Source organism: Triturus cristatus, chromosome 6, assembly GCF_964204655.1.
Source record: "Triturus cristatus chromosome 6, aTriCri1.1, whole genome shotgun sequence".
Taxonomy (NCBI): Eukaryota; Metazoa; Chordata; class Amphibia; order Caudata; family Salamandridae; genus Triturus; species Triturus cristatus.
The window spans coordinates 615448511-615520599 of record NC_140589.1 but is presented as its reverse complement, the minus strand read 5'-3'; the positions used below and the strand labels follow the sequence as shown (position 1 = coordinate 615520599).

The 72089-nt window shown below is 45.3% G+C and overlaps 1 protein-coding gene across 1 annotated transcript; it reads left to right on the top strand.

Moving 5' to 3' along the window:
* The first annotated feature begins 12276 nt into the window (after positions 1 to 12276).
* Positions 12277 to 52181, top strand: LOC146817642 (trypsin-like). The gene is made up of 5 exons (XM_085611105.1): positions 12277 to 12423; positions 17049 to 17217; positions 42673 to 42932; positions 44035 to 44171; positions 51372 to 52181. The coding sequence occupies exons 1-5, from the start codon at positions 12381 to 12383 to the stop codon at positions 51519 to 51521; spliced, it is 759 nt and encodes a 252-aa protein (XP_085467231.1). The 5' UTR covers positions 12277 to 12380; the 3' UTR covers positions 51522 to 52181.
* Positions 52182 to 72089: the final 19908 nt, after the last annotated feature.

The following is a 72089-nucleotide window of genomic DNA, read 5'->3' as shown; positions in this document are numbered from 1 at the left end:
AAGGCCAACATGTGTCATTGCCAATTCACAAGCGTTGTGGCAAATTCATCACGGCTTAGGGTTCAATCGCTTGCCTCTCTGAGCACTGCTTTATATATTGCGGTTTGGCTGACAAGACGAAAATGACAGTGATTCTCTTTCAATAAAACATGGATAACCAGATAAAATGATACCACAATAATATATAAGTCTCACTTCATGTGTTTTAATCGTATATAGTTACCCGGTGTCAGCAGGGGGCTTTCATACCAGCCTGTACCAGACCACAAGGGGATGTGTTTTACTATTACCTCTTAGTTCAAAGCACTAACGTTGCTTTTCAGTTGCACCTGCAGAAACAATAATAATTATAAAACTAAACAACAACGCTGCAATTCTGGTGGCAGTTATTGTGTCCCCCTTCTATTTCTCAAGTTTGTTCTTACCCTGTCTTAACGATAAACACCCCATGACAATGCTCTAATTATCTATTGGGTATATACTGACCCTGATTTAGTCTGTTTCCCATACTGCTTTTTCATGTTCTGTGATGATCAAAAAATCGTATGTTAAGTAAAAGTACATATACTGTTTCTAATTATGTGCTCATCGATAAACATTCCAATAGCTGCAATGTACCCCATCAATATCAATTTCAATTTCATATGTGGCCATAATTTATCGCTCTTTCTCGCCCTTACACTGAGCTTCCCTCGTGATGTCATACTCTACTCACAGGACATAGTACTGGCCCTTCAAAAGTCTCCGCATATACAGCCCCTGTAACCCACTGTGTATTCTTACCGCACCCGTATTCGAACGGCACCGTGTCTCGTCCCAGCATCACAGCACACTTAGTTTGCGGGCAATATCTACCCGTCGGTGTTTGGCGTAGCGGTCACGTGCCGATCATGTGACCACGCGCTGCGTTACAGATCGGCTCAATTCAGGCACTGTGTTGGCGGCCATATTGGAACATCTCCTTATGTTTGTAGTTCTATAGTTATCAGGTGTCTGACACTTTGATTTTCTCGTCAGTCCACTCCCAATTCCACGTAATTACACACTTAATTGATTTTAATATGTATGCAAGTACAAGCCTCACTCAAAAGAGCCAGTAACAAGAGGGATTTTCTCGAAATGGGGATTTTCATATTTTCATTCTAACCTCTCGAGATTACCTTGACCACCCGTCTTTAGAGTGTCATAGATTGTTAACACATCGAGGTGCTAAATCACAGATTAAATTATCATATACATGTATTCCTAGTTTGCTTTATAAAGAACTTGTGCTCCATAATGATATCATTGCACCAATCATGTTCAGTTTTTAAAACCTTTTTTTTTTAGATGTATACCCCAAAGAAAAAGGGGGGGGGGGGGTTATCTGTAAGCACCACAAAATCGTATGCTTATCCATTCAATGACATTATTATCCAAATGAATATAGGGCAATTCGTATACAGCGCACATTCATTCAAATATTGTACTTTACATACATCCATATAACCTGGCATAGTAGGCAAGTCAGTCGTAGGGCCCTACTTATCTGCTGACTTTGTTCCATTCAATCAGATCGTTCAAGTCCAACTGATCCACTCTCTCAGAAAAAATCCAATGGGTTTCTTTATTGGCCAATATTCTTTCAATAATGTTGCTGCTGGCTATTACCCTCTCAAGAACAACCCATCTTAATGCTCGAAGATCATGTTTATGTTCATTAAAATGCTGTACCAGACGTGTTGTAAATTTGCCTGCTTGGATGGTACTTAAGTGCTCTTGAATTCACACTTTAACCTTCCTGGTAGTTAGGCCAATGTACTGTAGTCCACACTGGCATGTCAGTCTGTATATAACATTAACTGTGTTGCAATTCGAAAATGTATTCAAATGCCATGTTCCACCATTATGCAGCTGCACACTATTGTTTTTTTCAGTTAGTCCACAGATCGAACATCCCCCACACGGGTAGTGTCCAGCTGGCATTGTGGTAATCTTCGGTATATGTGCCTGACGCGTATGTACAAGTTTATCTTTCAAATTACTTGCATGCTTAAATGCGAATCTGGGTTGCGGCATCCTGAACTCAGCAGTAGACAGCAATGACCAATGCTTCCTGATCGCATGTCTAATCTTGGAGGCTAAGGGGTTGAATGTCATAACCACAGGTAAGCAATCACTTGCTTCCCTTATGTTCTTCTCCAATAAGACCTCCCGTGGAGTATTGCGTGCTCTTTTACGGGCTCTTATTGACTATCTTCTTTGGATAAGCTCTTTGCATCAATTTATCCGAGAGACCTTCAGCTTGCTGTAAAAAGGACTCAACAGTCGTGCAATTACGACGGTACCTCAAAAATTGACCTACGGGCAAATTATCCCGTAGGGCTCTTGGATGGTAGAACTGATAGTGTAACAATGAATTCCTATCCGTCCCTTTCTGATGGACTATGGTACATAGTTTGTTTCCCTGTGCACTAATGTCCAAATCTAGATAAACTGCATATGCATTGCTCTTTGTCCAAGTGAATCGCAGGCACGTGTCAAGGTTGTTCAGCCAGTCCAAGAAATCCAAGAGGATACTCTCTTCTCCAGACCATATACACAACACATCGTCAATATATCTCTTCCAGAGACCATTGTGTCTATGGAAGGCATTTGACGGATGGTACAGGAGGTGTTTTTCGAACTGGCCTACATAGATGCATGCCAGACTTGGTGCAAAAGTTGCGCCCATGGATGTCCCGGACACTTGCAGGTACAGGTCATCTTTGTAACAAAAGTAGTTACGTGTCAGCGCAAGTTCTATACCTCCCCTGCCCCCTCAGACCAGCAAATAGGTACCAAAAGATCAAATTTCTATCATCTGCTGGAATGTGGCGGGCTGGCTTCAACATTACGGTCGAAACAGGGGCGCGATTTGTTAAACACTAGCAATATCTTATGCCTTCAGGAGACATGGTCATTGAATCCCACGGCAATATATGGATTCTACGAAAGATTTCAACCGGCCAATCTTTTCCACACAAAGAAGCCTTTTTGGGCTGCCCTCGGGGGGCCTCTTGATTTTTTTGAAGTAAGCAGACATATTATCAACTACCACACCCACACAATATTATAGAGACTTACAAGCTTTATCAATAGAAGGCCTAAAATGCGGCCAGAAGACCTTCTCCTTGCTCCTCATCAACTGCTGATTAAACCCTCGCAAAACTTCTAAAGCACGTCCCATGGGGTCCTTGTGCTCGAGTATAAAAGAAATGATTGAAAACTACCCTACTCACGACATTGTCCTGGCAGGGCACTTTAATACCAAATACCTGGGTCATCACTATAATGCTGCGCAAATGACCAACGAACAAGTTCAATTCAATTAACTACTCTCCACATTTGGTCTAATATCGGCAGACCAGACCCAGATGAATGCTGGGAACGTTACCCGCCCTACGTTTAAGAATCACTCAACAATTGATTACATTTGCATGTCAAAAGGCTTAATAAGTCACCTTCAGAGCTTCAGCATAGCAACTCACGCAGAAAGTGACCACAATTCCCTCATCATAAACCTGAACCTAAACCATCAGACAGCTGACACTGGCCAGGAGCTAGGCCACTCAACAGGAGAGGAATTAAAGATCCTAGTAAGGAGAATTAATTGGATAATTAATTGGCACCCTTACCATTCACCCCAGGTGCCTAAATGGCTTGAGGAGGGCAGATTTTGGCTGAAGGACCATCCAGGGTGCCTATTCCTATCAACCAGGGACCAAATGACTAGAACACTGGCTTCATCTCTCCAGAGACACAGTAGACCCCCAAAGCAAAACCGGCAGCACCCTAGTCGGTACAACAATCCCCCGCGGCAATGGAGTATTAACCTCACGCAGAAGAACTTGAAAATGAGAACTCGTCTGCTTAAATACAACTTAACATCTGGAAACTTAGCAGCCGCAAAAGAGGCACGGAAAGGCCACAAAAAATATCTGGGCCTTGAAACGAGAATATCAGGAGGAGGAATGGAAAAAAAAATTTGAAATGCTCAAGAAAGGATCCCTAGCCCGTTTTTGGCAGTATGTGAATATGCTAAAATCCCCCAAGCCACGAATGGCAAATGCAGTTCCAGCATCAGTGCGGTAGAATCACGAGGTGCCAGTTCCTCGCTTACAATTCCACAGCTACCTTAGGGCCCGCTAGGCCTAAAGTAGAAGAACACCAAGCTCCAATTTCATTTAAGGAAATAGCAAAATTAATCAAATCTATAAAGGCCAGCGGAGTGCCCGGACCAAATGGGCTCCCTGCTGGGATCTTTCAATCTGCCCGAGAGGGCTGGGGCGAACTCCTAACCCCGTTATTCAACACCGCTTACACACTTGGCAAAACGCCTGATTCCTGGAGAGGCTCAACACTATGCCGAATTCACAAAAAAGGCGACCTCCTGAATCCAAGCAATTACCGCTTAATAGCTTTGTTAGACCTGGAAGCAAAAGCATACACCCAAATTTTATTGGAAAAACTGGAAACCTGAGCAGAAGAAAATGAGCTGTTCCTGTTTTTTCAAACAGGCTTTCGAGGAGGAGCAGCTACCACTGACAACATAATAGTCTTATCAGCTCTTTGCCAGCAAGCTCCCCAGGTGAACCAACCTCCTCTCTTTTGCTGCTTTGTCGACAGCAGCTTTAGACAAAGTGGATATGCAAACTGTTTGGAAGAAATTAGCAAATTGGAGCATTCCATCTTCGCTCCTAACAGCCATAATATCCCTCAACTCAGAAACCTGGGTGTATTTTAAAACAGGCCCCACATCTCTTTCAGCCAAAATGTGCTCGTCCATTTACTCTTTAAATTGTACACAGTAAATCTGGGTAAAGCTCTCTCCAACAGCTGTCTGGTCCCTACCTGACTAGGCCACCACCCCCTACATATTCTTCAATATGCAATGACATTGTCATCATGGATCACACCAAAGTAGGACTGGAACGTGCCTTGACCAGCCTACACAAGTACTGTAGAACAAACCATCTAATCATCAACACAGAAAAAAAGAATATCCTTGTACTTGGCCGGCAAAAGCACACAAAAAAATCACTTCCAACATAGGTGAAATGACAATCAATTCAGTTCCAAAATACAAGTACTTCAGGGTCGGGTTTACAGAATCCATTCAACCCTCTGCTCACAAAAACAATCTGATCAAGAAATCGACGGCCGTTACTTATGGCCTAATCAAACTTAACAACAAGACAAAAAGCCCATCAGCAGAGGGCATAAGAAAGTCATCCAAGCTTCTCTCTTACCAGCTCTCTCATATGGGCACCATGCGTTCCAGGGTGCTTGCTCGGAAATCCTGGAGCGAGCACAGTGCTTGGGTTACAAGGATCTTACAACCCCCAAAACATCTTTCCAGGGCGAGACTCAGGCTGGAGCTTGGTTTGAGTAAACAATCATTAACTCTTGACGTGGACCTTCTAATATATTACATTCAAATTCTGAAAGCCCCGGAGCAATCCTTAAACAGCTGCCTTAGTGATATATTTGAAAAAAACGGATCCCCATTGAATACTCAGCTCAAGAGAGCCCTTGCCACAATAGAAATAAATAAATCAGCACTCGCTCTGCCTTTTATCTCATATGCAACCTGGAAAAAGCACATTAATCGACAAGTGCGATTAGTTTCATTCCTGCAAGACCAGGAATCAATAAAAACATCACCTTCTTACTCAATGCACCATATTTGGTATCCAAACCCCAGCCTTACTTCTTTGCGGCTCTCAACTCCAAAACTAGAAGAGAGATTTTATATATGTGTTCGCTAGCATTGCCGATAGCGGAATTTAGCCCTGCCTGGGTAAACCAAAAAACTAGGGGGGCATGCCGCTTATGTGACTAAAAACGAGAATCATGGCTGCACCTCCTGTGTTGCTGCCATGCTACAGCAAATGAAAGAAGAACCCCCCTTAGGAAACAATACTTGAGCGAAAAAGCAAATAGTTGCCTAGCGGCTTTGGCAATATGTTTCACACAAAGGGAACCCTACATCTTGGCCCGCTGTGGGTGATTCACACAAAAAATTAGGGACACTCTGCAGCCTCGCTCTGGGCCCCGACCTCACCCACGAATAGTCCAAAAGGTGATCACAGATTACTTTAATGGGAAGCCAGCATGAACTCCCTGTCGACTAGAATTGAAAAAAGGAAAATATTTACTCATCCTCGTAATGATATGACTGCAGATGGAGCACATAGTACTCCGACTGATCTCAGTCTTTGCCCTGGAGGAAGCAACTGAGACTGGAGATCTCCAATTATTTTATTCAATAAAAGACTGTTTCAAATTTGCACAAAGCCGCAAAGCACAAGCACTTTACCAGGGAACTGGGTCTTTTTTTTTTTTTTTTTTTTTTAATTAGCCAACGTAAAAAAAAAAGATACATAAAGCATTTCAATAGAGCAACCACCCCCCCACCCCTCAGTGAGAGAAGAAACTGCGTATAGTTTAGAGAAGAGATAAAAACACAGTAAACCAAGAAGCACATACATTTAAGAAGAGAAAGAACAAAATATGAAATACGTGAAAAACCACGAGGCCTAGGACTCAGATTTAAAAAAAAGAAAGAGAGAAAGAAAACCAAGATTTACTTTACACAGCACTTGGGAGGAGAAGCGGGACGAAGTGAAAGTTATCCTGACTGTGCCAGCCAAAAAGTCAATTTTTCCCACACCTCCAGTCCCTTTTTCCGTCCTTTCCTTCCTTTCTTTGCATACACAGCGATTTCTAGATGATACGTAGCGATAAATCTGGCTAGCCAATGTGAAAACGATGGGGGCTCCGGGTCAAGCCAGGCAGAGGCCACACAGAGCCGCCAAACAGTCATGGCGATGAAAATTAAACCATCTCTTTTCAACTGAGAGGTCTTGGTCTGCGTTCCTAGCAGAATATTAGTAGGATTCAGTGTTATAGGCTGAGTTGTGACTTCCCTTAAAAATTCCTGTATTCGGTTTAAAGTGATGGAGAGTTTAAAGCATGTGGAGAAAATATGGATAGAGTTGGCCCCATATTCCAAACATCTAGGACATAGGGTACCTTGGCCGGTCCCCCACTTTACAATTTTACTAGGAGTGAGATATAGAAAGAAAATAGTTTTGAAATGTTGTGCCTGTAGTTTGGCTGAGATTAGAATGTTCTGTGAGAGGGCAAGTGAGTTAAAAAAAAGTGCTGTTAGAAGTGTCAGTTTTGTTGTGCCATTTATCAGCTGTGTTCTGTAAGTCGTCGGGGGTCTGCCTATTTATGATATTATATAATAGGCCAATTCGAGGGATTAATGGTTTACGTAAAGTATTAAGCAGGTCAATTTCCCTAAAACCTGAGGCCCCCCTGCCTTCCTAGTCAAGAAGTCAAATACAGAGAAATATTTGAATGCATCTTCATTTTTGAGTTTGAATTTAGCCAGTAACTCAGAGAAAGGGACTACCCCTTCACAGGTAACGAGGTCTCCCAATTTCAATATGCCGGCCTTATGCCAGTCTGAGAAGTAAGCCCTGCTGAAGATAGCAGGCAAGCTGCCATTGTTCAGCGTGGGAGTATAGAAGTTAAATCTGCCCAACCCTAAGACTTTGCGGATACTGCGGAAGGTTTTAAAAGAGTTTAGTAATGTCTTAAATCTCACCCTTTTATAGTATCCGTAGGTGGTTTCCCGAAGTAGACAGCCCCAGGACTGTTCTCCCAACAGTAGCTGGAAGGGCGTGGGGAGCCCTAATGTCTGCGGGGGTGGAGCCTCTTTTAACAATTCTGCGCTATATTGTAAAACCTAAGCCCAATAGTAAAGAGTGATGTTAGGAAAAGACCAACCCCCTCGCTCTTTTGGTAGACAGAGCTGCCTTAATGCCCTCCTGGGTTGGGAATAAGATCAGATAAACTGTGTGAATATTTGTTGAAATTTTTGCAGGTTAATTTACTGAATTCTAGAGCTATTGTGCGGAAAAAATATAGGAGTTTGGGAAAGTATGTCATTTTTATGACATTACATCTGCCAACAAGGGTTAAATGTAGGTTGTTGATTTGTTTCAGAGCCTTTTTAGTGCGTGATGCCAAAGGAGCTAGATTGTCTGTAACAATTTCATCCAGATTTGATGAGATGGAGACTCCCAGATATTTGGCTCTGGAAACCACTCTGTAATCGGTCCATGGTACTTGGCTATTTTTTATTGTTTGGGTTTTGTTTTGAATCAGGGCATAGCCAGAGAGCCTTCCTCATTTTCAAGAGCCACTATGGTGTTTAAAGGATCAGGTGAAGTGATGGCCAGATCATCGGCGTAAGCCATGATCTTTATACAGCTGCCTTGGAAGTTGACTGGGAGAATCTCATTATTTCTCTCTATTTGCTTGATGAAAGGGTCCAAATAAAGGGCAAACAGCAGAGGGGAGCATGGGCAGCCTTTCCTGGTGCCTCGGGAGATCTCAAACTGCCCGGTTAGTTGCCGATTAACTGAGACACAAGCTGTTGATTTTACATAAAGGGCTTGTACTGCCTGCGTAATCTTTGGCCCGAATCCCATTCTCCTTATGACTGCCCACAGAAATTGCCAGGAGACGCGATCAAAGGCTTTCTCAGCGTCCAAGAGTGTAAGTGACATCGGGTCTCCAGCAGCCTGTGCGGCGTCAAAAAGAGTAATGGCCCTTCTAACATGCTCAGTTGTTCCTTTTTTCGGGATAAACCCATGCTGCCACTCTGAAACCAAAGATTCAACCACTGAATAACAATTAATGAGCGTTATTGGTCGATACGAACTCATCTCTGTTGGAGATTTATCCTTCTTTGGGAAAATAGCTATTCTGGCCATAGACCAGGATGCTGGTGGTAAAGTCCCGTTAAAGATAGAGGTTATTACTTCTATAAGAATTGTCTTAATTTGTGGAGCGAAAGTCTTATAGAACTCTACTGGGATGCCATCCAGCCCAGTAGCTTTCCCATCAGGCAGGCTGTTGAGGGATTCCAGTATCTCGTCCCATGTTGGAGTTATGTCGAACATTTCCCTATCCTCTAAGGAAAGAGATCTGAGGTTGATCTCGCTAAGGTAGTTGGTGGTCTCGTTAGCGATTAGGTCACTGGGACCATGATTCTCTTCAGTATAAAGTTCGGAGTAGAAGTCCTGGAATCCCTTTCGTATGTGATCTGTGTCGTTAGTCTCATCCCCTAATGGGAGTTTAATTGTGCGTATCTCACTACAGGAAACCTGTTGCCTGGTCCTGACAGCCAGATGATGCCCAATATTGTCGCTACACTCGTAATTTTTTTCTCGGGTGGTTGCCCATTTTGCAGCGTTTTTTTCAGCAAAAATTGCCCCAATTTCGGCTCTGACCAGCACTACCTCTTTCTGCACTGTCTCGACATCTTGTCCTGTTTGAATGCAGTGAGTCAATTTGGTTTCGGCCATCCTTAGCTTCCCCTGTAAACTACTTATCACCATTTTCTCTTTTTTATTTTTGCGCACTGAGAATCCCAGGGTCTCGCCCCTGATCCCCGCTTTTAAAGCTTCCCAAACTGTCATAAGAGGGGCAGAGCCAACATTAATCTCCAAAAATTCCTCTAGCCATCCTTGCATGTGTGTTTTATACAACCGGTCCTGTAGTAAAGCTTTTTCAAAACTCCAGGTAGAGGCCTCTCTAACTTTCCCTAAACCTTTAATGTTAATGATAAGGGGATTATGGTCGGACATAAAGCGTGGGGCCATTTCAATAGTGCAATTGTTGATGATTGAAGATGAAAGGAAAAGTAGTCCAGCCTAACAAGGGTGTGATGCGGAGCAGAAAAAAATGTATACCCTGGCTGGGAGGGGTTCAGTCTTGCCCAAAAATCTCTTAGACCATGCATCTGCGCAAGATCTATCAAAGCCTGATATACCAGGGGTTTCCTACCCTTGTATTTCCAGTGGCTAACACTATCCCAGCTAGAGGGTAGATGCAAATTCAGATCACCGCAAAGGACAATGTGGGTGGGCCAGTGTGCTAATTCCCCTGAAACCAAGTTGATAACTCCTGGCTCATCTACATTAGTCCCGTAAATTGAGCAAAGGGTACAAGGGGGTTATTAGAAACATGACACTCAGTAATCACCCATCTGCCTAAAGAATCAGCCTTGACCCGGGGTGAAGAGATAGAAAGTCGTTTCTCAGCCAGTATACCCACCCCCCTGATTTTGGAACCCTGTGTGGTGGCCCCCAAGACTTGGAAACCCAAGGAGTCTAATAAGTGCCTCTGGGAGCCCTCGATATGAGTTTCCTGTATACAGTTGATATCCCCCCCCCCAGAGAACGAAGCCCAAGCGCCACATTCTGCCTTTTTGAGCGATCGTTTAGCCCGCAGATGTTAACAGAGACAATTCTTAAGGAGTTTAGCTTAGCCATTTAAGAAGGAAAAAAAAAAAAAGACCAAAGAATAATAACACAACAGACTCCTAACGTCTTGACCTGTACAATAGCAAGTGTGTCTTAGGTATACATGTGTATGTGCAAGAAAGATTAAAAAGCTTGTGCTTAATTTTTCTGTGCAGAACTCTTCTCTTGAAGTGCCTTTCCCATCCCTCCCCCCTCCCCCCCGTTCTTCGAGCAATCAGGCGAAGCCTGAGTGATGATAATCAACTTGAGCCCCGACTGCCAGCCACGCCGAATTGATAAAAACTATAGCTCTAGTTTATCAGTTCGGCCGCGTGCCCCTTTTTCTTGACTGTGCTCAGTGGTAAAGTGATATAGTGTAATAGTGTGATAATAACATAGAAGAATAAAGAAACCACATGACAGAAAATAGAGCGAATATCAAATAAAGTCAAAATAATGCCAAAGTCAAGGTCACGGAGAGTGCGGGTTAGGTCTGGTTTCACTCATTGGACAGAGTGAGCAAATGTTACTTCTTCCTGAATTTCAGTTCCTCCAAATATTCCCCTGCTTTAATCTCGGAGAGAAAAACCTCAGTACTCCTGTTTAAGATTACTTTGAGCCTGTGTTTTGAAGTGAGATCTCACTGTCCCCTTCGCTGGCTTCCTCAGAGCCATCTTCATTGGAAGAATTTGGAGTACTGTCTGACACGGAGTAAAAATCTTCCCTCCTGTTTCGGGTGTCCAGGGAGTCTGGGAGCCGGGGAGCCGGGGGGCACCATCAGGTTTTGGAACACTTTGTTGGTCCCTGCTTCACCAGGGTCAGGGTCAGGGATGAGCTGTGGGGCCTCCATACTATTCTCGCCAAGTATATTATCAGGTGCCAGTGCCTGTTGGGTAGGCTGTTACAAAGGAGTTGTAGTATCTGCGAGTGGGAGTGCTGACACCGGGACTAGGGAGGGCCCATCCTGAACCCCTGTAGGCTCTGTTAATTCAACCAAGTCATTTTCTGGTATAGTGGATGGGGCAACGCAATCCGTTCCACTCCCTGCTTGAGGTGCCCCCGCCTTTACGTTATCTGCTGGCGAGTGATTGATGAAAGAGGATGGGGGTTTCATATTGGGATTTAACATATTTTTTTTGATTCCCAAAAAGATTTTTGCAGGGGGGGGGTTGAACAGTCTCAGTGCTTTTAGGACCTCTAGGCGGAGACCCCCCCCCCTGGTTTGCCCCACTGTTTTCCCTGCGTTTTCTTATCCCCACTGACCTCAGTTTTAGGTTTAGAAGCTCCCTTAGTGGCGGAGGCGGCATCTTTGGCAGCTTTGACATCCTTAGAGTCCAAGGCGGCAACAGGAGTCTTTTGCTTGGAGCCTCTTCGGGCCCCCCGAGCACTCATAGTGGTCCTGCTGGATTCAAACAGCTTCGCTCCACAGAGGTCTTTAAGAAGAACAATCCAGAGGTCCCAGGGTTCGTTGACCTCAACATTCTACTGCTTAAAAGATATTTAAAAACAAAATCAATCACTGCTCCGACCTTGAATTAGGGGGTCCCTGCTGTTTGTCAAAGTGTAGTTTGACATTGCTCCGCCAAGGATTTGACTTTGACTGTGTCATCCGGATATTCACGGATTGTGCTCTGTTAGAAAAAAAAACACATTGCTTCAGTGATAAGAAATGAATTCCATCCACCATCGAACCAATACTTGGAACTAGAAGGTGACTTGGACCTGGCACTAGGCCCATCTTGTGTAAATTCCAAGTTGATAGTGCTATTACAGTGATAAATGGTTCCAGTTATCCACTCTTACGGTCACAGGGTTTTATTTCAATACACCCTGGAACATGGTCAGAAAATAAAGCTATCGCATCAGCATGTGCTTGTTTAATCACCCCCTCCCCACCCCATGGCTTTGATAGTTGCCAATATAAACGTTCAAGTTATCATTAATGTACGGGAAGTGATAGACAGGGGGTATAAATAAAGACTCCCCCGCTCATTGCGACCATTGGAACGCTCCAGAGGCAACCACAGCTCAAAGATGAAGCTCCTTCTCCTGCTGGTACTGGCGGTGTGGCGTGCAGGTAAACCCATGACGAGAGCTTCAATGCGCTACTTATGAGACGCTTGAGAAATGTATTATCACGACAACTATGCTATTTAGTCGGGCTTATATTAAGAACCCTTTGCTTTGATTTACAAGTGTATGTGGTGCAAGAGTGCAGATTATTCCGGAAATTGATGCTTCAGCTTTTCCGGTACCACAGGGGCTCTATAAACATGCTCCTGGCTCGTAAATCGGGGAACAGATGAACCATCAGTGTCACCTCTTCCCACCGTTTTGCCACTCTTTCCCGCTTTCCCATCTCCCTACACCCCCACCGAGCTCCGCTTACTGCTCCCTGGCTCTCTGTCCCTTTCAGAAAGAATGGAACTTCCACAGGTTGCTCGCCTCTTTGCAGCATGAATGCCCTCCGGCCTAATGCTAGCAATGCACATGAGCCGCCATGCCTCTTTGTAAAGTGAAACTCTCATAATTGTGATGCGGTGGGCCCTCACACTCCAGGGCTATTACTATTACTATTACTAAAATGCATTATTTGAAAGCACTTGTTTTAGCTTAAACAGTAAATCATTTCGTATCAGCATATCTGGCCACTAGATTTGAGATTATGTGATTCTGTGGCCACAGCGTTTTTTTGCATATGCCACATAATCTGTCATCTGATGCATAATCTGCAGATTTTAACAAAATATAATTGTTTGTAGCTCAAATGGAACAAAAGTTACTAAAAACATGGCAACATGTCCCTGTGCACTTTAAAGCCAGTCAGAAATGTTGACTGGTCATCTTTCAATTCCATGTTGCTGAATTTGAGTGTTTAACTGGTGCTGATCAGGTAAAGTCTTTGCACAGGCAGTGCTACAATGTGTACAAATTACAAAAAATTAAATAATAATATCACAAAATGTGCCACATTATGCCACATAATTTGCCTTTTCTTGCCATTTAATTCAGTCAACCCTGCCGCATAATTTGGTCCTCCGCTGCCACATAATTCCAGTGGCCCTGGCTATACTGTGCTTAATACAATTTTTAATAAAGACATATATTCACAGTGCTCACTGTTATTGTCCAAGGCTCCCTGGTCCCTACGACCAAGCCCTGCCCTCGCAGACCCCGCTCCGGTGTGATCCAATGCACCTTGCCTCCTTCTCCTACTGCTTCTTTCCACACTCTCTCTCGCTCTCTCTCTCTCTCTCTCTCTCTCTCTCTCTCTCTCTCCTCTTTCTCTCACACTCTCACTGTCACTCGGCTCTCTCTCCCAACTGTTTGCCTGGTTTGCTTCTGTTTTGCTTGTTAGTCTTTTCTGCTTGCTATTTTGTCTGACTTCGCCGTTTTGCCTCCGTTCATATTGTGCAAATGTTTTTTTTTCCCACTGTTTTTCTGAGCTAAACTCTTTTGCTCCTATTTTCTGCTCTCATTACGCTCTTTTGCTACTGTTGCTCTGTGATCACTTTGCTATTTTGCCACTGTTTCTCTGGGGTTAGTTTTGTTCTTGTGCCACTGCTTCCTTGCCCCTATTTTGCTCTTTTTCTATTGTTTTCTGCCTTTTGGCTCTTTTTGCTCCTCACCCCTTCCCTGCCTTCTATGCCTCATTTTCCCCCATGCTCCTTACCTCTTCCCACCTTTTGCCAAACTCTACCACTCTCCTGTTCACCCACTCTCCCATTTTCCTGCACCCAGCCCCACCTACTGCCCCAACTTTCCTCCCCCACACCTACTTAATGGTAGCCACAGCACAGACGAACATTGGATGTAAGGAGGAGTCGCTTGAGCAGGTGTGTAGGTGTGTAGGTGCTAGGCCCTGCACGGTTAGTCGAAGAGCCAGATCTTCACACTTCTCACCAACCCCGTCCTCACCAACAGAATCAATGTCTTATCCTATGCCGGTGACACCCGGCTCATAACTCTTCCTCTCCAACAGAGTGCTGAACACCGTCCCAATTTCACCCAGTTTTGCCACCTGCATAACCAAACTTGTCAGGTGGATGAGAACTAACTGCCTCAATTTAAACCCTGACAAGACAGAAGTTGTGATAGTCAGCAGAAACACCTCACTGTAGGACTACACCTAGTGGCGAATAGGACACGTTACAATGCAAACATTTTGTTCATCTGCTATCCCCCATTTTGTGCTGGAGGTATATGGGTCCGTGAGCTGGGTCCTTCATCTTGACGGCTTTGACCGGTTACTAAGATCGCTGTATGCTGCCGGTCTATGTCTTGGTGTCACCAGCTTGTCTATTGCTTCAAGTCGACTCCCCCCCACTGCGAGACACCCTTTTCGCCCCTTCCTTCTGGCCCTCTCCACTACCTTTGGTGCTCCGGCGCGGAGAGCCAGTCTGGCCCTGGATTATGTGATTCCGTGACCCCACCGGACTGTGGGCTCATGGACTTTGACTTTGAGGGTCCCCTGATGTACTATCTTTCATTGCCGGTTTGCCTGACTTGGTCTGTTTGCCAGCTTCTCGACTCAATTCTTCTCCCCCACTCACCTCTTTGCCCCATGGGACTTGTTTTTTGTGTTATTTATGCTCTGGTAACTGATGTAATTATGTACAAGTGTTTTCTTACTCCACATTCATGTAAAGCACTCTGATACCTCCGGGTCTAGCTAGCACTATATAAAACTCTTTAAATAAATAAATAAAATTAATAAACGCATGCCTTTACAACGTGGTTTTTACATCGCAACATCCATTACAACGCATGATTTACAACGCATGCCATCACAACACATTTTTTGAAACTACATATACAGCGCATTCCATTACAACCCATACCATTACAACGCATACCATTACAATGCATACCATTACTACACTTAATACTTTTAGGGCAACAGTAGGGTAGGTGTTGGATAGTGTATGGGTAAAAATTACTATTCCCACTCCAGTGAGTGTAACAGTAGGGTAAGGGTTGGATAGTGTAGGGGTAAAAAGTACTATTCCCACTCCAGTGAGTGCAACAGTAGGGTAAGTGTTGGATAGTGTAGGGGTAAAAATTACTATTCCCACTTCAGCGAGTGCAACAGTAGGGTAAGTGTTGGATAGTGTAGGGGTAAAAATTACTATTCCCACTCCAGTGAGTGCAACAGTAGGGTAAGTGTTGGACAGTGTAGGGTTAAAAATTACTATTCCCCATTACTTACCTTATAATGCGTTGTAATGGCATGCGTTGTAGTGACATGCGTTGTAATGGCTGTGTTGTAATGGCATGCGATGTAAAGGCAGTTGTGTTGTAATTACTGCATTGTAAATGTAATGCGTTGTAATGACTGTGTTGTAATGGTTGTTTCCCCCTGGTGGCCTGCTAGTCTTAGACCCACCCCCCTACCAACAACCCAGGCCAATACCCTCAGCTTAGTCATCAATAACTCACCAGGACCGGCAAAGTAAATGCAGTCTCCACCTCCTGCTTCCACACACTAAAGATGCTAAAACAGATCATCAAATCCAACCCACCAACACCTGCAGAACCATCACTTAAGCTCTAATAACACCCGGTAAACAGAAACACCCTCTACATTGGAATCAACACTCAACTGACCAGGCGACTCCAGACCATACAGAACTCTGTAGCCAGGCTCACCTTCATCCTCCCTCCCTGCACGACATCACCCGGCACCTCAAAGAATTCTACCGGCTCCCCATCCACAAAGGAGCTCTCCTCATGCAGACATTCAAAGCCTTACCCAATATAGGCTCTGCCTACCTCAACAACCACATCAGTTTCCACAAACCTACCAAAGACCTCCGCTCAGCCGGACTCCTACTCGCACGCATCACACACATACTCAAAACCAGGATGCTTGGTCGTGCCTTTTCCTACCTCAATCCTAAAGCCTAGAGCGAGCGGCCCATGCAGATCAGGGCTTCCTCCTCAGTTCTTGAGTTCCGCAAGAAGCTGAAGGTGTGGCTCTTCATCTAGGCCAAGCCACGGCTTGGCCCAAACTTTACTGGGTGAATTGCACACTCTACAAAAACACATAACATAACCTAACTCACAAAGGGAGACATTCCCATTAACAAACAATACATTTAAGATCTAAGAACAGGAATCAGTGAATTGCGCTCAAAGACGCTGAGAAGGTGTTTTAATACTCAGGGTTCTGGAGTGATATTAAGGTAGTTTATCTTGTCATATACCTGCTCCCTTTTGCGCTAAGCATGAGCTGTGTTCACTATGGCTGGAAAATTCCACCCTGGGGAGCTCTGTCACAAAATTGATTCCTGTGCTTCCCCTGATCCTTCATTCCATCACTGGAAACTTGCAACCAGATTGCAATTTTTTGTAAACAAAATTCACAACAAAAAGAGGTAAAATTATGGCGAATCCTGAAACATCAGTTTTATCAACTATGTCAGCTCATGTGTTGTCCTTATTCACTTCAGATAATATTCCTGCATTCCCACAAAAGATGTTAAAATTATCTATGAATATAAGAAGTCAGAAATGCATAGCCCCAAGTGTAGCTAACTCTTCACAAAAGTTAGTTGTTAAGGGCAACTTATTATCACTACTTTGCCTAGGATAGGTGAATAAGCTATTGGTCACTCCTGTATGTACTAGGTATCTGATTCCATAAATGTGAGAACATCTGACCTAGACCTCTTCAAGTTTCTCCTGAATCCTCTCTTGCAGCTGCCTACCCAACAAAGGTTGAAGATATCAATGATATTGTCAATGGCTACAACTGTGCCCGAAACAGTGCTCCCTGGCAGGTCTACTTCATGTGCAATGGAGGCCGCTGGTGTGGAGGGTCTCTGATCAATCAGTACTGGATCGTATCAGCTGCACACTGCTATCAGCCGTGAGTGTTTTTTTTCTTCCACACAATAGATCAGTTGTTGAAATATACAGATGGGTACATGATCCGAGCACAGGAATGATGCTATTACTCATTTACCTCTGAAACATTGCTGTTGGTATTGTACTTCAAGGCAAAAGAATGTCTAACGGTGTATAAATGAAGAAAAAAATACAATTTAAAGCAATGTTAATTCATGATAAGATCAAGGTGAATGCTGGGCCCCCTGTGCCCTCTACCAAAAGGTACCTGTGCGTAGCACACCAATTGTGCACACGTCTTGTTTGTGCTGTTAGTGTACTTCCCGAGAACCGTCCATCCTTGCGTTTTTTTATGTAATACGGCACCGGCGCAAGGGCAAAGATGTTTGCTCACTCAGATGAAGGAGTATCTCTTCAGGTGTTCATGCTTAGTATTCCCGTGCACAGTAATGGTACTACAAAATGAGTACAGACTCTTGTGCACCCCTCTGTAATACAGAAAAGTACACGGCGTGCAAAAACGGGCCCATTGCACCATTGGGATATTTCTGTAATACGTCCCCTTGTGGGAAGTTTTCAAAACTTGACCTCATTAACTGTACTTCTAAACTTATTACTCAATGAGCATTGGCAAAACCAATAGGTCTGGCTTCTGAACGCACTGTCAACAAGATTAAAAAATCCATTTAGGTTAATGACTGCCTTCCTCCCATCTGTGCTGCTGCCAGAGAAAAACAGTATGAATTATCTGGTTATCTACTACACTCTAATAGCAATACAATGTCATGTGTGTATTTGTGTATTTTTTTGTATTTTGTTTATTGTTTCAATTAACTAAAATTGTTAACAAAAGAAAAAGGCTGGTTGCAGCGCACTCCGTCCAGACACTTTTTTAAGTTTAGATAAAACATGGTCATTTCCTTTAAGAAAACTATTAATCATATATTAAACATAATCATTTCTTTAAAACATTCTGGTAGTTGCTACTTTAAGAAAAGGTGGGACCACAAGATCAAGACTACAGTTTGTCTCTAGTCTTTAACTGAGTCGTTAAGTAACAGAACTTTCACCTTGTGGGCAAATTTCGCTAATCTTGCTAGTTCCATTGGGATCTCCAGCTTGAAGAGAAGTTTCATGGCATCTATGCAGGTACGTATCCCATATTTTAAAAACAAGGGTTTCAATAAAGTGCGACCTGCATGATTAAAACGGTGACATGTGTAGACCATGTGGCCATGGACTCCTCGTGCTGATGGCACAGTCTGCAAGTAGTGACTACCTCTAATGTTTTCCAACGGCTGTTGATGTCTTTTATCGGTAGTACCATCAATCTTACAGACAAAATTTGCTTTAAAATTGACTTGTTCAAGGCGGTTTCAAGGTATGGCTGGCTCAGTTTATCGTGGAAGGAACTGGCTAATAGCCTGATGTTGCTGCTGGAGGACTCTAGTTCCTTCAAGTCCTCTTCCTTTGATAGCAATCTAACTTGTTTCTTTAAAATGTTTTTTAAAATTCCGGGTTGATAAATAAAATCCTGCCATTTGGACAAGTCAAGGTGCAATTCAGTGCAACCAGTTAGAAGGCCACTTGCCCACGGGTTGTCATTTTTCACGAAAATTTCCTTTAAGATTGCCTTCATTGTGTTTGGGGGGGCAGCACAAACCCCTCGATAATAACGAACAAACGATGCCCAATGTTCGTAGCGCTGTTTATTTAACCCAAATTCAAGACGTACCAAGGTGTTCCGAGCATGGGCGGGGATTTGAAAGATCTGTTTAAATGCCCGGCAATTGGCGCGTTCCATGATGTTGATTGATGCCGCAGGAAATGCTAGTTGGCCGTATGTAATTGTCGGGAGTAGCTTGGCTCTTATAACCTTTCTAATGGGTCCAGTTGTCGGACTGCTTAGTTTGTAGTTTAGTTTGCACAGGGCATATGTCACTGCCTTAGCTTTTGATTCAATAGATGCAGTGTGTGCTGCAGACTTCCCACTGCTCGTAATCCAAACCCCTAAGTCATTGTATTTAGTTGTTGTTGCTACTTTCAGGTTACCCATTTGCCATTGTTTTTTTTTTGTTTGTTCGCATACTTTCAGAAAATTACTACTTTTGTTTTCCCTACATTTACTCTTAGATCATTTTAATTATTATAGATGTTTAATACATCCAGTATTCGTTGCATACCCGTTTTAGTATGGTCCATGTGCACCATGTCGTCTGCATACTGCAGTAAAAACAGTCTGGTAGGCCCAATTTTCGGGGATAACAGATTGGCTTTGGAAATTGTTTTGCCAAGGTCTACAGTGTAGAGATTGAAAAGCAAGGGTGCCAGTACACACCCTTGTTTTAGACCACGGTCTGTGTAAGTTTTTTTGGTCCCCGAGTTCGTCGTTACTTTCACTCGTACCCAGGTTCCGGTGTAGAGAGCAGTAATTGCTTTTAACAGTGTAGTCGGGACCCCCCCAGTCCTGTAATTTCCTCCACAGCAAATTCCTATTGACACCATCGAATGCTGCAGAATAATCCACGAAGCATGCGAAGAGTGGGGGCTGTTTTTCCTTGATAGACTGTGCTACCAGGTAGGCAAGGGCTAGAATGTTGTCTAGTGTCGAAACTCCTGGCCTAAAGCCGGACTGGTATACTGGAAGAATTTCATTATCATTAGCCCAATTTTGCAGATCTTGCAGAAGGAGATTTGCATATCCTTTTGCCTCAATATCCAAAAGGGCTATCAGCCTGTAATTGGTTGGATCTCCAGTGTCGCCCTTTTTATGAATCGGTTGAAGCAAGGAGCCTTTCCAGGCTTCAGGCACCGTTGAGTCGTCCAGGCAGAACTGATAAAGTGGAGTAAATAAGGTTCCCCAGAAGTCGCTGTCTTCTTTGAAGAGGCTTCCAGGCAGGCCATTGGGTCCAGGGGCCCCATCCTTACTGATGTTTTTTTATTATTGGCTTTACCCGATTTCCTACTTCAGAAGTTTCAGATGGTTCTTCCGTGCTACTTATACGAGAATTGATCGAGCTGGAATTAGTGGAAACTATTTGATGGTGTACTGATCTACGGTCTGAAGCACTACAGTACAGTGTAGTCACATGGGAGACCCATGTATGGCTGGCAACCCCATTGCGCCGGTCGTGGCCGGACAGTCTATTGATTTATGCCCAAAATTCAGCCTGTCTATTGGACGTCAGCAGGCTGAAAATGTGAGACCATTGCAAATATTGCAGTTGCGTTTTGTGGTCCCATAGGTTTTTCCTGTGAGCTTTTCTTGCTAGAAACCGATTTTGTAGTTTTTTTGTTGTTACCCTCTCTCGTATGTTCACGGTTGGCTTGACTCAGGGCCCGCTTGCTTTGTGCAATTTTTTCACATCTCGGTTGAATTTGGCAGCACTCCCTTTCTCCACAATCTTGCTGATAGTGTGCTCTTTCTGACAAAAGGCGATACAGCTCCGGCGCCAGATTAGTCCAATTCTCAGCCATGTTGCCAGCTGCGAAGTCTTTCGCAAATGCGGGCCAATTACTTTTCCAGTTTGACAGGCTAGTTGTGTCTATTTTATTCCATTTTAGCCTTCTCAGAAGTACGTGAATTTCCTCTCCATTGGAATGGCCTAAGAGGGTAATATACGGGAGACTATCTGGTTGATGATCACTAGTCTGCAGCACTGGGTTTTGAAGTGCTGCTGCTTGATCATGCAGGCGATTGCACATGAAGATGTAATCAATTGGGGGTTTAATTTTCCCCTGTCCTGTGGGTAGCCCTGAAAGTTCCACCTTGGGAAGCTGGATAAATGAATAAAATGTTTACATCTGTGTGGAGGGCAAGAACTTTTTTTGTGGCAGCACACATACTCCTCCCAATTAAAGGAGAGAGGATGTAGCCTTAGGGTTAGAGCGGTCGACCTGGAAGCGGGGGAACCAGGTTTGAGTCTCGCACGACGCTCAACATCCTGTGATTCAGGGCAAATCACTTAATCTCCCCATGCCTAACAAAACTGAATGTGTCCTTGTGTAACGAAACTGGTGCTCATGTAAAGCACTCTGATACCTGATGTCTCGGGTCTAGTTCGCACTATATAAAACTCTAAAAAAAATGTACTCCTTGCTCCCAGCAAAGCCTCCTCTAGTGATGCTCACAAGGAGCTGTTCAGGGTGCAGATATTGGGTGGGTGGGGTGTGCCACAAGCACTCCTTTTTGCAGGGAAAACATTCTTGCCTCATGGAAACGTTTTTCCCATCTGGAGAAAAATAGGAGGGTATAAATAAATTAGTTTTACTAGACTACGATGCGACTTTCGTAAATTTAAAAAATGTAATAGCATCCCACATGTCGTATCAGTCGATGAGGTTTTTATTTGATCTACAACCTATGTCTGCCCCTTTCTCTGACCACACTCATGAGATGCATGTGAGGCTGCGTGACCACAGCTCTCATTGTGAGCAGCACACAGAGTGGTATTTCCCCTTCGCACCTACTGAGCAGCACAATCGAGACGGACACATTGAAAGTTCCCCCCATATGTTGTACTAGACCGTGACACTGCAGGGATCAGCAGGAACATTTTTCAGCAGGTGCGCACAAGCCGTGCTTAGTTTATTAAAAAAGTAAGCGTCAGGGACCTTCTGAGGATGCAATTGTTTGCAGCTTGCACAACCTTTGTCTACTACCGGCACTGCCAATGACAGTAGCAACACAACTACTAACCGTTGCACACCACACCACACCACTGCACAAGTCTGACAATTCAGACTATTCCTGGCCACCCAAAGCAATAAGAATGGCGTGGGCGGCAGGTACTATTCGTTTTTTAATGTATATGAATTATTAAACACTGTTGTTGTGCTCATCTCAAAATTAGACAGATACCGCCACCATATGGAATGCTGGCATTAGTGGTACTGTTGAGAATTAAGGGCCAGATAGATGTACAAAGAAGGATTTTCCGGTCTAATCAGACTGTTTGCGAGCAGAAAACGTATTTTTATGATGTACAAAATGCAAAATGCAATTCGGTAACTAGTTACTGAATAACATTTAGCATTTTGCATTTGTGAATCAGTATTTGGATGGGTCTTGTTTAGGGCATCCCTTCCAAATACCAAATCGTATGGTATGTGATCCTGTTTTGCAACCGAATTCTGGTCACAAAACAGTAATACTTTACCACAAGTTTAAAACTGATGCTAACCCATTTGCAGAGGGGAAGGGGTCCCCAGGGTCCCTTTCCCTTTTAGGATGTAAATAATATTTTTTAGCAGCAGCAGTTGTCCCACAGATCACTGTCTACTCTTAAAAAATGACACTTCAGGGTTTCATTTTCTACTTTTTGAATGCATCATGTTTTCCTTTAAGGTAAACAGGCTGCTTTTACAAAAAAAGCCTTGCTTTATTAAAAAGCAATCACGGACATGGTGGTTGCTGACCTCAGCAAGTCACCATCCCTTTGATGTCTGCGATTCCTAATGGTTTGCAAATTGCGACTTAATATGTATGAGGTAGGTTTACTTCCGACTCACAAAGAGGTGCTAATAAAATTAGAAATACCAATTTCCTAATCGCCATTCAGAGAGAATCGAAATTAGGAAATTGGTATTCCAAATTTTTGTCCATATGGCCCTAAGCACCAGTGCGAGCACCGAAATCCATGTCTCAAATTAAGCACTAGATATAGCAACCTAGATGCGTTTTGCAATAGCCCGTGACCCCATTTCATACTTTGACTCATGCACATCAGTGGGACACATTTTTTCGCTCACATGAAAGCATCTACTACAAGAAAGAAAGCCTCACTCTAAAAACATGTAGGATTTCAGGTCAAGGAACCCAAATGCTGCCTGAGTCTAGGGGCATGTGATGAAATCACGATTTAGTATACGTGATTCACTATTGAAACCCTTAACACGTTTTGCTCTATATAGGATTCGTTTCCCTACAATGCACTGATGTGCTGTTGTGCCATTATAAAATACAAATCTTCATTTGGTTTGCGTGACATGAAAGGCTTATCTCGCCTCTAAGAAGTATCATCAATTGCCTTCCATGATTCCAATTGGATGCGGTACAAAAGGGGGTGGTGATGGACGGAGCATCAGAACCAATCAAACACTCACACCCAGTCAACAGATCTGGGTTTGATCCATCACCGTTCTTTAGCCCACTCTGCCACCCCAGTTCAGACATGGCCATATGCAAATCAGTCTGACCCTGTGCCTCATGGGAACAGTCCAGCCCGAACTGCCAAGCCATGCCTTCCCTGGACCGGAAACAAGCTTCCTAGGATCGGTTTCTGGCATTTCAGCCGTCTTCAGCCAGGCTTGCTTGAATCCAGTGGCAAAGTGAGCAAGGGACTCACGTCTGAGCATACCCTGCCAACTTATGGCGAACAAAGCGGTACAAAAGGGGGTGGTGATGGACGGAGCATCAGAACCAATCAAACACTCACACCCAGTCAACAGATCTGGGTTTGATCCATCACCGTTCTTTAGCCCACTCTGCCACCCCAGTTCAGACATGGCCATATGCAAATCAGTCTGACCCTGTGCCTCATGGGAACAGTCCAGCCCGAACTGCCAAGCCATGCCTTCCCTGGACCGGAAACAAGCTTCCTAGGACCGGTTTCTGGCATTTCAGCCGTCTTCAGCCAGGCTTGCTTGAATCCAGTGGCAAAGTGAGCAAGGGACTCACGTCTGAGCATACCCTGCCAACTTATGGCGAACAAAGCGGTACAAAAGGGGGTGGTGATGGACGGAGCATCAGAACCAATCAAACACTCACACCCAGTCAACAGATCTGGGTTTGATCCATCACCGTTCTTTAGCCCACTCTGCCACCCCAGTTCAGACATGGCCATATGCAAATCAGTCTGACCCTGTGCCTCATGGGAACAGTCCAGCCCGAACTGCCAAGCCATGCCTTCCCTGGACCGGAAACAAGCTTCCTAGGACCGGTTTCTGGCATTTCAGCCGTCTTCAGCCAGGCTTGCTTGAATCCAGTGGCAAAGTGAGCAAGGGACTCACGTCTGAGCATACCCTGCCAACTTATGGCGAACAAAGCGGTACAAAAGGGGGTGGTGATGGACGGAGCATCAGAACCAATCAAACACTCACACCCAGTCAACAGATCTGGGTTTGATCCATCACCGTTCTTTAGCCCACTCTGCCACCCCAGTTCAGACATGGCCATATGCAAATCAGTCTGACCCTGTGCCTCATGGGAACAGTCCAGCCCGAACTGCCAAGCCATGCCTTCCCTGGACCGGAAACAAGCTTCCTAGGACCGGTTTCTGGCATTTCAGCCGTCTTCAGCCAGGCTTGCTTGAATCCAGTGGCAAAGTGAGCAAGGGACTCACGTCTGAGCATACCCTGCCAACTTATGGCGAACAAAGCGGTACAAAAGGGGGTGGTGATGGACGGAGCATCAGAACCAATCAAACACTCACACCCAGTCAACAGATCTGGGTTTGATCCATCACCGTTCTTTAGCCCACTCTGCCACCCCAGTTCAGACATGGCCATATGCAAATCAGTCTGACCCTGTGCCTCATGGGAACAGTCCAGCCCGAACTGCCAAGCCATGCCTTCCCTGGACCGGAAACAAGCTTCCTAGGACCGGTTTCTGGCATTTCAGCCGTCTTCAGCCAGGCTTGCTTGAATCCAGTGGCAAAGTGAGCAAGGGACTCACGTCTGAGCATACCCTGCCAACTTATGGCGAACAAAGCGGTACAAAAGGGGGTGGTGATGGACGGAGCATCAGAACCAATCAAACTCTCACACCCAGTCAACAGATCTGGGTTTGATCCATCACCGTTCTTTAGCCCACTCTGCCACCCCAGTTCAGACATGGCCATATGCAAATCAGTCTGACCCTGTGCCTCATGGGAACAGTCCAGCCCGAACTGCCAAGCCATGCCTTCCCTGGACCGGAAACAAGCTTCCTAGGACCGGTTTCTGGCATTTCAGCCGTCTTCAGCCAGGCTTGCTTGAATCCAGTGGCAAAGTGAGCAAGGGACTCACGTCTGAGCATACCCTGCCAACTTATGGCGAACAAAGCGGTACAAAAGGGGGTGGTGATGGTTTGCCACTGGATTCAAGCAAGCCTGGCTGAAGACGGCTGAAATGCCAGAAACCGGTCCTAGGAAGCTTGTTTCTGGTCCAGGGAAGGCATGGCTTGGCAGTTCGGGCTGGACTGTTCCCATGAGGCACAGGGTCAGACTGATTTGCATATGGCCATGTCTGAACTGGGGTGGCAGAGTGGGCTAAAGAATGGTGATGGATCAAACCCAGATCTGTTGACTGGGTGTGAGTGTTTGATTGGTTCTGATGCTCCATCCATCACCACCCCCTTTTGTACTGCTTTGTTCGCCATAAGTTGGCAGGGTATGCTCAGACGTGAGTCCCTTGCTCACTTTGCCACTGGATTCAAGCAAGCCTGGCTGAAGACGGCTGAAATGCCAGAAACCGGTCCTAGGAAGCTTGTTTCTGGTCCAGGGAAGGCATGGCTTGGCAGTTCGGGCTGGACTGTTCCCATGAGGCACAGGGTCAGACTGATTTGCATATGGCCATGTCTGAACTGGGGTGGCAGAGTGGGCTAAAGAATGGTGATGGATCAAACCCAGATCTGTTGACTGGGTGTGAGTGTTTGATTGGTTCTGATGCTCCGTCCATCACCACCCCCTTTTGTACTGCTTTGTTCGCCATAAGTTGGCAGGGTATGCTCAGACGTGAGTCCCTTGCTCACTTTGCCACTGGATTCAAGCAAGCCTGGCTGAAGACGGCTGAAATGCCAGAAACCGGTCCTAGGAAGCTTGTTTCTGGTCCAGGGAAGGCATGGCTTGGCAGTTCGGGCTGGACTGTTCCCATGAGGCACAGGGTCAGACTGATTTGCATATGGCCATGTCTGAACTGGGGTGGCAGAGTGGGCTAAAGAATGGTGATGGATCAAACCCAGATCTGTTGACTGGGTGTGAGTGTTTGATTGGTTCTGATGCTCCGTCCATCACCACCCCCTTTTGTACCGCTTTGTTCGCCATAAGTTGGCAGGGTATGCTCAGACGTGAGTCCCTTGCTCACTTTGCCACTGGATTCAAGCAAGCCTGGCTGAAGACGGCTGAAATGGCAGAAACCGGTCCTAGGAAGCTTGTTTCCGGTCCAGGGAAGGCATGGCTTGGCAGTTCGGGCTGGACTGTTCCCATGAGGCACAGGGTCAGACTGATTTGCATATGGCCATGTCTGAACTGGGGTGGCAGAGTGGGCTAAAGAACGGTGATGGATCAAACCCAGATCTGTTGACTGGGTGTGAGTGTTTGATTGGTTCTGATGCTCCGTCCATCACCACCCCCTTTTGTACCGCTTTGTTCGCCATAAGTTGGCAGGGTATGCTCAGACGTGAGTCCCTTGCTCACTTTGCCACTGGATTCAAGCAAGCCTGGCTGAAGACGGCTGAAATGCCAGAAACCGGTCCTAGGAAGCTTGTTTCCGGTCCAGGGAAGGCATGGCTTGGCAGTTCGGGCTGGACTGTTCCCATGAGGCACAGGGTCAGACTGATTTGCATATGGCCATGTCTGAACTGGGGTGGCAGAGTGGGCTAAAGAACGGTGATGGATCAAACCCAGATCTGTTGACTGGGTGTGAGTGTTTGATTGGTTCTGATGCTCCGTCCATCACCACCACCTTTTGTACCGCTTTGTTCGCCATAAGTTGGCAGGGTATGCTCAGACGTGAGTCCCTTGCTCACTTTGCCACTGGATTAAAGCAAGCCTGGCTGAAGACGGCTGAAATGCCAGAAACCGGTCCTAGGAAGCTTGTTTCCGGTCCAGGGAAGGCATGGCTTGGCAGTTCGGGCTGGACTGTTCCCATGAGGCACAGGGTCAGACTGATTTGCATATGGCCATGTCTGAACTGGGGTGGCAGAGTGGGCTAAAGAACGGTGATGGATCAAACCCAGATCTGTTGACTGGGTGTGAGTGTTTGATTGGTTCTGATGCTCCGTCCATCACCCCCCCCTTTTGTACCGCTTTGTTCGCCATAAGTTGGCAGGGTATGCTCAGACGTGAGTCCCTTGCTCACTTTGCCACTGGATTCAAGCAAGCCTGGCTGAAGACGGCTGAAATGCCAGAAACCGGTCCTAGGAAGCTTGTTTCCGGTCCAGGGAAGGCATGGCTTGGCAGTTCGGGCTGGACTGTTCCCATGAGGCACAGGGTCAGACTGATTTGCATATGGCCATGTCTGAACTGGGGTGGCAGAGTGGGCTAAAGAACGGTGATGGATCAAACCCAGATCTGTTGACTGGGTGTGAGTGTTTGATTGGTTCTGATGCTCCGTCCATCACCACCCCCTTTTGTACCGCTTTGTTCGCCATAAGTTGGCAGGGTATGCTCAGACGTGAGTCCCTTGCTCACTTTGCCACTGGATTCAAGCAAGCCTGGCTGAAGACGGCTGAAATGCCAGAAACCGGTCCTAGGAAGCTTGTTTCCGGTCCAGGGAAGGCATGGCTTGGCAGTTCGGGCTGGACTGTTCCCATGAGGCACAGGGTCAGACTGATTTGCATATGGCCATGTCTGAACTGGGGTGGCAGAGTGGGCTAAAGAACGGTGATGGATCAAACCCAGATCTGTTGACTGGGTGTGAGTGTTTGATTGGTTCTGATGCTCCGTCCATCACCACCCCCTTTTGTACCGCTTTGTTCGCCATAAGTTGGCAGGGTATGCTCAGACGTGAGTCCCTTGCTCACTTTGCCACTGGATTCAAGCAAGCCTGGCTGAAGACGGCTGAAATGCCAGAAACCGGTCCTAGGAAGCTTGTTTCTGGTCCAGGGAAGGCATGGCTTGGCAGTTCGGGCTGGACTGTTCCCATGAGGCACAGGGTCAGACTGATTTGCATATGGCCATGTCTGAACTGGGGTGGCAGAGTGGGCTAAAGAATGGTGATGGATCAAACCCAGATCTGTTGACTGGGTGTGAGTGTTTGATTGGTTCTGATGCTCCATCCATCACCACCCCCTTTTGTACTGCTTTGTTCGCCATAAGTTGGCAGGGTATGCTCAGACGTGAGTCCCTTGCTCACTTTGCCACTGGATTCAAGCAAGCCTGGCTGAAGACGGCTGAAATGCCAGAAACCGGTCCTAGGAAGCTTGTTTCTGGTCCAGGGAAGGCATGGCTTGGCAGTTCGGGCTGGACTGTTCCCATGAGGCACAGGGTCAGACTGATTTGCATATGGCCATGTCTGAACTGGGGTGGCAGAGTGGGCTAAAGAATGGTGATGGATCAAACCCAGATCTGTTGACTGGGTGTGAGTGTTTGATTGGTTCTGATGCTCCATCCATCACCACCCCCTTTTGTACTCCAATTGGATGCGAGCATGGGCCTTCCTTTAGCTGCAGATAAGTTTCCTCTTCCAAAACCAGTCATTGCGACGCATGCCATTGTCATGCTAAGTGATGTAGTACAGAGTTTATTCCAGAAAAACGAAACATAAGTGGGCCCCTAGCTAATGGTTAAATGGGGGAGGGGGCAGGGGAAAAACTAAGAGCAAAAAACAGAACCTCCCCCAAGGTAATTCTTAATAGGCAATATGTCCACAAATATTTAAAAACATCATTGTCCCACAGAAAATATTTTCATATTGATTCATTTTTAAGAGAAAAATATGTAGAAACAAACTATAAATATATATTCAATTTCAACAATTCTAAGTCTCTTTACATGTAGAGATAATCTGGGCAGCCCCTTCAAAATCGAGAATGTATGTACAGCACAAAAAATCACAAATTCAACGTACATATACAAATGGCACACATACCAACAACACATACATCAGAAAGACAAAAAAGCAAAAAACACATCAGATGAGCAATAATGACAAAGGTCACAATTGAACTCTAATAGCACATAAGAGGCTACAAATAGCAAATGGGACCTTCTATATCCAGTATATGACAAAACAAAGCGCCGACGCGCGTTTCGGAAATGGACCTCAAGTCCAGCAGTTCCTTCGTCAGGGCGCAGGAAATAAATTTGTTCAGGTGGTCAATGTTCCATCCAAAGTTTCTTTTAGATTTGTTATATGCAAGTAACGAGATGAAGGGGCTCCTTATTAATACAATTATTAACCATATATAATTTCTTAGGTGGCTAGTCAGGGCAAGCCAATAGTTAGCGAACAGTCAGATGTATAGTGTTCCAGGACGTACGAGCTACTATGAAACTTTGGGTCATCAACACAAGCTAATATCCGGAAATAGATATCTTGAAGTGGAGAACCTTGATTTAGCAATGCGGAGCTGCTGACGTGGAAATGAACTATATGGGCGTGTAAAGCAAAGTCCTCACTAAATTCGTCCTCAAACGTTATGGGGATATATTGGACGTCTTGGAACCAAGCCAGTAGATAGCGGCTGATAAGTTTCCGATCGTCCGGTGTACGAGTTCCATTAATTCGTCAGGGCACCCAGTTTATTCCAGCACATCTTCCCCAGGTAGAAGCTCTACATCCCAAAAAGATACCTTTGTAGATTTGAGAGCTCCTAACCCTATTCGGTTGTTCATTTATTCGACTGTAGATCTGTAAAGTTGCTCGCAGGCTTTTTTTTTCCCCTCTCTTGCTCCAATTTATACAAACCCACTCACTCGCCAAGCCTTTTTCTATTCATAGGCTATTAGACAGCCATTTACGGTATCCTGCTGTGGGGCTCCACTCACGAACCCTCTGGAGCAGGGCTTTAACTGGGATTGAAAAGGTGGGGGTCGCAAAAGGGTCATGGCCATGAAACAACCTAGTAGTCCTCTAAAGGGGCGTGGCCTCTGAAACAAAGCACGTGACCGTATAGAGGGCACTAGAATCCTGTGTTGCGCAAATTCACAAACAGTTCTGTCACAAAATCATAAGCAACAATATGTTTAAATGTATGCAGCAACATTTTCTGTGCCTTTATAAATAGTGTGTCTGAAAACGATTTTTTAAGCGAAATGACTGGTATTTTTAAATGACCGACACATTTTATAAGCTAGTTACCAATAGTATTGAATGAAGGGCAAAAAACTCCTCCACGAGGGACCAGCAGCAATGCCAGTGCAGCCCAGGGTGTAAAGCAGCCCGAGAGACGACGGGGGCTTCATGGAAGCAGAGGGTGGGTGGCTGCTTGTGCATTTTTACTGACAAAGTCCCATTGCTCTGTGTTTCAGTGAAGCGGGACCTTAGAGCCAAGAGTTTATCACAGCGATAGAGTCAATGAACTAGAGTTAAAACACACTCAACAGAACTTTGCATCAGTGGTAGTAAACTCTCTATCACACTATCTGCAGCGATAGAAGGGTTTGCACAGAAAGCTTTAGTCTCTGTTTTACATTTCTCCTTTAGTCTGATCAGCTGAAAATGTAGCCAATCCTTGCCTCAGTGTTACATTTAGAGCCGGCACTCTGCCCACCACCCCTCTTGCCCCCTGCAGAGTCCACGGTGTCCAGGGTGTGCTTCCAGATCACTATCGGTGCCCGCATTATGGAAGTGCCCTGAGGGCGAAAAGGGCGTTTGCGCCTGCTTCTGCATTACAAAAGTGGGCCACAGATGCTTGTGCCGCCCCTTCTGTAATACCAATAGCACTGGTGAACATAAAGTGTTAGCGTTATCTTCAGACGGCATTCCCTCATTTGCTTGGGGGCATGGCACCATGCAAATGAGGGAATCCCTTTGCTTCTGCACACGTGTCATATTACAGATGCAAGCGCAGAGGCAAAGAAGCTCTCAGGAGGCACACAGGAATTTGCTGCCCCCTGGCAACGCGAGTTCGCAGCTGCCCGAGGGCAGCACATTCATGGTAATACGGCACATTTTCATTGTTTGCGCTGGGCCTATAATGGTAGCCTTCTTGTGTGGGTGAATGGGGTCCCATGGACCCCAGATATCCCCTTGCAGGTGGGTGCAGTCACTCACTGCACCCACCTGCAAGGGGATCTCTAATCCCCCTTAAAATTGCAGGTGGGCTACCGCCAGCACTGTGGAACACGGAGCGGCTTCAAAACAGCCGTACCGTTTTCCACAAGAATGCACTGCCTCCAGAGCAGCGCAAGTTTGCGGTTGCCCTGGGGGCAGCGCATTCCATGTAATAGGGTGCACTTTCCATGTTTGCGCCTGGCGAGAGAGGTTGGAAATGGCGTTGTGCACATGCACCCGGCCCATTTTATTGGCAGGGTCACATGTGCTGTGATGCGCGTGCTGGATGGGCGTGGTGTGGGTGTAAACCAGCTGTGAGGAAGTGGCCGTGGCATGCTGACAACTAGACCTGTAGATCACTACAGGGGAGTCCTGGCACATATGGAGTTGTTGTCCCCCCTGGAGCGTAGGCATAGTGGGCTGGCCTGGTGTATGCCAGACCAGTGTACAGCTTTGAACAATGACCCCGGGGCTCTGTGCGTGGTTCCGTATGGGCCTGGACAAGGAAGTACCAAATGTGTTCGTCGCTGTTGTTGCATCGGTGCCACCCGGACGACAATCGGCAATGTGTCAGCCTGTGACCCAAGTCCAACGACATGAGCCACATGGACGTAAGAAGAATTCACTGACCCTACATTCATCCTTACTACCACACTTGAAAGACCATAGAGACGACACATCTGTGTGAATTGGAATGTTTAATGCACATTCAGGGAAGTGGTGCATCTGGAGCAGTACAGGCCCATGCAAACCCCACTTTCAAATGTTGGCCCGTGGAGGGCCAGCCAGAGTCATTCAGGGAATAACAAGTACAAAGGAAGTGGAGGAGTTCAGTCCGCAGTCTGATAGCTGTGTCATTGGTGATCAAACAGAATATGGCAGTCCATTGCGAGGTCCAAGGTGAGTGTCGCAGCGTGTATTGGGGGACAGTGGAAGGTGATGATGCAGAGGGCAGAACCAAGCTGAAACTGGCCATGAGGCGGAGATGAATGCTACCGCTTCCTTCTGACCACGAGGGCAGATTCATCCACCTCTTCGTCCTCTGTTGTCTCATGTGCCTCACGTATGGGTGGTACTGGCCTCTCTCCAGCACTGTGTGGCAGTGACACCTCAGGGGCCGGAGGTGGAATGTCTGCCACACTGTGTGGCACTGACACTTCAGGGGGCGGAGATGTGGATGTAGTGGTAGCAGCAGCATGCATTGGCGCCAGGCCTTGTGGCAGCAATGCCATGAGGATGGTTTTGAGGTCATTGTGGAACCCAGTTACCTCTCGCCGGTGTGCAGCCGTGGCCGCCGCTCTTTCCGCATTGGCCCACTCCATGTTCTCCATGAACTTCTGCATGAGTCCCAACTCCGGGGCGAGCTTGCTGGAGCCACTCTGACTAGACAGTTGTTCTTGTCTCACAGTCAGGACTCTAGCTATGTCAGGCATGGTTCGTTGGAGAGCATGGAGCAGACTGTGGGTGTCCGTTAGGGACTGTGAGTGGTCCCTTGTGGGACTTAGACACCCATGTATGGCATCTAGTTTATCTGCCATGCGGTTGAAGCCCACCCACACCTGTTCAGCCAGCTGCTCCTGGCATCCCAACACACGGCGTTGGAAGGCCATGTGTTCTTCGTGGGGGTCCTGGGAGGCAGCCATGGTGGTGGGTGCTGCCTGCAGTGTTGTCTGTGCAGGGTGTGAGTTCTCCTGTTTGCAGCTGGGCTGCCCTGCTCCTGGAGGTGTGATGCGGAGACTGTCAATGTACTCTCAGAGGGTGTCGGAGTCAAAGGTGTCGCGGTCTTCTTCGTCAGCAGAGAAGAGAGGTTGGGACTGCTCTGCAGGAGGTGGTGATTGTCCCTCTGCAATGTGAAGGGGAGATGCAGTTTAACAATGTGTTCACATGTGGGTTGTCGCATTGTACATGTTTACATACAGACTGCATGACTGTGACATCGTGGCTGTTTCGGAGGAGCTGCCCATTTGCTGCTGGACAGTGGACATTTCGACAACATCACGGCTGTGTGTTTGTACTTGTAAATTATCAACTCACATTTCCCTGCAATGCCACTTGTGATTGGCAGTGTCTACACCCAGTTGGCACCAGTTGTATCCTCTGTTCTGTGGTGAACATGTTGCGGTTTGTGCCACTTCGTTGTCAATGTTGATGTGCTGTGCATGTGATGTGTGTGTGCCGCATTTTGAGGGAGTTGCCCCTGCAGCTCTGATTTGCCTGCCCCTTATCCCTTACATTAGGTGCCTCTGACTTCTGTGCTCATACAGTGCTGAAATGTTGCATACTTGGGTATATAGTTCTCTTGGTGGGAGTTGGGGTTTGGGGCATGATTTGTCCACAGCTGTGCTCTACTTACTTGTGCATGTGTGCCATTGTGCCCATCTCCCCCGTCCCCCCAGTCCCTGCTCGTTACTCACCCTCTTACTGTTGTGTGCGGTCCTGTTGAGCAGTGTCCGGTCCCCCAACTTCTGCCACCGTCCCCCCACTAATGACTGTGGACACCATTTCCTCCATATCGTCCAGCTCCTCCTGTGGCGCAGGACACCTCCAGTTTGCATTGCTGCCTTCCGGTTGTTGGCAAGTTTCAGCTTGGTTTTGCACTTGACGTCATCCCAGCGCCTCTTGACCTCGTTCATTGTCCTCGTCAGCATTCCGACTGCATTCACCTTGTCCACGATGGCCTGCCATAGTCCATTTTTTGTTGCCAATAACACAGTGGAGGTGACAAACAGTTGTTGATGGTGTTCGACCACCTCCGTTATCAGGATCCTGTTCTCCTGCGGACTGAAGTTCTTCTTCCTACTCTTCTTCTCCTTGGCCTTCCCTGACCCAGAGGTCTCAGGCAGGTCCTCCGGGGGGATTGTGGGGCTCTGGTTCTCCTCCGTACTTGCTCCGGCAACATCCATTGTGCTTGGCTGTTGTTTGGCATTTGTGAGTTTTTTTTCTACTTTTGTGGTGATTGTTCCCGCCTGACGCATGTGAATTGCAGGCCTGTCGCTGGTTTTCGCTGATTTTTTGTATCGCATTTGGCCTCATCCCAGCTTTTTTTGCATTTGCGTTTCGCATTTTTGCGTCGTGGCGTTGATTTTATCTCGGTGAGTTGACACGTAATCTGGTGACTATCGCATGGTACTGCCGTGTTGTGAATGCCTGGTATACACGGCGTAAAATTCCCGCGATCGACGGTGATGTTGTAGGTTGCGTTAAGTAACTTTTGCGATGGTTATCACACGTTCTTGAGAATATGCCCAACAGTTTCTTAAATTCTCATACAATTTCCAACTCCACATTTTGAATATTTTCCACAAAGAGCAGTAAATGGAATCCTATGGTAGGAAATGAAGTTATCGGTTTAAAGGTAAGTACTTGGTTGTGAGAGTTGGGTTTTTGGGGTTAGAACCAGGGTTTCCCCAGGGTCAAGGATGCACTCAAAGAACACCCTCAGCAAGAATAGGGTGGCTGGGTCCAGAGTACTTAGGCCAAATGTTATCCAGTGGGGGGATTGGGGGTTTCCGGTTGGTGGCTGCTCACGGGCACACCACTTGAATGGGGATCCAAGTTAGCACGCAAGGTGCAACCACAGTGGCAAGAAGATCTTCTGGAGGCACCCACTGGTTGGAGAGGTAAGTTGGAATGTCTTGGTATGCTAGGACACTGTCGGCTGGGCCACCCAAGGCCATGGTACGTCACGTGCAAGGGTGTCTTTTGGCGTCAGGTTTTCCTTACAGGCTCCAGTCGGGGGGGATCCTCCAGATAGGGGCTGCAGGCGTCGTTGGGTAGACTTGAGGTAGGTCAGGGATCACCAGATCCCAGGTCAGGATTGCCGCAGAGACCTTCTCGTGGTGTTGGACCACTTGAACTCGGGCCGTGGGCATTGGGTGCGGAGTGGTGCAGACTTGTGGATTTGGCCGGAGCCAGAGTCTGTTGGTGAGCAAATCTCATGCTCACAGTAGACAAAGTCTCATTACGGAAGGCAGGGCAGGTCCTCCAGGTTCTGGGGGGCAGCTGGCCACAGGACACACCGGGCTCTCACTGGAGCAGGTCAAGACAGGCCAGTAGGGCTGGGGCCAAGTCAGTTGGCGTCCTCCTCTTCTTCCTTCAGTATGGCTCTTCGGTCATTCTTCTTCTTCTTTCTTCTTGTCTGAGGAGGCAAGGTTCTGGGTTGCCCCTCAATACAAAATTTAGGGTTTCAGGTAGGTACAGGTTGGAACGAATGGTTCCCTTCCTTGGGGTGGGAGGGGGCTTATAAGCTTCATTCTGGTTGGCTGGGTCCCACATCTTCAAGATGGCGGGGACTGGGAGTTGTGCTTTGCCTCGCCTCCCCCACCTGGGGGGGTGGGGTTGGCAAAGGTGAGCGCACCTCTTCTCCTATCTTGGTTTTCTTGCAGATTCTCCTGCCCAAAGTGGGGGGTCAGAACCTGTGGTGGCCAGTTGCTGGGAGCAGCAAATGGCTGGGTCAGCTCACAAAGGCGGCAAGCCTTTGAAGCTTCCCCTTTGTGAACCCTGCCCTTCCTGGGGGAGGAGGTTTCCCAGGATCTGATTTGTTTCAGGACCCCATGAGCGGGAGGCTCTCGACCCTGGGGTCCAGAAACATGTCTGGGGGTATAAACTGGCGAGCAGTAAGTCAGCCAGGACACTAGAGTCAGGTTGTTTTTCTAGGATGCCCTCTGAGTGCATTTTGCATTAAATTCCACACTGGTATCAGCATGGGTTTAATGTGCTGAGAAGTTTGATATCAAACTTCCCAGTTTTAGGTAAAGCCATTATGGTGCTGTGGAGTTCGTAATGACAACCTCCCAGACCATATACTCTTTATGGCTTTACTGCACCTATAATGTCTTAGAATGACTAAGACACTGTAAGGGTACAGGGCTAATGCACCTATACCCTCACCAGTGGCATAGTGCACCCAGCAACAGGTGTGGCTGAGCTATGCCATAGGTAGTGAGTTGCAGGAATGGCACACAGGGATGGGTTAGTAATCAAAAGGGAATGGATCACTTGTACCTGTAATTCCAGGGTCAGATGTGGTGACCTGCGTTAAAAACCCTCAAGCACGTTCAACAGCGAGGGCGGTATATCTTGATTTTCCATCTCTATGAACGTGAAAGCATCATCATAGGGTTTTATTCTGGAATGCTTTCCTCCACCCGGAGGTAGGACCACTGGTTTTTACAGTAGTGACCAGAAATGGTATGAAAAGTGAGGTGAGGGTAGGTGAGAGTGAGTTAAAATTGCTTCACTCTTCTTCTCCAAAAACTCTGTATTCAGTAACAGTGATAGCAAGGTTAAAAAAGGTGAATTGGTGCTACTATAGAAGTGTTAATGTTCTATAGCACCATGCTGTTGTGTTTCAGCCCCGTGTTATCGCCCAGGTGGGGTCGGAGGGCTTTCTTCAGGACCAACGTGCAAGTTCTGGCTTTACAAATGACACAGTGGCTGACAAACTCCTTTACTTTCTGGGACATCTGGGGCCAGAAAAAGTGGCTAACTAGCCTGTCCCAAGTCTTGGTCTGGCCATGGTGCCCAGCTAGGGGGCTGGCATGGACCAAAGTGAGTAAAAACTCTCTGTACCTCAGAGGCACTACCGCTCTACTACTGGCACCAGGGTTGAGGTCCCTGACCTCAGTATACAGGAGTTCCTCCTCCCAATAGGCTCTGTGGGTACCACTAACATCTCCCTTTTCATGTGCAGCAGCTTGCTGCCTCAGACCTTCAAGAGTTGGGCAGATCTGCTGTCAAAGGCACAGCTGTTCCCTACTGGGTCCCCCTGGGCCTAAGAACTTACTCAACCTGGTAGGGGTCAAGTTCCATGGGCTCAGTTCCCTCTGGGGCTGCCAAGTCCTCTTCCTGGGGAGAGGGGCCCTGAATCTTTTGCTGTCCAGAAGCTGGTTCCACAGTCTTCTTACCTTTTCTCTTGGAAGGTTGGGCCATTCTTCCAGGCTCCAACACTGTCACACTGTGCTCAGCTCTGTGCTCTAGTCTTGACACACAATCACAAGGCGGTTCAGCATTGCTGCATTGGTTTTTAATTCTACCTCGGCCCATGCTGAGGTCACCAGCTCGTTCCAAGAAGACAGGCAGCTATAGGTTTTGGAGAGACCACTACTTGTTTCATGCCGGAAACCCCCTCTCCCAGTCTAATGTCACCATAGCCATGGCATGATTAGTGGTAACACTGTCAGCATTGGTGACTGGATATGACTTTCCAATCAGGTATTGCTCTGGGGAAACCAGTGTGTCTCTCACCATGGTGGCACTGCCACCTGTATCCCCCAAGGGTTCTATCCTAGTCCCATTTATCCAGGGGTATTGCAAATACTTCTTTAAGTTGGGATGCCACACAGCCAAAGTCGAAAACTCAACTTCACCCTCAGTGACTAGAACTGCTTCAGTGTGAAACATGATTTGTTCTGAGCACACTTTTGATTCCATCAGGAGATTGGCTACACCAGTACTACCAGGGGGCTTCTTTGTTAGGACAAGTAGCATCTCCAGTTAAGTGTCCCAACTCCTTATAGTTGAAACAATAGGCCTTCTGGGGATCAATGTTTTTCCCTTTGTAACTACCATCAGACTGGGACATGTTTTGGGACCCACGCCCCCTGAGCAGGTGTTTGGGGCCCTTTTAAAGACTCTTGGTTTTTGTCTTTGGGGTTCTCAACCCCTTTCCCCTGGGGAGGTTTGGTAACCCCATTTATTTGATCACCCCTAGTGGCTGTTTTTGTTACCCTAGTCTTGACCCAGTGATCTGCTTTCTTTCCTAATTATTGTGGAGAAATTAGACCTAGGTCTTTCAGATGTTGATGCAACTTTTTATTAGTGCAATTACTTAAAATATGTTCTTTCATAAAAAGATTGCAAAGTCCATTGAAATCATGCACATTATTTCCAGTGAACCATCCATCTAGTGTCTTAACTGAGTAGTCTGCGAAGTCAATCCAAGACTGGTTTTGCGTTTTGTGAGCTTCCCTGAATCTAATTCTATATTCCTCGGTTGTGAGCCCACAGCCCTCAATCAGAGTGTTTTTCATGAGGTCATAGGACCCAGCATCTGCCCCAGAAAGGGTCAGGAGTCTGTCCCTGCAGTTACCAGTGAACAGTTCCCAAAGGAGAGTCCTCCAGTGCGACTTCTTCACTTTTCTCATTCCACAGGCCCTCTCAAAGGTTTTGAACCATTTGGTGATGTCATCACCTTTCTCAAATTTGGGTACAACCCCTTTAAGGATTTCAGGATCATAAGATTGCTCTCTGTCCTTATTTATTAAGTTGCTGCCACCATTGATGGGTGCTTGGCCCATCTCTGCTGTTTCTTTTTCTAGAGCCAGGAGTCTGGTCTCTTGGTCTAATCTTTTGGCCAACCTTACTAAAAGGTTGGTCTGCTCATTGAGGCTGTCCTCAATGGGCTCAGAAGTACCTGTGGGGGATCTAAGTGCTGTGAGTAGTATTCTTGGAGTTAGGGGCACAGGGGCCCTGTTCTCCCTAGGAAGTGAGGGGGTTTGGAAGTTACCCTCATCCCCTCCATCCTCTTCCCCGTCTGAGACGTCTTCACCTTGCTCAGAGGGGCGGTCTTTAGCATACCCTGCCAACAGCTTCTGGAGCTTTTGTTCGGGGGATGGGATCCCGTAGCAATGTTTTTGAGTTTACATAGAGACCTTAACTCCCTAAATTCTAAATGGAGATAAGGGGTGAGGTCGATCTCCACATCCATGTTCTCTATGTCATTTGGAATGTTGGGTTCTTGTTAAGAGACATTTTAAAAATTCTAAACCCTCTTACCCCAACTATGGTGAGTTTTTATTTTTCTAAAACTTTCTGAAAGGACTTAACCAAGGCCCTAACAAGACTTTTAGTAATTTGAAAAAATTGTCAATGCAAAAAAAACTTAATTCTAAAGACAATTTAGGGGTAATCAGGTGTTGGCCAAGTCAGTCCAACACATGCAAAGTTGTAGGCCCCACCGCTGATCCACCAATGTAGGAAGCTGGCTCTGTATATACTATACCAAAGTAAGGTATATTTTGTGGACAGAGTCCAGTGGATCCCCAAAGGCTTACAGATGTTAAAGTAGATAATACCTTACTCCCTGTTTGCGGTAGTGTGGGCGAGCAGTAAGGCTTTATCAGAGGGTAGTGTTAACTATTTATTGTACACACTCAGGCAAGAAATGATTTCACACGCTCAAAGACTGAACTCTGACCAATTGTTTTGTATAAAAATATTTCTTCGTTGTATTTTATTTTTAGAACCAAGTCAGACTTGGCACAGTTAAGTAAAAACTGTTGTTAAAGGAAGGTCAAATGTTCAGAAACAGTTGAAATTATTTTTCAGTTCCGTTGAAATTACTTTGTGATGACTCTATAGATTACTTTTTCTACTCAGTGCGATATGCCTACATATCACACTGGGACATTTCCTACATAAAAGGTAAGTAAGTCATTTGCTGTAAACACACAGTATCTTAAGTCCTCATTCAATTTCCAACTCCATACTTTGAACATTTTCTACAAAAAAGCAGTCAGCGCCATCCTATAAGAGGAAATTAAGTTATCGGTTTAAAGGTAAGTACTTGGTTGTGGGAGTTGGGCTTCTGGGGTTAGAACCAGGATGCCCCAAGGGTCAAGGATACACTCCAATGGGGGATAAGGAGCCTCCAGTAGGTGGCTGCTCACGGGCACGCCACTTGGATGTGGGAGAAAAACTCCTGGGGTTTAGCCCAGGGCAAAGGGAGATCCAAGTTAGCACACAAGGTGCACTCAAAACAGCACAGGGCTTGCCAGATGCAGGGTGCTGGATCGATGTCGAGAGCCATGTTGGTTTTAATGGGGAAGCTCCAGTCAGAACAAACACTGCAGGCTCGGCCATGAAGATCTTCTGGAGGTGACCACCGGTTGGAGAGCAAAGTTGGGATGTCATGGAATACAGTGACACCATCAGTTGGGCAACCCAAGGCTGTGTGGCATTGGGTGCAGGGGTGCCTTTTGGCGTCGTATTTTCCTTACCGGCTCCGGTCGCGGTCTGAGGGATCCTCCAGATAGGGGCTGCAGACGTTGTCGGGAGACTTGAGGTAGGTCAGTGATCACCAGATCCCACGTTAGAATTGCCGGGGAGACCTCCTCCTGGTGTCGGGCCACTTGAACTTGGACCATGGGCTATGCGTGCAGAGTGATGCAGACTGGCTGCAGGACACACTGGAATTCTGCTGGCGCATTTCAAGGTTGGGACAGACCATTAGGGCTGGGGACAAGTCAGTTGTTGTCCTCCCCTTATTTTTTATTTTTTTATTTTACAGAGTTTTATAAGGCGCAAACTTGACCCGGATCGGGTATCAGAGCGCTTTACATAGCACCAGTTGCATTATATGAGGACACATTCATTTTTTTAAGGCACGGGGAGATTAAGTAATTTTCCCAGAATCACAGGATATTCAGCGCCATTGCCGAGACTCAAACCCAGTTCCCCAGATTCGAGGTCAACCGTCCTAGCCGTTAGGTCAACTCCTCTCCCCCCTCTTCTTCCTTCGGCACGGCTCTTCAGTCCATCTTCGTCTTCTTTCTTCTAGTATGAGGAGGCTAGGTTAGGGGTTGCCCCTAAATACTAAATGTGACTTTTCAGGTAGTTACAGGTTGGGACCAATGGGTCCCTTCCTTGGGGTGGGTACACCCCCTATTATGCCACCCTCCAGTGGGAGAGGGCAAAAGCCTCACTCTGGTTGGCTGGGTCCCCCCATCTTCAAGATGACGGGGACTGAGAGTTGTGTTTTGCCTCGCCTCCCCCACCTGAGGGGTGGGGTTGGCAAAGGTGGGCAAACCTGTCCTCCTCTTGGTTTTACGGGCCGATTCTCCTGCACAAAGTGGGGTTCAGAACTGATGGGGACCAGCTTCTGGAAGCAGCAAATGGCAGGGTCAGCTCACAAAGGTGGCAAGCCTTTGTAGATTCCCCTTCGGGGGAGGAGTCTTTACACCTCTGCCCAGGATGTGCTTTGTTTCCGGACCCTGAGAGCAGGAGGCTCTTGACCCAGGGGTCCAGAAACATATCTGGGGATGTCAGCTGGCGAGCAGCCAGTCAGCCAGGACACTAGAGTCAGTTAGTTTTCAGGAGGCATCTCTAAGATGCCCACTGAGTGCATTTTGCATTAAATCCCACACTGGCATCAGTGTGGGTTTATTATGCTGAAAAGTTTGATAGCAAACTTTCCAGTTTTCAGTAAAGCCATGATGGTGCTGTGGAGTTCGTAATGACAACCTCCCAGACCATATATTCTTTATGGCTTTACTGCACTTACAATGTCTAAGAATGAATTTAGACACTGTAAGGGTACAGGGCTCATGCACCTGTGCCCTCACCAGTGACATAGTGCACCCAACTAGAGGGGTGGCTGACCTATGCCATAGGCAGGGGGTTGTAGGCATGGCCCAGAGAGATGTGTGCCATGTCGACTCTTCACTTTGTTCTGCACCAAAACGCACAGCCTGCAATGGCAATGTGTGTGTAACAGGGTACAGGGCCTCAAAGGGTGGCACAGTATATTCTATAGTCCTTAGAGGCCATCCCTTGTCACAGGGCCCTTGGTACCCATGGTACCTTTTACAAGGGACTTACATGTGGCCAGAGAGTTGCAAATTGGGTGTGCAACAGTGCAGTTTTATGGAAATCACATAGGCACTGGAGACCTGGTTGGCAGGAACCCAGGGCACACTTAGACAAAAGCCATCAACATCAGGCAAAAAGAGGGGGGCAACCATGCAAAAAGGGGCACTTTCCTACACTGCAGAAGGCATTCTCTGATAGGCCAGCTATATAAAATTTGCTAAGTGACCATGAAGTCCTCAAAAACTGAAATAGCTTGAATGTGTGATTGACTTTGATGTGGAGCATCCAATGACTCTTTCCCAGACTTGCTTCTGGTCTGTTGTGGTAAGGAGAGTTTTCATAGATTCACCAGGGGCGGGACAGACAAATGGAACAATGTGGTTGGTTCTGATTTATTTGCAGATGGTTGCTGATCAAGGTAGAACATCAGCACCAGGGAGGGTAATTGGTGTGAAACAGTGGCAACAGCCTTCCTTTTACCTTAATAGGTCCAATGCCTTGAGGATATTTTACAATTGTTTTATACTGCATTGCTTTTCAGTTGTTTAGTGTGAACTGCTCCTGAAGGTCTTGAAATTAGACAGTATGTCCTTCAAAGCATTGTTTATTCAGGTGAATCAGAAGTAGTGGGTGTGCTTGTTTTTAGGTCATTGTTAACCCATATAGATTTCTTAAATCACTTGAGTATCTTGGGAGTATTAAAGCGATTATGCTTGCTGTATAATTTAATGGTGGGAGTGGCAATAGTACATTTGGTAAACAAGTGATAGAGGGGGTTATTTTGTCTCCTCTTTAAGAGTCGTTTAAAACATTCCTTTCGAAGGTGGAATCTGGAAGAGTGCTTGGCATTGGTAAGCGCTGATGCTTTGGGATTAGCCTACAGATGTTCAATGTAACATTTTGTTTACATTCCTCTGCCTGTCACTGATGTCTAGGATCTCTCATTTTCATCCATGTTTTTCCCTGCTAGGGCCAACACCTTGGTAGCCTACCTTGGTGAATATGATACAACTGTCGTTGAAGGCAGGGAACAAGCCATACAAGTATCTAAAGTCATCAAGCATCCAAACTACAACTCCCAGACTCAAAATAATGACATCATGATGGTCAAGCTTTCTCAGCCGGCACAGTACAACCAGTACGTCACTCCGATAGCTCTGCCAACCAGCTGTGCAGCAGCTGGTACATGGTGCCTCACATCTGGATGGGGAAATACAGTGACCAATGGAGGTAAAATGGCGATGTCCAAGTCTACTTTTGCAAGCATAAACAGGTGCATGGTATTATGTCTGTGTCTGTGAACAGTATAACAGCAAAGTAGGCCATTTCTATGTGTGCCTCTACACAATATTGCAAATTTGCATACTAATGTCCTGCAGCGAAACATTTTGCTTTGGCTACTGTACGACTATAAGCTCCTGTGCTAAATTTATAAAGAATTGTACAAAAATATAGATGATATTTCCACAATCTCCAGAAAGCATATGCACAGTTTAGGGTTAACTAGGCCTAGGACAAATATTTTAAGTAGTTTCTGTAAAAAAAAGTACAAAAAAGACTTACCCCCCTCGCCGCGCCTCTCCTCCATTGTCCCGCCGTCATCTCACCAGGTCGGAAAGGAACAGGAAGCACCCAGGCTGAGGCTCCCCTAGACAAATCACAATGCTGCAATGCAGCGTTGTGATTGGTCTGAGTGCCGTGGTACGGCGCTCAGCCGGGGAATGGGAGCCTGGGCATGTTCTCCGCCAAGGCTGTAATGCAGCCTGAGTGGAGAACATGCTAAGTGCACATGACTGTTTGGCTGACCCCAGACGGCCGGTCAAACAGTCATGGACACTTACAGTGTGCCACCATTCCTCCCCCTGCTCCTCTGTCACCAGAGCAGCCCCGCCCACTCACAAAGCTGCCACAGAAGGAAAAAATGAAATGATAATAACCTCGAGTTATTATCATTTTAATTTTTCTTTATTTCGCTGTTGCAAAGCACTGGGGCGACTGTCCTCCACCTTAGAGGAGGAGGTGCCTCTGGATAAATGCAGGGATCTGCTCCTCGCATAATTCTGTGTAATCTTGCTGTTGCAATGGTTGCATTTGGAGGGACCAATCCTTCTAAAGGAGGTTTTGCAAAAAAGAAATTGAGCAATAACTGACTTTTAACAAAACAATTCTCTCGAAAAAAACTCTTTTTAAAAACGGATTCATCCTCAAATTAAGTTTTTTCGAAATGTTCAAATCCTTGCAATCTTCACTTGTACAACATTTTGCTTAAATTAACTTTGTGTTAGTAACAAATCCTCACTTTGTTTCATCTGATGGCTTCTTCTTCTTCCAGTGGTGTATCCCAAGGTTCTCCAGTGCCTGAATGAGCCGATCATCTCCAGCACCGAGTGCCAGCAAGCCTATCCCAACTACTACACAAACAACATGGTCTGTGCCGGGTTCATGCAGGGAGGGCGAAGCACCTGCCAGGTGAGAACATCAGGCTCTGCTCAGGGTTACAATACAGCACTTCGCTCCTTGTGTACAAAGGGTGTTAGCATTCGCAAACCCTCTGATTAGGTCAATAGGAGGGTTGGTGAATGCTAAAACCCTTTTTCAAATGTACTAAACCCAGTTAGCGAATCTGAAAAGGTTCTCCAGGTCACCAAATGGGTTTAGAAATGGTTTCAAAATCTGTATTTGGAAGGGGTGTGTTTTGGACATATGGGCATGTAAGGTCTGTCAGCACTGCATATACAACCAAATGCACTGGCAGATCGGCTTGTCATGTAGGGAGACTGTTTAGTAACCGATGAATGAGCAGAAACGTGTTAAGCATTGAAGGACCTACTTTGTATTACACATAAAGGTAACAGCCCAAGTTCGAATCATCCCTCCGCTAAGGCATCAATGAAATACTGTAATAAGACACAAACATCAATAGTTTCCTGTGAAAAGTGATGGTGGCGGACTCTCTGCGTCTCCACCCCTCAGCGGTCAGACAACTTGCTAAAATGGTAATGGAGAAGTTACTCCTATAAAGGGTGGTCCCTTCCATTTCAATGTTGAAGGTGGACTTTTTATCTGGGACTTCCATAGAAGCCATGACCGGTAACAACACAAAAGAAAATATTTACATATGCTCCTACATGCTGGGATGCAGCTCTTAATGGGTTTGGGGCATTGGTTATGCAAAATGTGTGCACATACCCTTGCTTTGGGAGGCTATCTCCATGAACACATAGTTGGGGAGCTTCTACCATGTCACCATGGAACAACCTCCATGTATTATTCATGTGATAATCATTCTGAGGGAGCGTTCCAGGGCAAAATATATACATTTCTAATTTTGGTGACCTCTTTGCAGATGGTGTGGAACAGGCACAGCTACCAGCACAATAGTAATTCACAGTGGCAGCTGGTGACATTTGAAACACTGGGCATAAAATTTGTGTCGGAGTGCACCGCAGCGAGCGAGCGTAGCTAGCGAGGCAGAACAACCTAAGGGGGTTTGGGGGCGTATTCTCCCCCCTGAGAACATTTTGAACGAAAGAGTGGGCAAATGGTGCATTTTCAAGCAAATTTGAGAAAGCAAACAGGTTAATAAAGCAATTGCGAAAGTGCAGTTAGTACATTAATAAAGAGATGTCATATAACAGCATAGATAGCTGCTTATTCAGTTTAACCACAAAGCTTCATAACAGACTTCAGGATGCAATGCTGAGTACCTCACAGATCACAAAAGTGTATATAATGTAGATAGCTCCACAGGTTACTGCTTTTGTCAAAGAGATGTTTTTGTTACTTGCAGTTTAAAAATTACATGCCTAACATAGTAGAGAGAACTATTAAAGGTCATAAAAAAGCTACATACAAACTGCAAGAAAAAGGTTAGAGCATTATGATTCTTTTACAGTCATTATACTAATGTTGCTAATAATGGTTCGAATCATTTTGGTAGAAATTAATTCTTATTAGTAAAGTCAACACAACCACTGTGTTACGTTTTAAATTCGGAGTTTGTGCTGCTACAGACCAAACAGTCAGTATTAAACTATACTGCCTACAGTATAGATGATATGAGACTCCTGCATCTGCACCATGTAGTCCTCTTTGTCTTATGTAACATTTACTATGCACTGATTTACACACCACGTCTGATCGATTGTCTCTGTAAAAAGTGTGTGACGTAAAGGGCTCAGAAAACCTGTACTACACAGCATAAAACAAAAGAAATGCATGTGAGATAGGGGCTATTGGGGAGATGCAAGGCACTGTTGGAGAGTGGTAGTGAGGGAATCTGTGGAGAAGGAGTTTTTTTATTAAGGGGGGCATGCACCAGCAAACAATTTCACCCCAGGCACCACCAGGACTCAAAGCCAGCCCTGCTCACACCCCGCAGTAGTTCAAATTGTAACGGTGCACCGGCACCACCCTACTTTTTCCCTCTCTGAGCCGGGTTAAAGTTAGTCAAGTGCTCGCTGACTTGGCTTCTCGTCAACTTCGGACTCATAAGATGTCACTCCCAACAGGCCCCATTGAAATGAATCCTCACAAAAAGGTGACCCGAGCATGGCCAGTCCAGGCCACAACTGCTACAACACCAGGCCAGGTCAGGTGTGTTCTGCCTCCGTCACAGGCTACCCGAAGGGGGAGGGACAATCAGGCTGGCTGTCAGGGTGAACAGCCAAGCAATGGTAGAAATTGACACTCACTCCATGGCTTCTCAATAAGCCATTTCAGTGATTGGTCATAGTCCGTTGGCAGGTAGAGCCTCCCACCACCCACTGCTCTCATGCTCACAAAGCTGCTACTGGAGCACTGGCAAGTGTCAACCACATCTCAGCCAATCCAGATGCTGCTCCAGCAGCGCCAGGATTGGCATGAGCAGGAGTACTCGCCACTCATTAGGAGACCGGGGGCTGTGGCATAGATTAACCCCCGCTCTCCTAATGTGCAGCCACAGTGAAGCCTACAGTGCATGTCGAGACTGGTTGGAGAAATTCTCCGGCCAAAACCATGATGCGCACAGCTTCACGCTTGCTCCGGCTCCCTGCCACCTCCACCCTTATGATGAATCCAGTCATCATGACGACTAAAGCTGCTGCCCTGCCCCCACCCTGTTCAGAGCCACTGACTGCCGCAGGCACCGCCCGGCCGCCGACCCAGAATGTAAAGTGTTACTCCTTGCTGCAGGTTGTGTTTTGCCAGTTATATTACAGCAGTTAGTTATATTAAATGTAGTGATATAGGGGGCCAGAATTACAGTGGGGCAACGCCCCTGCACACTAATGGAGGCACGGCCACTGGTAATTCAGTGTCTGGGTCTCTTTAGTAAAAATGAGGTCATAAGTCTTTTCATGGATTTGTGTTTGCATCATTCACTGATATATTTTCATTGAGATCAAGTCAGCCTTTGACCTAACCTTTTACACACTATGGAAGACTCTCCACATTAGACTTTTCAATGTGCAGACAACATATATGTGGATGATGAACTAATATTCCAAGGTGCTGCCAGAAGTGACAGGACACTGCTCACCATATCATGTTGCTGCACAATAGATCAAGATGTTGCGTAAATATTCAGGGTGTGTCCAAGAAACACATGGTGCTTATCAATATTCAAGCATTTCCACGTTAGCCAAAGTGTGATGTTCTGTATGGAGAGATTCTAGAAGTAATATGAGGATGATGATGTATCGATCAGATGTGTCTCTCAATATGCCATGGCATCACTACATATGCCAGGGGTTGCTCATTTTGCAAGGATGATACTCAAGGTGCTATGTTGCACCTCAGTATGAAGGAATGTGGTTCAGTGTGTCAGAGACCCTCCTCAATATACAAGAACATCACTCAGTGTGTACAGGTAAAGATCATTGTGCAGGTTTGGAGTTCCACTGTACTACTTACCATGCACAGGAGCTGTTCAATGTTTCAGACATCTGCTACCTGTTGGACCTGGTACTTTTAGTAGGTTAACCCCAAACTTTCTGCCTTTGCCTCCTATTTTCCCTGACTTGTTTTTGTTGGCTTTAGGACTCTAGGCACTTTACCCCTACGAATCAGTGCTAAAGTGCATATTCTCTCTGTGTAAATGTTATTTCTGATTGGTTATCCATGATTGGCATATTTTATTTACAGGTAAGTCCCTAGTAAAGTGCACTTGGTGTGCCCAGGGCCTGTCAATCAAATGCTACTAGTGGGCCTGCAGAACGGGTTGTGCCACCCGCCTGCGTAGCCCTGAAAAATTGTCTCAGGCCTGCCTTTGCAGTGTCTATGAGTGCAGTTTTAAAACTGCCATGTCAACCTGGCAAGTCCTTCCCTTTTACTACATGTAAGGCACCCCTCAGGTGGACCGAAAGTACCCCAATGGGCAGGGTTCAGTATATGTGAAAGGTAGAACATGTACTGGTGTGTTTTAGACGTCCTGATAGTGAAATACTGCCAATTTATTTTTACACTATTGCAAGGACTAGCTCTCCCATAGGTTATCATTGGAGCTGCCTTGTAACATTTTACAAGTATAACTTTCAATTGGGAACAGATAGAGATTTGGAGTTTGGGCTGTCTGAGCTCAGAATTTAAAAACCCCTTAGTAAAGGTGGTTTTCAAATTGTGTGTTTGGAAAATGCTCTTTTAGGAAGTGGACATTTTCTTGTTCACCCATCCTGTGCCGCTGTCTGCCTGTGGAGTCAACATCTGGTTTAGACTGACAGGGGCCTGTGTGTGCCTTCACTCTAGACAGTCACACAATGGGAGTTGAGGTGTGCCCTGCATATCCTGATGACCCATCACCAGGCTGATTGGTCTTCTTAAGCTAGAATGGTGGGAGGAGCTGTCACCTGCAAATGCAACTGAATAGGGCTGTGCTTGTCCTCTCACAATGCTGTCTCCACACCCCTGCGTTGTGTCTGGAGGTAAGGCCAAACAAGAAAGTAACTTGTACAAAACAAAGACTTTCTTTTGAAGTATGTCTACTTCAAAGGCAAAAAGGGGTATAAATATTGGACCTAAAATGCCAGACTTTTATTAGAACACTTCTGGATCAAGAAGGCCCAGCCAAGAAGAAGAGCTGTCATGAGAAGAACTGCCCCTTTGCTGTGTGTTGCTTTGCTGGGTTGGCCTGTAGTTGCTGCATCGGTCCGTGGGCAGTGGAAAGGACTGGACTTTCAATTTGATGGATCCTGTGATTCTCCAAGGGCTTGATGTAAAGTTTTCCTCCTGTTAAAAAGACTCATGGACACAAGGTCTTCATCTGCACCATCCTTGAATTCCACTGCTGGGAGCTCTGACCTGCCTTGTGGTGCCAATTCCATTGGAGGTTGTCCTGCTGCAAAAGGCATCAAAAAGACATCAAAACTGACACATTGCCTTTCAGCGCCTGTTTTTCTGATGCAGCACCACCCTGTGGGAGAAATTTCCATGCATCGCCACTGTGTGGTTGAAGAAATCGACGCAGCGCCTGCCCATGGCTGAAGAAGCCACAGCAGCCCAAGTTCAGCACACCGTGCCTCTGAAATGTCCAAGACCCCCACACTGACTAGAATGGAGGCCCTGCTGTGCTGCTGAAAAGATCGATGCATCGTGGGACAGCGGCTGAAGGAATCAACATAGCACCTGTTTGTCGCGGCCTCATTGACCTCCAGGATGCCCGGATTTTCAGGCATCGCACCTGTGTGCCAAGTTTTCCCGACATATCATCCACAGAACAGAACCGTCTTGGATTTTTACTCCCCCTACAGTCTGGATTGATGCAACACTTCTCTTGCGTGCAGCAGAACTGACGCCTTGCCTCCTTGTGGACTCAGGAACTGATGCATCACTGTGCTTTCCGATGCTTCCCTCCTCTGCAGCTGTTTTGCCTTGTGAATTTGGAGCATCTGAAGGTACTTTGTGTAAAATCACTGCATCCATAGTTTTCTATGGACAGAATTGCTAAAACCTCTGAAAAGGCATATTTTGAGTTGTGTATGTTGGATTTTTGTCGTTTTGGTTTTATTTGGTTTAGATAAAGATATTTTATTTTTCTAAACTAGAGTGGCGTCCATTTGAAGTGTTTTCACTGTGTTACTGTGTGTGTTGAGTAAAAATGCCTCACACATTGCCCCTGAGATAGGCCTGACTGCTCGTGCCAAGCTACCAAGGGGGTGAGCAGTGGTAATCTTGGGTGTGTAACTCCCTTACCCTGACTAGAAGGAAGGGTCACTTCTTGAACAAGCGGCATACTACTGTCAACTAGAGACCCCCATTTCTAACACTACATATGTGCCAAATACATCAAGTATAGAAATATATGCATGTGACACCCATGAGCCCCTAGCGCAATCCTAAAATTGCATAAATGTTTTGCACTTTTGAGCTTGGTGAGAGGTGTTCCACCATCTCCTGATAAATCAGTGCCATGCTACCTTTGGCAAGACTGTTACAGGCATATCTCACTGAATCTGTGGCTGCAACAGCCTACTTGTCACGCGGGTTTCATAAGAATGCTAGTAAATTCATGTGTGTTGTGTAACCCATCACCACATCTAACAGTCTTTGGTTCAGCAGCAATAATTATTGCCTTCAATTGTTCTGACCTCATGTGTAGATATATAGAAAAATTAACTGAAAAAAAGCAAAGGTTGAAGTGTAGTTATACGTAGATTTTATATTAATAAAAAAAAACCTACAGTTTTAAAACAAAAAAAAACAACTGAAAATCACCAGTTAAACATTTATACGTAACTGACATAAGTATAACTTGCATCACGATAATGCACTGTTTATGACCTCACATATTACACCACGGATAACATATGAAATGGATGGGATTTTATGCAGCTGTGTAAGTATGTGCTATTAAGGGCAACTTTTCAGTACACATTTATTACCACAATACACGAAATTGACATGAGTGAAACACTGTTGAAGGTGTCTCAAAAATTGTCTGTTACAATGACTTTTCAAGCTCACTCATGAGACTCCTTCACTGTAATTTTACTTCAGTTCACAAATTTACACACTTGCATCCTAGTTTTAATTAAATATTTTTACTTTTTTAAATCAAAAACACACGAAACAACACCATAGCATAAACTGCACATATAGATGTGCAGAGTGTATTTATTACTATTGTGCGAGGGGAGGTGCATCATGATCCACTCGAGGCTTCACCTCTCATAAGACATGGCCCCTCCCCAAACACAGTGGTAATAAATGGCATATAACCTTCGGCACATCGGCCGATACATTCGTCATTAAATGATTACAGTGTTTTGTGTCATATCTTATTTTCCTTGCATCATGTTTAGCAAGTATTAAAACCCAGTATTTGCAAAGATGAAGTCACCCTAAGTGTTATGGATTTTCAATGATTGAGAAGCATGGAAATTTACAAACGTGCACATCTAGAGTAACAATAGGTAACCAGTAACCTTGTTTTATGGTCCAATAATGTCACCACAGCATTCTACTTATGTTCTACTGGTTTGTCAGGTCACCAGGACCTCTTAAGCACTTCCATTTGTCACTGAATTGTATGTGATTGGATATCATTCGCAAATGCCATGGGATTTTAAAATATTTACCAATTTGTTAATACATTTGCCATTAATATTTTTCAAGTTCCCAAAACCTATTTCTTAACTGTCTGTTAACACATATGACAATTTCAAATGCACCATCTTTCTGTTTCCGTTTCAGGGAGACTCTGGAGGACCCCTAGCATGCAATGGACAGCTTCAAGGCGTTGTGTCTTGGGGATATGATTGCGCCATGAAGGGCCACCCAACTGTATACACCAAAGTCTGCAACTATAACGCCTGGATCAATCAAGTCGTGGCTAATAACTAATGCAATAAAAGCTTATAATGATATCAAAAGTATCCCCTCAACCAAACCAGTGTCTTAAGGAAGCCATGAATGTTAATAATATGGCCATCTATAGAATTCATATACCAGACCTATGATACATCAGATTGTCCTTTGCGGTGGGCTTGAGTGATTTGCACCCCGAGAAGTCGTATACTGACTGATACACATATACATACCACAGTAGCCTATACTTGAATTCGTACTCCAGGTACAAATAAAAGGAATTGTTTTTTGAAAAATCTAGATCAATTTCAACGTGCCGTGCCAATTTGTAATCTCCTGAAATATTTGCATATTGCTACTTTAGAGTCTTAAGGGTCTCCAACCTTTTCTGTACTGAGAGCTACTTATGTTCCATGAAACGCATTGAGAGCTACTAATAATATTAGTGTTATATCATCTCAATCTTTTATATGTATATTAATTCAACCAAGCAAAAGCTTTCTAATTGAATAAGCTGGGCTGCTCACAGGTGAGCTACTCAGAGGTAGCTGGAGCTCACAAGCTACTGGCTGGAGACCCTCTTGTAAACCATATCTGGCCTCCATTCCATGGGAAAGCACCATGCCTCACTTATAGATGCTTTTGAAAATGCATGATATGCTGAATTTCATCATTAAACATAGTTCTGAATCTGCACCTATGTAGAGCATCTTTTAAATGGGTTGGTCCCTGTTAGTGTGCATAAAAGGCTGAAGTCATTTTTAACTCTCTTGGTGTTTGTGCATTGAGAGTGTGTTTTAGTATGCTCACTTACCAAGCGTGCATTAAGCCTGAAAATTACGCCTCAAAATAAACGTGGCTTTCTTACTTATTTTTTGTAAACTGGCAGCATGTATTGTGTGTGCAAAATTGCCGCATGTGTTCTGGTCTATGTTCCTTCACCTAAAGGGGAATTTTCCAGATGCTTGCTGAATGACAACAGCAGCTGTGGCTGCAGAATAGAGCTTCACTATTAGCTGACCCTGTGACAGGCTTCACTTGTTTAATGTGATAAAGTAGTGATTCGTAACATTTTGACTTCTGTGGATCCCCACTTAATCATTTCAGGAATCCGGCGACCCCCTACTCAATCATTATTGGAATCCGGGAACCCCTCGCTGAGTTATAACTAGATGCCTAGGACCTCAGCCTAAGCATGTTTGAGGATTTACACCACGAAACAATAAACAAAAAAACAGAACAAGTATTAATCTACCAATACATTATTGATGAAACATATAAAAAAATAAAAACGTTTAATTATAATGGGAAGGCTGGAGCTTTTCTAAATTCGACTGAGGCCATTCATCGTCCATACTATAGTCTGTTTGATGTACTTGCACTGCTCCCATGAATGACCCTGAAGATACTAACTTAATTTTTAGCCCCCAATTTGAAATTCCTTTACATTTTCAGAAAGTTATAAAATTTTCAATTTTTCATTCTGTTCTTTATTCATGTACATTCCATTCATCTGTTAATATTATTCAATTTTCGAAACAATTGCAAGCCCCTTGAGTAGGCTTCAGACCCCCAAGGGTCCCTAGACCACAGGTTGACAACCACTGTGATGGAGTTATTTTTTGGGGGAGATTTATATAGAGCAAACTAGACCAGAAGGTATCAGAGCGCTTTACATAGCACCATTTGCGGTACAGATGGATGCATTCCCTTTTTTTTTGTTAGGGACAGGAAGGTTCCGTGATTTGCCCAGAATCACAAGATGTTCAGCGTCCCTGCAGAGACTAGAACCCGGTTCCCAAGCTTCAAGGTCGCCCGCTCTAGCTGTTAGGTCACACCCTCTCCCCAATAAGAAGCTAACATTCAGTGCCATCTTAAGGATTTTTGGAGCCCTGGGTAAGCAATATTTTGGGGGCCCCTGTTCGGAACAAATTTTAAATTTATTGCATATTTGCTGCTAATTCAAGCATGTAGGATCCCATACAGTAATGAAATATTCATTAACATTCACACAAAAACAGCTGATAGTCTTTCCTGGGAAACCAAAGTTACTAAAAATGACCCTGGATAGAGAAAGTCAGGACTAGAGAAAAGCAGAGACAGATTCTGAAAGAGAAAGCGACAAAGGTGTGATAGAGTGGAAGTAAGAATACTTGACCAGGGGGGCCCTTGGAAAGTAAATGAAGAACTGTTCTTAGTGTGGCGGTGCAAACACAGGGCTCCAACTACATCACAATGACTGTTTCACAATTGTCGAACAAGCTACACACCCTAAAGCTTATGGCTTGTTGTCTCAGCTTCTACTTGTTATTGGTTCAGCTGGACTCGTCTGTGTTTTTTTTAAAATCCGTGATTAAAAGTGTTTACACTTTGAACCATAACATTACAGGGGAATTGTGTTTTTCCAAGACACAAAATTTTGCTTTTACTGCAGTTTGCTTTCTGCCCTGCCATTGCATGATACACAAGTATCTAATCTATTTATACAATCTATGTCAGGAGCCTGATTTTTAAGTATTTGGTTATAGTGTAGTGTATGGTCTGTCCTGGTGTAGAGTGCTGCTGCGAGTGGGGTAATATCCAGGTATGCAGTATATCTGTGATGTGTTTGCTGTGTGTTCAACATTTTTTCTACCATGTACTGTTGGATGGTATACAAGTGACATGATTTGCGATACTTTTTGCTGTGCTCACATTGATGTCCAGCTGCATTGGGTATATGTGCTCTGTTGGATGTCAGTTCAGTGTTTTGTCTAAAATGTCCTGTAGAGTGTTTGAGCAGAGTCCAAGACTCTCCGCCTATCCAATCTCTATACAAACATGGCCATCAAAGAAATCTGCACAAAGGAGCAATGGGACAGTAAAGCGGCTCAGACTGCTGTAACTTGTCACAAACACACTGCATGTTATCATAATGCTATGGGCTCAGGCACCCATAGCAGAAATCTATGTCCAGCATGTGTCAGGGTATAATGATAAAAAAAACTGAGGTGGTTAACTCACTTGCTGGAGAGATTTGGGATAAATCTTTCATCACAAGTTTGAAAAGTTATTAAAAAAATAGCACAGATAAATAATTTACCTTCTGTGGGGCATATGTCACATGTGTATTCTGTATTAGAGAGGGCAGTGGGTTATCGCTTTTGCTGAAGAGACCCTTGTGTAACCTGATGGTAACAATCTATAATTCAATGAGTTATGCTTTGTTTGTTGCATACACCATGCAACAGGCACATCATTTTGATTCAATCCCTCATTATCCTAAAAATGATAACCTGGTTTGCATTGAGTAGTAGTAACCATGAAGGGTGAAAAGAACTCCAGAACCCAAAACAACTTCAAAAACCTTAGTTTATCTGTTGGCAATTTGTGAACCAACACACAATTTCTCCCAGGAACCACTAAAACTATTTACTGAGAGCTACATTTGCAGAAGTGCTCAACACTAAGAGACAGGAAAGAATATTTGAGGGGTTCTTCTGAGCGTGAAAATTACAACACTCTTTGACCCAACAGCAAAACACAAACTACAAACTACATGAAAAGAATCCCGAAAAAAATATACAGGCAGGTGGCTTGGGGAAAATGAGGTTATATATAGAACCCTATGCAAGAAGAGAGTAGATGTTACATGCCTACCGTATAGAATGAGCGTGTGGCGTCTCAATAAGCAAACAGATGTTCCTAGCGGGAAACAGAACAAGCATTGGCATAGCCAATAGGTCTCGCTTTTGGGACCTTATAAGTGTTTAGCCATGCAACAGTTGCATAACTAAATACTTATAAGGTCCCAAAAGCGAGACCTATTGGCTATGCCAATGCTTGGTTCTGTTTATGACTGCTCTGTAGTAATGGCGGCGCACGGGTGCCACCATTACTACATAGAAGTAATAAGCAGGAAACAAAAAACGAACTGGCGTGCGGCCGCTTAAGTGAAAGTGATGCGATCGCGATCAAACATCAAAGCGGCCGCGAAAGTGAGGCGCGCAAGCCCACACACATGCACTGTAGCTCTAGGCTACAGTGGTAGCACTTTTTTGAGCCCTCACAAAAAGTCTCGCCAGACCAGCGCATGCGCTGGGTCAGGCGAGACCTAAAAATTAGTAACAAAGCCAACAGAAAATGTAAAATAGTAAAGATATCAAAAATGCTTTATACAAAAATATTTTATTAAAGGTAGAGAAATCTATTAATATTTTCAATAGTTGTTATAATATTTTTACATATCTAATAGAACAAATCTATTAAAGTGAACATACATATTCTTCTTCAGAATGCACCTACAAAAACAATAATGTATCTCAAAAATGTCCCCCAGTCCAAGTGAATCAAGGCAAAATAATTGCTTTTAAAATCATCAACAACATTACACAACACCTCTCTCTCATAAAGTCAGTCATACCCCAATCATATCCATACATCTGCCATACTGTCAAAGCCCACCAATAAAAAATGAAGACGGGGACCACAAATCAGACAACAGTAAAACCCAACACTGTGTAATGCGATGTGCTGATAAACGAAGTGGCAGTGTTCGGTAAACTATAGTGGGGCGTGTTCATGTACTTTAGATACGGAAGAGGTTGTGCCCAACTTTATGTTTTGCAGGAAACATAAGCTGATGGAAGGAATGCTTGCACTGGCACTCGCTCAAGGTTGTGTTCCAATCCATTGTTTATGGCCCGGCATGCTGCTTTAGACAGAGACCTGCCATATTCAACTCAGTCATGCTCCTGCTCCAAGAGGAACAAATCAGCCCAAATTCCCAGGCCAGGTCCCCACCAGACAGGAACACAAGCAACCCCAGACCGGGTTTGGCCTAGTTTTTGGTCCATCCCTGGGGGTGGTAGGCAGAAAAAACATGCATTTTCAGAACAGCAAAACACATTTCAAGACATATTAACAGACAAAAGGCTGTTATTAGATACAAACAACTTCACCACAGCACTAAATCTAGGTAATTGATTGTGGAACAGCATTTGCCTTTGCCTGCACAAGTATGCGCACTGAGCTCTGAGCATATGTCAAACCCCGTTTGGGGGTGGGACCTTGGGGCTGCAGGGGCTACTGGGCCTACGCTGTGGGAGCTGAGGTCATTTGCCTCTGGTATCCTACGGTCTGTGCTTCTATGGCTTTGGAAACCAGTCCAAGTACTACCCTTTCAGAACGTGACTCATATTGGTTGAGAAGGCAATAAGTTGCAGGCTTCTCAGAGTGATATCGTGGAGGTACTTTAGTCTCAGAACTCAACAATCAACCAGCGGCACAACAACAGACTGCCCAGCCCAATGCTTCTCTGTGTTCAAAAAGTCAATTCAACACACTGCAGATCATAGAGACGGATACTTCACTGGAGCGGGACCATTGTACTTCTGGTGTTTAATCCCCCTTCTCTCCTCCTCTCATTCTCTACCCTCTCCCAGGTTTGAGCTCTCTCTTGGTCAGTATCTGGGATAGGTGTAGTGTTGAGGTTGTGGGTTTAGCTACGTTTATAAGTCGCATTAGTCTGAGAAATGCCACATTAGAATTCCATCTCTTCGGCTACCCATTGCATAAGTCTAGGTCTCTCTGTGAGACAGCGGGGTAATTTCTTCTTTAGGATACTGGGGCTGCACCCCTCTGAAATTCCTTCATATTTTCTGCAAAAAATAATCAATACATCAATTTTTTTAGAGATACAATCACAGATCACATCTCCAAATAAATCAATGTATTTAAGTATGTGCTGCCAGTCCCAGGTACCTGCCCGACCTCACTCTGAACAAGGAGCAGGAAACCAGGCAGTAAATACACTTTCTACAATGTGCCTCATGACACAGGGCTTACCTTTCGAAAGCCCTTCAGTGCCATGGAAGACTATGCTGGTATCCACTGTAGGCCAGTGATGCTGCTGGCATTACGGTTTTGGGCGTTTGAGGCTGCATCCCTGCAAGAGGTCAGAGTTCATCATTCACAGCCATAGATCCCACCCTTTCCTATTCATCACAGGGTAGGACTGAATACAAAGCGCAGTGAGATTTGGGACCTTATCTTTCGTGTTAATGGCTGCTAAACTCATATTGGACTGAGACGCCTGGTCACGCTGTCCTCCCCCACTGTGACACCCCAGGCCGTGGCTGTAGGTCGCTGGCTCCTTTAGAAGTGGAGTTGCTGTATTTGTTCCCCACTGAACTTGATCCAAAAGAACACTCGATAAGTGCTCAAAGGCAAATAACACCTAGCGTCTTCAGTGGCTAACACAGAACACAGATTGGTACCTGATATGCTTTCATTAGCACAAGTTGCATAACGCAGAGAATGTCAGTAAATATACCTCATGGCGCTAAACAGAGAAGGTGAAACATGCTTGCAATTTTATATATTGGTATGTGTTAAGTGTGCAAATACGCGCTGTGCAAGGCTTTTGCTCCCTAGCGAAGTTGATCCAAATATCCTCAGCTTTCGTCACGAACAAAGGGAGATATGCATATACTGTCCTAATTTGTGGAATACCAGGATATGTCAAAAACCATGAAATGCTATAAGTATGAAAGCCTAGAATATGACGCACATGCTTGGAGCTTATTAAAGTCTTGATTATTTCGAGCGATCGGCGCAAAGTGGCACTCTGGACATGTTTTTGATTTTAAAGATAGATGCTGTAGCATGCTAGATGTTTGTAGTTGCGTAAATCTGGGGATCTGGCTCTGTCATAAGGCATTAAAAATCCACGCTAAAGCACGTCCTAGTCGGGCTCTATATACATGCCCTTCACATTAATGCCAAAAACACATTGATTTCCGAACAATGAATGTTAAAAACGTTAAAATAGTGCATGTCAGGGATTTAGCTCCAGATTCTATTCCAGGCATTTTACTTAATCTTGCATTCCCGAAGAGTGTTAGATAAGTCCATCATGTTGCATCTCTGTGGGTTTTTTGTGTGCATCTTGTTACTCTTGTATACTGCATACTTTGAAGCGAGTCACACAGGTGTTTATGACCATTGAGAGCACTGGCACTGAGGCTGAAGGCAGTGCAAGTTTCTCACAGTGCCTGTCAGTGGGTTGGCCTCTCTGCAGAGCACACAGAGCAATGGTCACATATTCTAGTTGTAATTGAAATTCTGTGTAAATGTGTGTGATGGGAAAGCACAGTTGTCAAAATATCGACAAGGCAAAAGTAAAAAAAGATAAAGTGCTTACATGTGAGTGAATGCAATATATGTTTGAGGGAGGTGAAGTGAAGGAGATGCAAGGAAGTGCATGCAGGATAGAGTGAAAAGAGGGTGCTGAAGAGGAAAGAGTTGAGGTCTAAGATATGCAGATTGACGAAATGTGGAGAGAGAAAGGGCATACATGTCTAGCGTAAAGTGTGCATAACTGAAGACCAATACTCCTTCCACAGGCCTCAAAAATATTTAAATCACAGTCTCACAATTTCAGAATTGAAACATTTTTAGTGTTAATTATTTATAAGAAAATCATTGTTGTTACTCATTTATCTTAAATACCTAACAACCATTGACAAAGCCTATAGTCCTGGCAGATTATAGGTCTATGTCAGTTGTGTTAGTTATCTGGATGGAATAACAGAAAGCTCAGAAAGGAACCAAAATACAGGTTGGGTGACACACTATGGGAATCACAGAAAAGTAGGTCATTCTTTAGCCATGCCCCTATTAGAGACCCCACTTTTTTCATCGAACGTAAATGCTTGTCTGCAATTATTTCTATATGATTGATCTTAGCCAGAAGCTGTGGGTTCCTCCCCAATCCTGGTTAGAGGATTTATTTCCAAAGTCAATGCCACATGCAAGGGCCTGAAGTTTCACTATACAATTTGGATACTACAGTAACTGCTGAACATATTAATGCAGTAAGATACGGGGCAGTTTTTAATGTGTTTAAATATTTCAAGACTACACATTAAAAATTGCTTTATGAACCTTCTTGCTTTCTTACTAAATTCTTTATTAATATTTGCTTTAAAATGCACCATTTGCCAATCTTTTTTCAAATTTCTCCCCTGGGGAGAGGACCCCTCCAAACCCCACATTTGTCCATTAAGCTCACTTACTACTTAAAAGTCATACCCTACTTTTGTGAAAACAACCTCACCTCCATTTTGTGCAAGTTCATTCAGACACGTAGGGGCTCATTATGATGTTGGACAGAAAGCCTCCTCCCAACAGCCGGAATCTTCCCGACCGCGTTGGAGCCGTTCCGACTGACTCTGTCGGTTTACAGTCTGACAGCCCCATTTGATATTCACAGTCAGAACGTGAACCCGCCGGTCATTCCGACTCGGTTCTGACCGACTCGCAGAGTATTCCTGTTGGTTGGAACCGCACCGTAACCCCCTTATAGACACCGATTCCGTTGTCGGGATTACGATGTCAGTTTCCAACAGCCTTTCCGAGCCAGCCTTTCCGACATGGAAAGGCTGTCAGAAAGTGACTTTGGGGACCCCTGGCAGGGCCCCCTAGCCCCCACGGCCTGTAAAAGCCTGCACTGTGTGGCATGCACCATGGGGTGCCTGTCACATGGTGCAGGCTTTTTCACTCACACCCCATTTTCCCATAGGAGATCGTGTTATGGCTGGTTTTCCTGCATAAAACAAGCTCCCATAGGAAACAATGGGAATCCGACTGAACAATGTTCGGTTGCATCATAATCCGGCGGTCGGAACCGACGACCGCAAGTCAGTCTGTCCTGAGTCCGGGACAGTGTTGGGCGGAGGCTTTCCGCCCGACATCATAATGAGCCCCATAATGTATGTACTACACAGGCCACACACATGCATAACATACAATTAAATGTCAGTGCTAAGAGTTTGCCAAGTACATAGAAGCACAACTCTAGATGAGTGAGCCAGTAGGCTCCCACTCCAGTAAAACAAATAAAAAGGTCTGGCAAAAATGACTGATTTCCAAAACTCAGTACGCTGTCACTGACTCTACATACTAAATCCATGACAATGGTAGTCTACTGTCAGTCAAATGAAGGCATGCTTGGTTCGTTCCTTCATTTCACAGGACAAGTCCAGGACCTCACTCATGTCAAGGCACAAGTCTAGGCCTTCATAAAGTAAAGTCAATGTGATTTCCTGTATTGTCTGCAGTTACACTTTATTATATACACAGGGGGAACCTGCCTTCAAATACAGTTTCTCTTCCCATTATTAATAATATTATTATTCATGTTACCACTTATAAAGCGCACGGCTACCCCCAACGGGGGTGTCCCGGCACTAGCAGCAGCAGAGATAGCGATAGCAATGTGGTTCAGGGGAGGCTAAACAGCCAGGTTTTCAAAGTTTTCCTGAACAATCTTTCTGTCTTGGCTTTCCTGATGTGTATAGGCATGGTGTTCCCTAGTGCCGCCGTTTTTACAGAGAACGAGCATCCACTGATTCTAGCTTTTTTGTAACGAACAGTTCCTGGAAGTTGGATCTTAGGGCCCTAGTCTGGGTGTATTTCTGTATTCTTACTTTCAGATAGTTAGGACCTTTCTCCCACAGAGCCCTATATGCTTTTGTTAGTGCTTTGAACTCAATTCTTTTCTTTACTGGAAGCCAGTGCAGGCTTTGTAGTTGGAGGGAGATATGGTGGCAGAGTGGAACGTTCTTGATCAGCCTTGCAGCCGAGTTTTGGATGATCTGTAGTTTCCTGATTAAATATGCAGGGAGGCCTATATACAGACTGTTGGCACAGTCCAATTGTGAGGTGATCAGAGCATGTACCACCGTCTTCCTACTGTCCATCGAGAGAAAATGAAGAAACCTTCGTAGGGTTTGCAGTTTCCAGAAACATTGGGAGGAGACATGATTGACCTGTGCTTTGCCGGTAAGTGCCGAAGCAAAATTTAAAACCTAGGTTTTTTGCCACCTGTACAGGTTCAGGAGGGGGATTGAGCTCTACCGGCCACCAAAGTTCTGATCTTGGCGGCTGCATCTGGTTGAAAAATAGCATCTCTGTTTTATCAGTGTTTAACTTCAGGCAGTTGTCTGTCATCCAAGATGAAATATTGGGCAGACACTGCCTGAAGTTGCAGAAGTCTGCCTCCGTGTGTTCCTTAAAGGAGGACACCAGCTGGGTGTCGTCAGCGTAGGAGACAGCCTTAACATCCCATTCTTCAACTAAAGAGGCCAGAGGGGCAAGATAAACATTAAAAAGGGTCGGGCTCAGTGCCGAACCTTGCGGCACACCGCATGTAAGGGCTTTCACCGATGAAATGTGGGGATGGAGGGAGATTAGCTGGTACCTGTCTTCAAGGAATGATTTGAACCAAGCAAATACGGTACCCGTCACTCCCATCATTTCAAGCCTTTTTATCAGTATCCGGTGGGAGACCATGTCAAAGGCCGCGGAGAGATCCAGTAGCACCAGCATTGTGCAGTTTTCCTAGTCTACTGTGGCGCGCACGGTCTCTGCCACCTCAAGCAGAGCTGTCTATAGCCAGCCCTGAAGCCTGACTGAGAGTCATGTAGGAAAGAATTTGTCTCTGGTCCTCTTTCTCCAGAATTTTCGAGGGTACGGGGAGTAAAGAGATCGGTCTGTAATTTTTGAGAATGGCAGGGTCAGCATCCTCCTTCTTTAAGGTAGGTCTAACATGTGCTGTCTTCCAGGATGCAGGATAGGAGCCTGATCTCAAAGAGGAACTCCACATAGAGTTCAGGATCAGGTCGAAGCAAGTGGCTAATACCTTAAAAAACCTGGCCGGACAAGGGTCGGTAGGTGAACCTGAGCATATGCTCTTTAGATCAGCCAGTGAAGCATCCAAACTGAAAGGGCAGAATTCTGACCAGTAGTTAGATGATTGGGAAAGACTAGGGGGTTTATCTATCTGCTCACACTGTGGGAAGGAGATATAAATTGCCTGAATTTTCTCGTGGAAATAGCTGGCTAGGTCTTCAGAGAGAGTGACTGAAGGGGCAACCGAGCTCTTTCGTGCCCGTGGTTTGACAAATCCCTGCACTAGGTTGAAAATCTCTTTGGTCGAGTTGTTGGAGGATTTAATGTGTTCTGCAATGGAATCCCTAATAGTATGATGTTTGAGTTTCTTAAATTTTTTTAGCTCTATGTTATATGTATTTTTTGCTGCAATATCGTTATTTTTTCTCCATGCACGCTCAAGTTTCTTGCATGCACTTTTACATGCCTGGAGTTCCGTAGAGAACCAGGAGGCAGAGGGTTCATTCCTAGCGCGCTTTACAGGCTTCATAGGGATAATGTTATCCAGCGCTGATGTGACCCAGTGGAGAAAAATTGAGTTATCCTGTCTGGGGTCGCCTATTAACTCGGGAGGAGTGTTCAATAGTTCTGCTTCTAGTGATTCTACTTCAATTTTATTCCAGTTTCTTCTAGTCTCATAGGTTAGGTCCCCCTGTTTAGGGCTGAGGCTGCGGGTCAAATTGAAAGGTATAAGTCAGTGGTCTGACCAGATTAACTGAAGAGGTACTTTAACCTCTAGGGATCGGTTATTAGTAAAGATTAGATCCAGTATGTGTCCAGCTTTATGTGTGGATAGTGTAACTTTTTGTATTAGGTTTAACCCTTGGAGAGTATCTGTCATTTTGGCGGCGAAGGGGCACTTTTCATTGTCCATATGGACATTGAAGTCCCCTAGTACCGTGAGATTGGCATACTTCAGTGAGAGATCTGCAATATTATCAAATAGATCAGGAAGGTGCACTGCCGGATAGTCTGGTGGTCTATATACTAATATTCCGGAGAAGGATGAAGTGGGTGAGAATTTTATACAGTACAGAAGGGCCTCAATCGACCCCACAGGCTCTATTTTTTTGTGAGTGATTGTCCAGTCCTCCCTCAGTATTATCGCAATTCCCCCTCCCAGTCTGTTGTTTTCTCTGTTAAGTGTCACTATCCTATATCCCTGTGGGATTGTCAAGGATATGTCCGGGTTGTTACTGTCTCTTAGCCAGGTCTCCGTTAGCAACATTATATCCCAGTGCTCGGAGACAAGGGCAAGCCAGACATCTTCCACGTGTTTGGGAAGAGATCTACAGTTGACTAGACAGGCTTTGTAGGTGCACTCCAGGTCAACTGCAATACCCTTAACGCTTGCTGTGTCAAACTTGAAGGAGCAGAATTTGCAATCCTCCAAGAAATCAGCGCCAAGCTCAAGGTGAGAGGGATTATCACATCTGTGTGGCCTCAGTGCTTTTAGTTGTTTGGTGGACCAGGCTATTCTGGGCCGGGGTGCAGGATCGAAACGGGCAGCATGACTGGCGCTGGCCGCGTTCCGGACGCTGACGGGCGCAGATGGGCTTGCCTTAGGCACGCCTTCGGCACGCCAGCGGCCCACCCGCTGCGCACGTCCGCTCTGGCATTGATTTATATGGGCTGCGCATCAGGAGCAACTAGCCCGCTCACCAGCTGGAAGCCTAGTTACAGGAAGTGAGGAGATGTAGAGAGCCCGGTAAAACACCCTCTGAACAATCGCCACTTGCCGTGACGGACCGGGATGCAGGCAGTGAATGGTGAGTAGAGCAAATAAGATCACAAATACAGAAATACACCTTAAAGATAAAATTCCCTTTTAAAAATGGCGCTGTTAAAATTGAAACAAACACTATCAGCAGCGCTAAGGCCCTTAGGCCTACAAAGTTCTATGAGGTATGAAACTGAGGTGGAAAAGGAGCACCCAATTCATATTTGCATGCCCCAAGACCATACAAGTGTACATTTTATGGGCCATCCAGAATTGTCATATTTCTCTGGTACAGCTCAGAGGCCAGGCCTTTTGTCACTCTGCTGACCCAAATGAATAATATTTCCCCCCAGCAGAGGGAACAAAGGCCACACCACATAGAAGGAGTAATTAACAGTGCTTCCCTCAGCACCTGAGGAGGAAGGGATTAGGAGGAAAATCTGCATCTGTTAATTACCTGACATGCTGTACCAGTGCTGGGGACAGCCTAGGTCAATGAACAAAGGAGGAAGCCCAGACAACTGGAGCCAGAACTGGAGGGTCTCCTCTTTGACATTTTGGTGGAAAAGGCCCTGGCAGTGATGTCAATGAGGGACAGAGCTGAGGCCCCCAGATGAGATCTGACCAGTGAGTCCTGGATGACACCATCTTGAACTGTCCCAGCATGCTGTGCAGGAGGGTTTGGACAGGGATGGAGAGGTGACATGGCATCCTAGGATTGGCCTGGGGTGCCTAACTTCTAAAGCCTTCCACTCCCTCTTAAAAGCTCTTACACAATGGAGAGCTATTGGTGCTTTTATGTTTTTTTAACTACTGGACCCCTGGGACTGCAACAGCCATGGACAACTGGAAGGACAAACTCCAGATGCCCAAAAGGAGTAAGCACATAGACCAGGAAGAAAGCTGGCACAGGGAGCCAATAGAACCAGCCCCCTGCAACATATACCACCTAGGAGGCTAAGAGGCATACTGGAACTGCTCCTAATGGCTAGAGTTTGCTGTCACTAGTACAATGAATCCAGGATTATCCAAATCAGCCCAATGGGGCAATGAGTTATGGCCGTTTTAAGGTTGGTGAACTTTGAACTCCCCCTAAAGATGATTGAGCATGTGAAGCTCCACTGCCCAGTGAGAAATTACGCCCCGGGTGGGCCAGGAGTTGGACCATGATTTAATTATATATTTCAGGGTGGGGTTGTGCATGGTGCCCCCTCCCCATTTCAACATTTGCCACCATGGGCCTCCATCTTCCCAAGCGCCGATGCATACCGAGACCGAGGAGGCACCATCATGCCCCTGCAGCAAAGAGAAAAGGGGGCCAGTACCCCATCTCCAGTGCCCTACTGGCGGTGGCCTCGCTCCTGATGCCTGTGTCAGGAGGCAGCGAGGTGGCCACTGCATAACACACTACTGCTTGCATGGAGTGGGCAAGGGAAAAGAGCTGATTGCTCCCACAGCTGCATTGAGGATGGTGCTCCACCGGGGAGCCAACAGGGGCAGCGAGGGATTTGCTCCCCATGCTGCCCCCAAAGAATGGAGGCATGTGGTGTGCCCGGGTAGGACCGGGCACCACTAAAAAAAGGAAGGGGAAAAAGAAAAGCAAGGCTATGTAGCTCTCCTTGGCACAGTGGGCGAGCAGCGACAAAAATATTCACTGTCCCAGACTGGACCACCCCATAATGCCTGGCGGGGCTTGCTAGCTTGCATCTTTTTCTTGCATTGTGGTGGCCCCAGGAAGACAGGGGAACCACCAACAAATCTGAAAAGTGTTGTGGGGGGCTGTACAGCAGCCCCCTGAGGTAATCATTGTAAACTGCCCCTACTTTTGCCTGTTCAAGCAATCTATGACCTTCAGGATTTTCATCTATTCTTTTTAAAGCATTTCCAAATCTGAAGATTTTGCCTTACAGCTGGGAGAGCAGCACACTTTAGGAGTGGGTTGTATGGCTGCATTTTATGTGGCATGAAGGTGTAAAAAGAAGACACATAGGCCGTTATTGATTGTCATTTCACGTAGCAAGTCACCTTGCTGTGTGAAAAGGAAAGGGCACGTTTGCTTTGTATCTTACATTATACAGTGCATTCTTGCCCTTTTTCAAGCATTGGTGCACTTTTGTGTCACAGTACAAGGGTGCATGCATTATAGGCAGACTTGTTTGCGTGCAGGAAGGGACACCTTCATGTACAAAAACAATCCGGAGAGACATTTTCCTCTTTCAACACATGTAGAAAGTGGAAAAAACAGGAAAAAAAGACATTTCTACTCATTATGCCTCACCTGGGGAAGCGTAGCATTTTGACACATTCCCAGGTCTACAACTAATAGTAAATCTGGGAATGCGCCAAAATCCATGGGTGGATGTGTGGGAATACTCATGCTTCACCCATGGAATGCCTTCCCGTTTTGTACTGACTTGTGTTACTCCAAATTTATCAAGCAATGCAGGGCCACAAGAGATGGCTTTGCGTGACTTGATAAATCACACTTAGGTTTTACGTCGCCCCTGAACCCTCTTGCGTGGCACAGGCTTTTTATAAACTTGAGAGGCACCTTGTTGCCAAACCCTTCGTGCTGCATTGTATCAAGGTCACTTCTGCTGCTAATATAATTAAGTTACATTCACCTTCAACTTCCCCATGTAAATAAACTTTTTTTCAGAGTGCATATTCACAGAAAACAAGCGTGCAAGACCAACTCTTATGGTATTTAGAGTATGCACTTTTTTTACATGGCTTGCTATCGCCACTGCTAAGAATCCAGGGTTGCCTTGGAGTGCGAAATGCTTCATTATTTTAAAACATGATGACACAGATCTTTGTTTTCACTTACACAAATCTTTCTTTTGTAAATTGGGTGTGTCCCACAGCAACCGGTCCTGCTCGAGGATTCTGGGTGAGGTAGTGTATTGTCACTAGACATCTATAACAGTGCACAATTTATGGTTCTTTATACTAAACTGAAGCCTCAGGATGATGGTTGTTAAACTATCATATGTTATTTTTGTATATTCGACTCAAAATGGAATGAGTGATTTTATTAAAAAAAGGATGTATAAAGGATGATGTAAATCACAAAATGGATCACAGGCCAGAACGGTGTCTACCTTGTTTTTGAATGAAAAAACGCAGGGTTACACAAACGGGTTGGCTACAATCTGTTTGTTTCAGTCATCTCATTCAGACCTCTTGATACCGAATTAAATTTCATAATCAAGTATGCTTCTTATCGCATTAGTCTGGTGTCAATATCTCCACCTCTGGGGTCTGTTTGGATAGCACTTAGCACCGTCCAGTGGAAATCTTTCTCCGTGTGTCCCATTTGATTGAAATGGTTGCCCATTGGTGCTGTTTGAATGATCTTTTTGATGCGTGATTTATGCTGGATGATTCGTTGTCTCACTTCTTGATTAGTCTTGCCAATGTAGATCTTTTGATGTGGGCAAACTATAGCGTAAACCACGTTTTTGGTTTTACAGTTTGAGAATTCCTCATGAGTCCAGGTGATCTTTCCATCTGAGAAGGAACTTCCTTCCAGAGTCTCTTTGCAGACACTGCATGTACCATATTTGTGGTGGCCTTGAATTGGCTTCAAATTCCATACTGCAAGTAAATCGCTCTGCTTTTTTGCCTTAGTTAGACTTGCGCAAACTATTTGGGATCACACACTTGGACGCTTCCTCTTTGCAAACATTGGCAATTCTATGCTGCATTCAGAGTTCTTTATTAAGTGCCAATTGTTGCATTTGATCCTCTTGAACTGTGTTGTGTGGTGGCAAAACATAGAAACACATACTAGTTTCATACTGGGTTCCTTTTGATTTTTAACAAGCAATGTCTCACGGGGGTGAACCAGACTCTTTTCCGTGAGTTCTTTAGATATTTTTGTGGGTGTTTTCTTTGCTTATGTTTTTGTTGCAATACTTTTGCGTGCATGAAAAAGTCTTGTTTTCTCATACAATTCCTGCGTACGCTGAGAAACTGCCTGTAGGGCAAGTTGTCACATAAATTTCACTTAAATTTCTCGTGTGAAATCTTTTGTAGTGGAGAGATTTGTTTTGTCCGTTGGCTTGTGGTATAAGGTTGTATACAGTATGTCATTGATTGATCGAACTTGAACATCCAGAAAAGTGAGCGATGACTTGCTTTTGGACATACTAAATTGGATATCTGGTTGTTCTTCGGTACCTTTCCATGGGCACCAGACATCATCGACATATCTGAACCACTATCTGGACTATTTGGTTCGAATGAGGGTCATTGTTGATGATGTATCTTTCTTCAAACTGTGCCATGTACAATACAGCCACTTCTGGCGCAAAGGGACAACCCATGAACTTGTTCTCAAACATGAAAAAATTCCTTTTTAGTGCCAATTCTGCCAACTTCAGTATGAATGAGGTGGGCACTGAATGGGGTTTTGGGCGAGCCTCAAGGAAAATCTCTATTGCTTTGAGTCCATCGTCCTGAGGAATTTGGGTATAGAGTGAAACAACATCAAACGCCACAAGCCAGTGGTCATCCATGGTACAATAGTGGCCATCACTTTTGGTGATAAAATCCATTGTGTCCCTCAGGTATGATGGAACTTCCTGGAGGAATGGTTTAAGAAATACATCTACTTATTGGGCAAACGGTTCAAGGACAAAGTCACATCCAGACACAATCAGACGGCCAGGTGGATTTTGAGGATCTTTATGAAGTTTAGGCAGAAAGTATATGACGAGAATCCTTGGCTTTGTTTTAACCAGGTAGGCAAATTCCTTTGGGCCCAAAATGTTGTTCTCGAAACCTTCCTGTAGCACCTGATGGATCTCCTCTTGGATCTCCCGTGTAGGGTCATTTGTTATACGTCAATACCAGTTCCTATTATCCAAATTTTTTTTGCCCCCGAGGTATAACTATCTTTTGACCAAAAAACGACTGCGCCCTATTGTCTGCTTGCTTAACAACTACAGACTGGTCCTCCTTCTTCAAGTGGCATTTATAAAGTAACGTCAAATTCAGCTTTACCACTAATGAGGATTTATCATTAACATTCCAAAGATATGAAACATGATTTAGCTACTCTTTTGTAATCAAGAATTACATCTTAAAAGTGTTTTAAGAAATTCCCAATGCTAGCCTATGAGAGGAGTAAGCCTCACAATAGTGCAAAACGGATTTAGCTATCTGTCACTAGCAGGACATGTAAAACTTAAAACTACATTTCAGACCTTTTAGTTACACAGAACCCTGCCCATAGGGCTACCTAGGGCCTACCTTAGGGTGATCTATTTTTTATTAAAAGAGGAGTTTGAGGCTTAGCAAGTGGATTTAAATGCCAAGTCAAAGTGCCAGTAAACTGCACATACAGGCCTTGCAATGGCAAGCCTGAGACAGGTTTGAAAGGCTACTTGTGTGGGTGGCACAACCAGTGCTGCAGGCCCGGTAGTACCATTTATGTTACAGGCCCAGAGTATATGGTACACCATTTTACAAGGGACTTATAAGTAAACTAAATATGCCAATCAGGTATACACCAATGTCACTGTGTTTAGTGGAGAAGCACATGCATTTAGCACTGGTTTGCAGTGGTAAAGTGCTCACAGTCCCAAGGCCAACAAAAAGATACTGCAAAAAGTAGAGGTAAACAGGAAAAAAGTTGGGGGAAGACCACCCTAAGGATGACAGGTCTAACACTATATAGTTAGCTGAATCAATAATCTTAAATGCAATACAATTCTCAAGCACTAGAAACAAGCATTGGCATAGCCAATATGTCTCGCCTTTGGGAACTTATAAGTGTTTAGCCATGCAACACTTGATGTTGGTGCAGCAAGGATATTGTGCTGGATAACTAAACACTTATAAGGTCACAATGGTGAGACCTATTGGCTATGCCAATGCTTGTTGGTACTTGGTCTTCCATGACCAGAGCCATCCCAGGAGAGTCTTGAGTTTCTCCCACAAAAGCTAATTCACTTCATGGGGCCCTGGCGGAAATCTGACCTGCCCACCACAATCAACAATAATCGAGCCATTAGGGCTCTCCAGAAGTGCACTAATCATTCCATTTCACTGTTTGATTGCAATGCACTTACCCCGCCTTCCAGCGGACTGGCTATCCACCCAAGCTCGCCTTGCACCGATATTGAATCCAGGAGCGTCACTGCAAAGGAAAACGAAACAGAATATGATAAATGCCACTTCTCAGAATGAACAGCGTTTAATGGGTGGTAAAGCATCCTAGTACATGGGTGTCCAGCATAGGTCCAAAAGGTCCAAGCCCATTCACGATTTCACGATTTTCAGGAGAGGCACATATGATACATTTGCACACAATTATTGTTAACGAAACTCAATCACAGAGTCAGTGGTTATTCAGAAAAGCTGGCACGGATCTGACATTCATGGACTCCTAAATGAGTGGATAAATTGGTGGTTTTAAACCCACCTTTGGAGCTAGAGTAACCACTTCATAAGTATAGGCACACTGCTTAAATTCCCTGTTCCCGAAATTTCAAGTATGCTTAGTGTTTAAAAAGTGTCGATATGTATAAGTAAAGTAAATGTAATGAATTGTGATTTTTATTGCTGGAGTCATCGCCATCACGACTGCTCCATGTAACCTTGATTAAACACACTGCACTGCCTTGTTAATATGTTCACTGCTCCTTGTAGAACTGCTTTGCTTGTAAACGGATACATTTGTTCTCACCAGAGGGGCTCACGTTATGTTTACATTGAATATTTAGTAGGCCTAGCAAATGTTTTACATACACAAAAAATCTACCCTGTGCCAAAAAATATAGTTCGGCCAGTTCTGTACCTTGGCAGATGTTTTTTGCAGCACGTTTTCTGCAGGCACGAGACGCAAAGAGGCGCTGCCCCAAAAGTAGTTGCAAACCCTTGGAAGGAGCTATTTCCAATAATCATACCTATACCTAAATATAAAGGCCTACTCCAGCAGTATGCTCCACTCCCAGCTCCGGCTTTACTCCTACATTACATTTACCACAAAAAAAGCACTATCGTTTTGCACTTTTGCTTAGTGTGGGCCTGTGCTCAAGTTGTGCACGATGTATGCCTTTGTGAGATTGTTTTGAGTATAAATCATCGAGCAAAGAAAAGTTTTATCCCCTCCTATTTTTGGTGCAAGCTGTAGGCTCACAGGGAAAGGTTGCAAGTAATACCAGTGAAAAGAATTTCGGCAGATGCAACTAATATTTTGTGAAAATTGCACTTATTCTGTGAAGAATAACTGAAACTTTCGCGCGCCCCTAATTTAGTGGCATGTTCGGCTTTATGAGTTACATGAAAAAAACCATTTTAATTTATAGCGCCTTTTACGAGACGTGTTCTAGCAGCAAACCCCTGAGGAAAATCCGAAAGTGCTGGGCGCTCTGTGCTCTGTAATGACTCCAGCATTTCGAGCCCCAGGTCTGCTTATTACCGCCATCTTTTTTTTTCACACGTGCAGAAATGGAGCGGTCACATTTAACTGCGCCATAAGCGTGAGACTGACTGCTACCCGGAGGCTGAGACCGGGAACAACGCCGCAGCATTGCCGCTTGCCGAACCAGCCGATGTACAGCCGCTATCAAAGGCAAATTAGTCAAGCAGAACAGGGACCTCGGGCCAGAAACACATTTCTTGCACCTGCGAGGATGTGTCAAAGTATTTCACCCAGGAGGTGATTGCTGCCAGGGAGGCGTCTCTGTCCCGTCGCCCTACCTCCCGTCTAGCGTCCCCGAGGAAAGTAGGTGCCCATACGTGGCTTCAATTGAAGAGGGCCACGGGTATAAATAAATAAATAAATTACTCATGGGAGCACGGCCTTCCTACAGGACAAGCAACTCACAACACCAGGGAAATCGGGAGAATGTGTAACTCATAGCAGCAGGGCGCTCCTAGAGACCAAACAGCTCATAGCAGCAGGGCCATCTGAGATAATTCATAGCTTGTGGCAGCAAGGCCTTCCTAGAGAGCAAACCACTCATAGCTGCAGGGCCCTTCTAGAGAACAAACCACTCATAGCAGCAGGACCCTTCTTAAATAACAAACCACTTGTAGCAGCGGGCCCTGCCTAGAGAACAAACCACTCATAGCAGCAGGGCCCTTCTAGAGAACAAACCACTCATAGCAGCAGGGCCCTTCTAGAGAACAAACCACTCATAGCAGCAGGTCCCTTC

What these genes read in the sequence shown, in the direction of transcription:
- LOC146817642 (XM_085611105.1), top strand. Translation starts at nt 12,381, where the DNA reads ATGAAGCTCCTTCTCCTGCTGGTACTGGCGGTGTGGCGTGCAG. An exon ending in AAATACAGTGACCAATGGAG is followed by an intron (nt 42,933 to 44,034) that starts GTAAAATGGCGA and finishes TTCTTCTTCCAG; the next exon opens with TGGTGTATCCCAAGGTTCTC. An exon ending in GAGGGCGAAGCACCTGCCAG is followed by an intron (nt 44,172 to 51,371) that starts GTGAGAACATCA and finishes TTTCCGTTTCAG; the next exon opens with GGAGACTCTGGAGGACCCCT.